Source organism: Raphanus sativus, chromosome 6, assembly GCF_000801105.2.
Source record: "Raphanus sativus cultivar WK10039 chromosome 6, ASM80110v3, whole genome shotgun sequence".
NCBI classification, from domain to species: Eukaryota; Viridiplantae; Streptophyta; class Magnoliopsida; order Brassicales; family Brassicaceae; genus Raphanus; species Raphanus sativus.
In genome coordinates, this window is record NC_079516.1 from 24,572,645 (window position 1) to 24,641,956 (window position 69,312).

Sequence of the window (69,312 nt, forward strand, 5' to 3'; positions counted from 1 at the left end):
TGATTGATTTCTTTCCTTCTGAAAGGTAGAAAGTGTGGCAAGAAGGAAGAAGAAATCAAGAGAGTTTCGGATTTGATGTTATATCTTCCTTCGGATTCCGAGTATCTTTTTTTTTTTGTCGACAAGATTACAGACTCATGATGACTCTGTAAACCAAAAATTCCGAGTATCAAATGTGAAACACAATACATGAAGTTTCACTAAACAGAGATCTGAGTTGCCTTGAACCGATTGTGACTACCAAATCTCTTAAACTCTGGCGAACAGAAAAAAAAAATACATTTCAGAGTATATTATATTAGAGAGAAAATTCCTCATTAAATATTATAAATGATTTTTTCATTAATATATATATATGAATTAGTCCATTTACTGTTAGTTAATTTTTAACTGAAAATTCATCTAACTCACTTTGGTATTAAAGTCCAATCTATACAATCCAGACCAAAAATTATTTTGTCAATGTGTCCTTGATATTCCAAAAAAGTCTCATAACAAAATTAAAAAAAAAATTAAATGAAATATATAAAACATATAAATCAATTTAATTTATTGTAAATTAGTTTTGAGTTATAACCTATAACTTATAAGTCTACTAACTTAATATTTTTTTTGGTAAAATGTTAAATTTATTATACAAGTTTTTGATTTTTGACAGAAGCTTACAAAGAAACTAGTAGAAGAGAAGCATAAATTGAAACTAAACAGCAAGCAACAACACAATAACAAGATCACAAAAAAGGAGATATATGAAGTCAAAGAAACAGAAGGCAACGAGGCGAGCTCAGACCAAGGAGACTGGAATGGCGCGGGAAGAGACATGTCGGTTGCCACGAGCCCAAGAGAAAGGTGTCCTCAAACCTTGGATGCACTGTGCCTACAGCTTCCAAAGGACCCACCGAACACAAACCAATCCAAAGAATCACAAAGCACGGACAGGGTAGCTACTCGACACGAACTACAAGCAGCGGCACGAGGTAATGACACCATCCGACGATGCTGTCGTTGTAGATTGCCGCCTCCAAACCTTCCACCCATGACCGTATACACCCTTTTAACTGAAAGTTCATATAGAACAGAAGGACTGGAAGGGTACACAACCCCTGGAGCAGATAACATCGAGCAAAAAACACACAAACCGAAAGCCCAATTAACATCCTGCCATTAATCAAAACAACTGCTGCAACCTTCTTCGTAACAAAGTACCTGTGAAGAGTCCAAGGAGGAAAGACAGGGGCGAGGAGCGCCACACCATCGGTAACTAAGGTTCCAAAGTAGAGAACTGAAGCTAACAACAGAGCGCCGCCACAAGAGAACCCCGTGAGGAGAGTCTAGATCCAACCTCAGAAAACTCCACGCCACCCACCAGAGATCACCAGTGGAAAACAAAACCCTAGTTTGAGACTGAAGCAGACCTCCAATCGGACCGCCAAGAGAGACCCATTCCCACGACAATCAAAAGCCACACCGAAGGAGGAGAGAATACCTTGGATATACCGCCGACGACTCACCCACCACCTATCCTGAAGAGCTGAAACGAGATCTAAAACTTTCAGTGAACAGAGACCGGCCATCGAAAGAGAAGACAGCTGCGACGAGACGAGAGCCATCCTCAAGGACCCAGCCACAGCACCGAGAACCTCCTAGATCTACGACGGAAACCCTAGATCTGAACCGGAGAGGTCGACTCGTCAAGCTACCCTCCGCTGCAAAAGACATGGATTACAGAGAAGAACAAGGAGAAGAAGAAACACAGTGACCAGAGCCTCCGACGACCGCAAAGAGGATGTGACAACCGTCGGAGCGGAGGAGGTGGTGATTTCTAAGGTTTTCTAGAAAGAGGTGAGAGAAAAAAGTTTAGAAAGAGAAAAGTCAGTATCTTTGATTGTCCTACTAATCACCTCTGTGGTAATAGAAAAAAACAAAGAAAATTCAATAATGTGAACTGCAAAGTTTCAAATCCTCTATTTCCGTTGGAATTTTCCTTCATAACATCATTATTTTCATTTAATTCACCTGAAATTCTAGGTGGAGTAAGAAAAATACGCCCATCTGTTATTATCACAATTAATAATGGAAGACTTGAAGTAGACCAAAGACTTGGAAAAGTCTTTGAATCAAACAATATGATTTAAGTTAAATACATATAAATACTCGATATCCCCTCCTAGCTTCATTACTTCATAAACCAGCAAGAACACATAATAAAAGAAAATGATAAGTATGGTGCTAAAGTTTGTCGTGACGGTGATAGTGTTCGCCCAAATCTTAGCTCCAATTGCTGAAGCTGCTCAAGGAAGAGCCGTCTTTTACGACCCTCCCTACACTAGTGCGTATAAAAATATCTATGTTTTGTATGTTATAAATCATTCTTTCTAATAAAGTGCATATTATTAATCATTGGTTACAAATCAATGATGTGATTCAGGGTCTGCTTGTTATGGAAATCAATACGAAACGTTGGTGACTGGAGTCAGGAACGATCTGTGGCAAGGAGGCCGAGCTTGTGGTCGGAGGTACAGAGTTCGATGCATTGGTCCTACATACAACTTTCCAGGAGCGTGCACGGGACGTAGCGTAGTCGTCAAAGTAGTTGATTTCTGCCGGGAGCCTTGTAATGGCGATCTTAATCTCTCTCGTGACGCTTTTAGAGTCATCGCCAATACTAATGCCGGCAACGTCCGCGTCGTATATAATCCGTACGTCACATTCTAAAATCTATTATTCATCGTATTTATTTAAGTCCTTATATTAATATGCAATAGCTAAACATTATACAGTAAAAATGTATAAATTAATAATTTTGGAACTTCAATATTTTATTAATTTATAGAGTTAATCATTTACAAAAAAAAATTATTTTATTTTTCTATTTAAGGTATATTTTCTTCTAAAATAAGAAACATATTTAATTTTAGTGTATATCTATTAATTATTTTTTTTTGAAATTCAACATTTTTATTAGTTTTATTACGTTATTTCATGTATATAAAATCTGTTTTATAGAGCTTAAGTGTGGTTTTAGATATAATTTTACTTATATAAAATATATACAAATATAAATTATTAATTTATAGTTTTAGTTGGAACCATATATTTACATAGGTTTTTTGAAAATTTATTATCTTATTATTTTATCTATTTATGTCTATTGATTTATGGTGTTTATTAATTTATCGAATATTATTTTATAGAATTTTTAGGGTAATATATATACACACATATGTTAACCCATTCTAATGAATTCGAAAACAAATTTATACTTAATTTACGACTCTTTTCTGCAGGATATGAAGTTGATATACATACTAAATAAGCGAATAAGATGAAGAGTTGATTTCGTGGTGTACTATTCCACTAAATCGAAAGAATAGTATATGTATGGATGGTCCTTTATGAGAAATAATTGTACTTCATCTTATTCAAAAATAATAATAATAATAATAATAATAATTGTACTTCAAAAAAAGAATTTCACTGTATCCTACTAAACTTATTTTTTCACAGAATATTATATCTCTATAATATTATTTGAGAAGTCAGTTTCATATGTGTCGCGCTTACATTGATTCTCACAGTGGTTGATTACACGAATACCCTTAATGAATTAATTTTTAGTTATACATAATTATCTTTACTAAAAAATTGTTTAGTTTCCTTTTTGTTAATAAAGCTTTAGTTATCTTTATTTATTATAGTTTATTTATTTCATAAACCCATATATGATAAAAAGGAAATATCTATAAAATATATAGATTTTGTATATACAAAAACGGATTTATTTTTTCTTACTTTATATTTTCCCTAAAAACACAAATAAAAAGTGAATATTGAATAATTTTCAAAATATATAGGTTTATATATATAATTTACAAAAGAAAATAGTTAAGATAAATTTTAAGAAAACATATTTTATAATAATTATATTTTTTATTAAATGATTTAAAGAAAATTAATTTCAAACAACATAAAGTGATCATTTAATATCATTAAGAAAAATTATAAATTAAAATTAAAATTTTACCTAATTTTCATTGATAAAAGTATAAAATGTATTCACAATTATAAAGAAGTGATGATTTACCAATTATTAGGATTTAGTTGTTTTATAAATATTCAGATATGTACATGAATTTAAAATATTATAAATTATGTTCATGAATGCAACTACAGTGTGTTTCTATCTTTTTAAAAATAAACTTACCAAATTTTATAATATTTATAAAATATATTTCGAAATATAAAAGGATGAACTGAACTAAGTTAAGCTAAAAGTAGTAATCCAATTTTAATCTTATTAAAGTAAAAAAATAGTTGTTCAATTTGAAATAATAGATGGGAAAACATACCTAACAATAAACACTTGGACTGTCTAAAATATTATGTTTGAAATAAGATACCTAATTAAGATGAAAACATACATATAAATACAACCTTTTGAATTTCTGGATGTAACTACCTTATGAATTCGAAATTAATCAATGAAGTTTTGAAATATTTCTGAATTGGTTTACTTATTCAATTATCAATCTCCTAGCACATTAATTTATTTTATATAATTTTATCCAAAATAACATATATTAAAATTTTAAAATATTAGAAGTATTTATTAATGCAATTCCAGCTTTATATTTCTTTTTCTCAGAAAACATATATAAAATTATAAAAACTTGGATAAATATATTTACAAATCTAATAAAATGAACCAAACTAAATGAAATTAAAATAACAATTTAGTTTTAAACTAATGAAAAATTGTTGTTTATTTTGAAACCAAATATAGAGCTCAACAATACCATACATGAATTGATCCAAATTACTGTATATGGAATCACATATCTAATTAAGATGAAAACATAATGATACTTAATATTATTTTCATGATATAAATTAAGATAACTTAAAAGTTATGAACAAATGTATAGATATTTATATTCATATAATGATACTTAATACAATTCCTTTTTTTCATCATATATATAAGTTATAAAATTACTTAAAAGTTACAAAAACATATGTAAATGTTTAACAATTTTTAGGTTTTGATTATTTTGTAAGTATTTGTTCCCGTGCATGAGCACGGGAGAATCACCTAGTTAGTTAATTAAAAGACGTACTGTTTACATTGGACATCTCTTTTGTAGCATTAAAAATATTTACAAACGCATAAGAAATAACACAAACAACCACTAAAAAGTAATCATAATTTTCTCTTTAGAGTTGTTCAAAAAAATTTCTTTTATAAACAACTGGAAGCTTCCTGCTGCCTTCTTAGGTCTTGATTGTTAAATCATTAGCATTAGTGTTATGCTATACATTATCCGATCAACATTTGTTAGAAAATCATTTAGAAAATCATTTACTAAATGCTAATGTTATCCAAATGCTCTCTAGCAAATGCTCTCATATGAAGGTTTTTAATTTGGAAAAGCATTTGCATATATAATTTATAAATTTAAGAAAAATATACAATTAGTTCATTTATTTGATTTAATAATATCATAAAATTATTTTTATATCCGTAAAATGAAATTTTGATTTCTAAAATAAATTTACAATATAATTTTTAACACATTTAAAATATAATTTAATAATACTTAATTAAATTAATTATAAAACTTATATAAATTAAATTATAGAAATTATAGAAATTAAATTATATAAATTATATAAAGTATATTATATAAATTTTATAATTAAATTATATAAATTATACAAATTAAATTATAGAAATTAAATTATTTAATTTATATAATTAAATTATATAAATTCTATAAATTAATTATATTTATTTTAAAAAATAAATATTATGATTGTAAAATTTATTTTATAAAATAACATTTTTGATATAAACATAATTTTTGAAATTAGTAGATAAAATAAATTATTTATATATCTTTTATATATTAATATATGATATAAAAAGATATATATATATATATATATATATATATATATATATATATATTAGAAATATATTCATTATTAATAAAATATATATATTATATTAATTTTAAATAATATGTTCATAATGTTATACCAATCAATCTAATAAACAGTTAAGTAAAAGCATACATCTTCTGCAGCATATTGTTTTTATAGCATATTGCTACTGCTTTCTCATTTGCTTTTATCAGAACCATGTCTATAATATATTTAAAAAAGCATTCACCTCAAGTCTCTAATTAATATAACTTTATTTAGGATCTCAAATTTCAAAATAATTCATAGTCTAATGGTTTAGACATTTAAAAAAGGTATTTTCACGAGAGTTCGACTAGCTCAGTTTCTTGATTCATATATATTTTTCCCTATATGATATAATTATAACTTATTTACGTAATAAATTTATTCTTTTACAGTTTTAGACTTGTATCTCGTGAAGATGATATAGCATACTAAAAATTGTTTTCATTTTAGTTGTAAATAATATTATTTTTAAATCACCTTAGGTCCCTAAAATCTTTCGCTCGGCACTGGTTCTTACAGGCTTAGAGCCGAACATTTTCTTGTTGGAGAGAAACATATATGAAAGTTTTATTTGTGTGGTTTCAATGTGTTATTGAACCATGAGAGCTAGATTTTGCACTAAGCAAGCCATTTATTTGAGGGACCATTAATGTGCAATCTCAAAAAATATTTTAAAAGTTTAAGATCAAAGGAGTGGCTGGAAACAAAGATATTTCTGTAAGATACCATCTAATCTATTAATTTAAAGTTATATATTTTATCTATTGTTGCTAAGTCATAGTAAGAACATTTAATTAATCACTTATTGTGACATATTTAATTATTTACATTAAATCTTAATAATCAATAAAGATATGAATAATAAATAAATTTAGATTATAAACTTAAATTTTATTTCTAGTTATAACAAAAATATCTTGAGAAAAAATCTAACAAAATCCTACCAAATATTTTTATAAAATAATGCACGTAATTAGTAATGTAATCTTACTATAAATTAATAATAATTAAATTTTACCGTGAAACACAGGAAAATAAAAATTATATGCTATTTTATAAATTTTATAATTATAGTTTATATTATATTAAAATAAACGGGCTGTATAAATTAAATATGATAAAATTATATATAAGAAAAATTGTCAAAAATACCATTTTCATAGTAGCACATTTCATGTTTACGCTAACCACTCTAACCACCACTTTTAATGAAGGATTTAGATTTGAAAGTTTAGGATTTAAGGTTTCGATTTAATGTTTTAGAGTTTAGCGTATATAGTTTAGGGTTTTAGTGTTGAGGATTTAGGGTTTATAATTAAGGTTTTAGAGTTTAGGGTTTAGGGTATTGAATTTAGGTATAAATTTTAGGGTTTAGGGTTTAGAATTGAGGATTTAGGGTTTAGGGTTTAGAGTTGGGGATTTATGATTTAAATTTTGGGGTTAGAATTTTGAAAAGCATATAAAAACAAGGATATAAGAATTTTTAACCTTTTAATAAATAAATTATTTTTAAAAATGTGTCTTTAGTGGTGGTAAAGATGAATAATGATACATTTAAAGTGGTATTTTGAAAATTCTCCATATAAATTGGTAGATTAACAGATTTTCTTTTAAAATGATTTCATTTAAAATAAATTATAATTCATCGTCAAAACAGATTAAAATTCATAAACTATGTAATATTTTATACAAAAACTAAAGTTATTAACATATGCTAAAATTTTCTATCTACAACTATATATTATAATTTTATTTATTTTGAAACTCTCAAAATATGTTATATATAAATATTTATTTACAATATATAATAGTATATAACTAACCTTTAGTTCAAGTATTATTTTTATAAACTTTATTATTAGAAAATTTTGAATTTTTAATTAAGTAATAAAAATATTAATGACAAGTCAGTTTTACTAATAAAGTTAATTTTTATTTGAATTGCAACCAAATCTGGTGATAAAAATATTGAAAATCTTAACAAAAACTCAAATATATTTTTATTAAAATACTGAATTGCTTTAGTAATAAAAATTCAAAAATAATTGTGTAATTTTCTAAATTTCTATTGACTAATTATATTCCTTTTATAAAATATAAAATCATAGATGATATATATATATATATATATATATATATATATATATTTTAAGTGTAGCACAAAAACAAGTCATGCTGTAAAACTCAAAAGTAACATTTTGAAAAATTTATTTAATAATAAAAATCAGAACACTTAATACCATAACATAAAAAATATCATGTATTGATAAAATTTACTAAAATAATATGATAGATACTGCTATGTATACAATTTACTAAAATAATAGAGTTATATTATTTAAATAGACCAATGTATTTATTTATAAAAACTCGTAAAATAATAAAGTGATATATGTTAAAGTATAATTTCTTAAACAAAACATGAAAAATATAAATTATCATAAACAAATATTCATCTACTGTATAACAAATTAGATTTAAAAATGTATTGTATGTAAATTGTAAAATATTAAAAATCTATATTAAACGAGATCATATATTTGATTATTTCAGATTATCATTTAGGTATCGAACTCAAAAAATATACTAATAAGTAACAACAATCAGTAAGAATATGAAATATATAAAACAAATCACTATATGAAAAAGGTACAAATCACTATATATTAATAATGACGAATAAAAAGCTTGAGAAATAAGATGGTAGAGTCATGACTTGAGAAATTACCAGTCTCCCTCCACAATATATAACACTATATGTAATTCATATATAATAATATCAAAATTATATATATATATGTATATATAAAATATCCCCACGAATGTATGGGCAAACAATAGTATTGGATTTTATAAAAATATAAAATCACAGATGTAAAATATAATTTTTTAAAAATGTAACACAAAAACAAATCATGCTGTAAAAAATTAAAAGCAACATTTTTAAAACTTAATTTAATAATAAAAAATTAGAACCCTTAGTACCATAACATCCAAAAATATCATATATTGATAAAATTTACTAAAATAATATGATAGATACTACTATGTATACAGTTTACTAAATTGATAGAGTTATATTATTTAAACAAAGCAGTGTATTTACTTATAAAATCTCGCAAAATAATAAAATGATAGATATTAAGGTATTATTTCTTAAACACAACATGGAAATATAAATTATCATAAACAAATATCCATCTACTGTATTTAAATATTTTTTTTAATGTACTGTATAAAAATTGTAAAAGATTAAAAAGCTATATTAAACGAGATTATATATATGATTATTTCAGATTATCATTTATGAATCGAACTCAAAAATATATTAATAAGTAACAACAATAAATAAGAATATGAAATTTATAAAACAAATCAGTATATGACAAAAAATACAAATCACTATATATTAATAATGACGAATAAAAAGCTTGAGAAATTAGATTATAGAGTTATGACTTGGGAAATTACCAGTCTCCCTCCACAATATATAACACTAAATGTAATTCATATATTTAAAACTTATATGATAATATTAAATTATATATTTATAAAATTAAAATTCCTGCACGAATGTGTAGGCAAACTATAGTAGGGCTGGGCAAATAAACCAAATCCAAAAATCCGAAAACCCGAATCCGATCCGATATAAATGATTCTGAATCGACCCAAACCCGACATAAATACCGAATAAATTTTTTAAATGTTATTTCAGGTTATGGATATTATAAGAACCGAACCCAGATCTAAATGGATATCCGATAGAATCCGAAACATTCAAACTCCAAAAGAATCTTGTACCAAACATGATCTCTCATAATATGTATTCAAAATATATTAAGATATATTGAACATCTAAAGTACTTATCTATTATATGAAGGTTGGTGGTTATATTACATGAATGTTGATGGTTGAAGGTGACTGTTGAATCTTAAAATATTTAGATTTAGATTTTGCTTTCATTATTAAACAATGTTTCTCATTTCATGAAAATTTGCTTTTCGTTTTATGCTTTCATTTATTTGGTTTTCTTTTTTATCAAAAATATGTTTTCCTTTCGTTTGATTTTGAATGATCACGGCTTATCATCCTTTTGTTATTTTGAATCGACTTTACTTATTTTTTGGTTACAAAAAAATTCAAAGCATGTATTTTAAACCCGAAGAACCGATTTTACTTGTGTTTTTGTTACAAAGTAGGTACAAATCAGGTATTTTAAAACCGAAAAACAGGTTGGGACCCGAACCCAAAAGAACATTGGGTTATACCGGTTCTTTGAATATTTACTAACCCCAACCCGAACCAGTCCCGAACCAAACTTTCAAATAGACTGATTTTGATAAAACCGAAACCCGATTAGGACCCGAATGCCCAGGCCTAAACTATAGTTTGGATTTTATAAAATATAAAATTATAGATGTTAAATATAATGTTTTTTAAATGTAACGCAAAAACAAATCATGCTGTAAAAAAATAAAAAGTAACATTTTGAAAACTTAATTTAATAATTAAAAATCAGAACACTTAATACCATAACATAAAAAATATCATATATTGATAAAATTTACTAAAATAATATGATAGATAATACTATGTATCCAATTTCTAAAATAGTAGAGTTATATTTTTTAAACATAACAGTGTATTTACTCATAAAATCTGGAAAATAATAAAGTGATAGATGTTAAAGTATTATTTCTTAAACACAACATGGAAATATAAATTATCATAGACAAATATCCATCTACTGTATACTAAATAAACTTAAAAATGTATTGTATACAAATTGTAAGAAAATTTAAAGCTATATTAAACGAGATTATATATTTGATTATTTTAGATTATCATTTATGTATCGAACTCAAAAATATATTCATAAGTAACAACAATCAATAAGAATATAGATAAAAATCCCTATATAATAAAAAATACAAATCACTATATATTAATAATAACGAATACGAAACTTTAGCAATAAGATTATAGAGTTATGACTTGGGAAATACCAGTCTTCGTCCACAATATATGACATTAAATATAAATCATGTATTTAAAACTTATATGATAATATTTAAATTATATATTTATAAAATAAAAAAAACTTATCCATGATTGTGCGGGTCAAACTCTAGTTTTGGATTATTAGACAGCTTTCTTGTTGTCTCTGCTAGATCTCTGGTTAGCAAATGATTAATCAAAATGGTGGGATCAGGATCATCTATATTTGTATGGAATGATCATTGACTTCCATCCACTTGTCTGAGACCAAAAAATAAAAACAACACAAGCTTTACCCGGACCTCACTGTGGATTCTTTCATCAATGCAACTTCGAGAACATAAAATTTACAGGCAATTCCAAACATGGTGGATCCTCAGGATGCAGAGTTTATTGAAATCATACCATTAAGTCGAGTTCAGACAGCTGGCCAGGATGGATGGCATTTCACTAATAATGGGAGATACACTGTTAAATCTGGATATCAAGTGGAATGTGTATACCAGGTAGAAAAAGAACTTTGAAAGAATATGGTCCGTTGGTCACTGCCCTAAAGGCCTTTTGTTGGAAAGTTCGTTGCCCACCTAAAATGAAACATTTCTTATGGCAACTGATATCAGGATGTATAGCGGTTAAAGAAAAATTGAGAGCAAGAGGAATTCGAGGAGATACAACTTGTGTATGATGTGAAGCACCTGAAGGATCTAAAAATCATGTGTTTTTTGAATGTCCACCGCGGTTCAGGTTTGGGAGTTCTCAGGGATCCCATCGAATCCAATTCTTTTTCTTATGCAATTTTTCTTCACAAATATGAATCATTTATTTTGGAGAGTTTTCCCACATATGGAAGACCATCAATATGCATGGATTTTATGTACATATGGAAAGGAAAAAATAATAATTTTTTTAGCAATTTAGATATTGATCCCAGAAATAACCTAAACTCGGCAGAAACGGAATCACTACTTTGGGCTGAGGCACAAGCCTCACTTACACAAGGGACTGATCAACATAGGCCGGTATAGTAGTGAATATTACTGAGCATACAAGGTAGATGGTGTTTTACGGATGGATCGTGTAAAGCTCAAGAAAATTATTCTGGTCAAGGGTGGTATAGTACATTACCAGGTTTTGATGGTTTAATGGGGCGAGGAATGCACGAGCGAGTTAATCACCACTTCACTCAGAAGTGGAAGCTCTTATTTGGGCAATAAAATGTATGAAGAATTTAAGACAGTTTAATATTACATTTGCAACGGATTATTCTCAGTTAGTGAAAGATGGTTTCGGAATTAGAAGAGTGGCCGGAATTTTCAAGTTATTTGGAAGACATCAAGATACTGAAAGAAAATTTTCACATCTCATAGATCATCCATATACCACGGACACATAATTTACGAGTGGGGAGCCTTGCACGTAGTGTAAGAAAACAATCGTCTTTTGTTGTCCACGTGAATGCGGAGTTGCCAGTTTGGTTTGCAGAATCTATATGAATTTGTTTTCATGTTGATGACCCGAATCCGATCCGATATAAATGATTCTGAATCGATCCAAACCCGACATAAATACCGAATAGATTTTTTAAATGTTATTTCAGGTTATGGATATTATCCAAACCGAACCCATATCTAAAAGGATATCCGATAGAATCCGAAACATTCAAACCCCACAAGAATGTTGTACCAAACATGATCTCTCATAATATGTATTCAAAATATATTAAGATATATTGAACATCTAAAATACTTATCTATTATATGAAGGTTGGTGGTTATATTACATGAATGTTGATGGTTGAAGGTGGCTGTTGAATCTTAAAATATTTAGATTTAGATTTTGCTTTCATTATTAAACAATGTTTCTCGTTTCATGAAAATTTGCTTTTTGTTTTATGCTTTCATTTATTTGGTTTTCTTTTTTATCAAAAAATATGTTTTCCTTTCGTTTGATTTTGAATGATCACGGCTGATCATCCTTTTGTTATTTTTGAATCGACTTTACTTATATTTTTGGTTACAAAAAAATTCAAAGCATGTATTTTAAACCCGAAGACCGATTTTACTTATGTTTTTGTTACAAAGTAGGTACGAATCAGGTATTTTAAAACCGAAAAACCGGTTGGGACCCGAACCCAAAAGAACATTGGGTTATACCGGTTCTTTGAATATTTACTAACCCCAACCCGAACCAGTCCCGAACCAAACTTTCAAATAGGCTGATTTTGATAAAACCAAAACCCGATTGGGACCCGAATGCCCAGGCCTAAACTATATTTTGGATTTTATAAAATATAAAATTATAGATGTTAAATTTTTTTTTTTTAAATGTAACGCAAAAACAAATCATGCTGTAAAAAAATAAAAGTAACATTTTGAAAACTTAATTTAATAATTAAAAATCAGAACACTTAATACCATAACATAAAAAATATCATATATTGATAAAATTTACTAAAATAATATGATAGATACTACTATGTATCCAATTTACTAAAATAGTAGAGTTATATTTTTTAAACATAACAGTGTATTTACTTATAAAATCTGGAAAATAATAAAGTGATAGATGTTAAAGTATTATTTCTTAAACACAACATGGAAATATAAATTATCATAGACAAATATCCATCTACTGTATACTAAATAAACTTAAAAATGTATTGTATACAAATTGTAAAAAAAATTAAAGCTATACTAAACGAGATTATATATTTGATTATTTTAGATTATCATTTATGTATCGAACTCAAAAATATATTCATAAGTAAAAACAATCAATAAGAATATATATAAAAAGTCCCTATATAATAAAAATACAAATCACTATATATTAATAATAACGAATACAAAACTTTAGCAATAAGATTATAGAGTTATGACTTGGGAAATACCAGTCTTCGTCCACAATATATAACATTAAATATAAATCATTTATTTAAAACTTATATGATAATATTTAAATTATATATTTAAAAAATAAAAAAACTTATCCATCAATGTGCGGGTCAAACTCTAGTTTTGGATTATTAGACAGCTTTCTTGTTGTCTCTGCTAGATCTCTGGTTAGCAAATGATTAATCAAAATGGTGGGATCAGGATCATCTATATTTGTATAGAATGATCATTGACTTCCATCCACTTGTCTGAGACCAAAAAATAAAAACAACACAAGCTTTACCCGGACCTTACTGTGGATTCTTTCATCAATGCAACTTCGAGAACATAAAATTTACAGGCAATTCCAAACATGGTGGATCCTCAGGATGCAGAGTTTATTGAAATTATACCATTAAGTCGAGTTCAGACAGCTGACCAGGATGGATGGCATTTCACTAATAATGGGAGATACACTGTTAAATCTGGATATCAAGTGGAATGTGTATACCAGGTAGAAAAAGAACTTTGAAAGAATATGGTCCGTTGGTCACTGCCCTAAAGGCCTTTTGTTGGAAAGTTCGTTGCCCACCTAAAATGAAACATTTCTTATGGCAACTGATATCAGGATGTATAGCGGTTAAAGAAAAATTGAGAGCAAGAGGAATTCGAGGAGATACAACTTGTGTATGATGTGAAGCACCTGAAGGATCTAAAAATCATGTGTTTTTTGAATGTCCACCGGCGGTTCAGGTTTGGGCGTTCTCAGGGATCCCATCGAATCCAATTATTTTTCTTACTCATTTTTTCTTCACAAATATGAATCATTTATTTTGGAGAGTTTTCCCACATATGGAAGATCATCAATATGCATGGATTTTATGTACATATGGAAAGGAAAAAAATAATAATTTTTTTAGCAATTTGGATATTGATCCCAAAAATAACCTAAACTCGGCAGAAACAGAATCACTACTTTGGGCTGAGGCACAAGCCTCACTTACACAAGGGACTGATCAACATAGGCCGGTAGAGGAGTGAATATTACCGAGCATACAAGGTAGATGGTGTTTTACGGATGGATCGTGTAAAGCTCAAGAAAATTATTCTGGTCAAGGGTGGTATAGTACATTACCAGTTTTGATGGTTTAATGGGGGCGAGGAATGCACGAGCGAGTTAATCACCACTTCACTCAGAAGTGGAAGCTCTTATTTGGGCAATAAAATGTATGAAGAATTTAAGACAGTTTAATGTTACATTTGCAACGAATTATTCTCAATTAGTGAAAGATGGTTTCGGATATAGAAGAGTGGCCGGAATTTGCAAGTTATTTGGAAGACATCAAGATACTGAAAGAAAATTTTCACATCTCATAGATCATTTATATACCACGGACACATAATTTACGAGTGGGGAGCCTTGCACGTAGTGTAAGAAAACAATCGTCTTTTGTTGTCCACGTGAATGCGGAGTTGCCAGTTTGGTTTGCAGAATCTATATGAATTTGTTTTCATGTTGATGACAGAAAAAGAGTCTTCTGGTTATAGTAGGATTTAGGAAGAAAAGTTGTTTCATTGATTATCACAAACTGTTTGTTCACAAAAGTTATTAATAGGAGACTAGACATTATACTAAAGCTTCAATATGAAGTTGTAGAACAGCCAACCAAAGAGGGTTTCTTCTGGCTTCTGGGCTCTACTTGAACATGTTTGGTAGAGGTCTGACGGCCATGATGGCTTCCACCATTTCATCAGTGACAGCAGCTCGAGCCTTGCGGTGTCTCTCCACTATTTCTGTCAAAACATCAGTGAGTCGTTGCTTTACCGCTCCAGATTGCATTCTTCCTTCTCCATATTCCTGAAACACATGAAGACAGATGAATATTCTTTATTCTATGTAATGAATAATGATCTAATACCAAGAGCTAGAGAGGCAAGTGTAACATAACTTACCTTCTTTATGTGCTCAAGTTCAGTGTCATCATCTAGGAAGAAACTCAGGTACTTGAAAGGTATGTCTACCTGTGATATAGTAAAAGAAGAATACAAGAGATAAAGACTCAAGTTTGCTATAGCACCAAAACTGATAATATCAAGTATCAAGAACAATCTTGCAAGAATCAGTTACTTAAATAGTCAATTATACTTGACGAAAAATCTTTCTAAATTTCCAATGAGAGGAACCAATGCACATTTAGTAGTATATATCTAACTAAATAATATCCTTTCCTAACTTTCAGTTGCCCTATAACTACATGACTAACACTGGAACACAACTCATGTGAGTTGACACTATAAAGTGTAAAAGAAGAGAATTTGGTACCTCCAGATCTGCTCCAGCATTTTCTTGAGATGGCTTGATTCGTTTATCTGTTTGTGTTTCTTGTTCTGCTTATGTAATGGACATGATGATCTGCCTGATGATCCTGAGGAAGGTGAAGCGTTTAGTGTAGTATCTTTTTTGTTGTTGTTGTTTTCTCTGTATGATTTAGAAAACATGGCCACGGTTTTTAAGTGGAAGATCGTGTGGAATTGTTTGATGGTTCATTGGTCTTTGATTCTCTATAAAGTTTTGAGCTTTACTTGTCTTGTCTTCTTTTTTTTCTTACTGCCTTCAAACTGATGATGATGATGATCTTTGTTTCTTTATAAAGAATGTAAGATTTACAAATACATGATCATATGGAATTGCTTGTTGGCTAATTGCTCTTTGTTTCTTTATAAAATAAAAAAAAATCTGAGTTTTGGTTTTGATTAGCATTGCAGATTGGGTTTCAATCTTTTCAATCCTTTGTTAATACAGAGGCAACAAAGATGGATTGACCAGGCTTTGAGCTTGGAAGTGACCAAGCTTCATTCTCTTCACAGCAAACAAACGAACAGAAGCAGCTATCTATGCATGGAAAGAGAGGATTATAGAACAAGCAAGCAGTAGTAAGTGGTCATTAGTTAGAGATTCATTGTCTGAGATTAGTTTCATTGAATCGCTTATAAACAGGCTGGTCAGATTAAATCCAAATACTCTAATCTCCTTCAATGAAATTGTTTTATAATTTTTTTTTAAAAACCCATAATCAAAAGACTTGTAATAAACCACCTAAATGTTCAAATCTTTTTCTAAGTTTCTTAACTCACTTTTACACTTTAAAAACTATTAAAAAATAGTAATTAAGAGACCCTGTAAGGGGTTTAGGGAAAATAGTATTCTACTAAAGCATGGTATATATTAAAAATATTAGGATGCCTCGAGTCATAACCAAGAAGAGAAAGTACATAAACCTTCGTCCATGTTGGCTTCATGTTCCCTCACTCTCGTGTTTCCAATACGAACATAGAATGTTTGTTTACTGCCTAAATTTATAAAACTATACAGAAACCAGAGATGCGAGTGCGTTTCCCTTAACATCTGAAGTCCTTTTCGATCTTCAAACATAGAATAAGTCTAATATTTTTCATCTCTCACTCTCACTATGAAAAACTCATAAATTCGTATTATTTGTATCTAACTTAAGCATCTCCGTCATTTTCACGATGAGTATAGAAGAGGCAATTGCATGCTGCAGCTGGATATATATCAAAAGATCACCGTTGATCTCGCTTAAGCTAAACATACAGTGTTCCAATCTTCCAACAAAGCATATATGCCCAAGGGACCGAATGATAATATACCCAACAACTGCAATGCGGTACTAAAAGTAACAAAAACATATATATATATATATATATATTGTTATTATTGAATGTACGGTGCGTTATGGTCTGTAAACATTCAAAACCTTAATATATCTCAAAGACTCCTCAAGAGCTTCTTGACTCGCGCAAAAGCATCTCTCATTTTGGGAAAAAGATAATTCATGCATAATATCGACATAAAACATGTCATGACAACAATAAGCTAGTATTGTTAATCTCTGGAGTACTCCATAGTCTCCATTAAATTGAATGTTTTTAGGTTGGAGTTTTGGTCTAGTGATTTTAAATCTTAACTTTATTTTGAATTCAAAACTATGATTTTTTTATATTGGACAAGTAACAAGTTAAACTATCAGAAAACTGGCCTTTTCTTATGGATTGTTCATATTAAATTGTTTGTCCGGTTGGCTTTAACATGGATGGCCAAGGTTTGGTTATAAAATCATAAAATACTATCATTCATAATTCATGAAGGAAAGTGATTTTATTTAATCTCTTATTTTAAAGAAATGTATCGTTGACTTTAATTTTCTTTATGTAATTAAATACTACTCCCTCTGTTTCATAATAAGTGTCACTCTTACCTTATTTTCTTGTTACACAAAGAATGTCACTTTACAATTCCAATGTAAATTATACTAACTTTCAGCTGAAAATTAATTGCAAACTACATTGATTTTATAAATAATTTTATTTATCTAAAATACTATTGGTCAAAGAGGTATAATTAATTACAAGTTACATATATTTCAACAACTTTCTTAATCTGTGTGAAAAATGTCACAACGACACTCTTTAAGAAACGGAGGGAGTAAGATCCAAATCCCATTAATTTCTTAAATTTTTAAAATGATTTCAATATACACTCTTCTTGGTGTACGAAAAATATAAAAAAATGAAAAAAAAAATTCTCATCTGTCGCCATCAATGGTCCAACCTGTAATTCTCTTCATCATCACTCTGTCTCATAAATATTCAAATAACTTTGAGCTCAAAAAATCTCTTTCTCTTCTTTCAAAACCTTGAGCTTAAACTTTTGTGAGTTCCTATCTCCTTCACATGAACATGACTTTCATTACCACTTCATCACCACCACCACTAATCCCTCTCAAACCATATACAAGCTTCGATATAACAAGCAAAGTCAGTCCAAACGTCCTCCTAATAATCATAATCCTATCCATCATCTTCTTCATCTCCGGTCTCATCCATATCCTCGTCAAGTTCCTCCTCACGCCATCACTTCAAAATAGAGATGATTACTACGACAACAACAACGTTACTGCTTTTCAAGGCCAGCTTCAACAACTTTTCAACCTCCACGATTCAGGCGTCGAGCAATCACTAATCGACAAGTTACCTGTCTTTCATTACAAGTCCGTCATTGGTCTGAAGATTACATCCTTTGACTGTCCTGTTTGTCTCTCCGAGTTCGAAACAGAGGACAAGCTCAGGCTCTTGCCTAAATGCAGCCACGCCTTTCACGTTGACTGTATCGACACGTGGCTTCTCTCTCACTCTACATGTCCTCTTTGCAGATCGAATCTCCTCCTCTCTGACTTCTCATCTCTCCACAGTCCAAGCTCCTCGTATCTACTTGTTCTTGAGTCCGGAAGTGATCGAAGAAGCTCGAGAGACATGGTTCATGTTCCTGAGGCTAGTGATTATGGGTCGACCCGGTTTGGGTCGGGTCGTCAAACATGCGACCCGGATGGGGACTTGGTTGTTCCTTTAGAAGTTAAGCTAGGGAAGTTTAGGAACGTAGATCATGTAGGTGAAGGAAGTGACAACACCAACGACAAAATCATTAGTGGTAATAGCAATTTAGATGTTAGGAGGTGTTTTTCAATGGGGTCATATGAGTATATTGTGGACCAAGAAGCTACACTTAAAGTCCACGTTCCGACCAAGAAACAATCCGACAAAGAGGGTCCTTTACCTGGCCATAGAGCAGTTATGTCCGAATGCGGTTATGATCCTACGGTTAAGGGAATTGGGAAGAATGTTGTGGAAAGAGAGAGTTTTTCTTTGTCTAAAATTTGGCTAAGGGGTAAAAAGGAGAAGCAAAAGGGTACTAGTGTTAGAGATCAGGAATGTTCTTCGTTGTCATCCTCTTCTATCCGAATTCCAAACCAAATGAATCCTCCTGAGTCCAAGAATGGGATCGGCTACGATGAAGAGAATCAAAAGAGCGAAAATTCGGAATCTTTGGAGACGAAAACGCCATCTTTTGCTAGGAGGACCATGCTTTGGCTTGCAGGGAGACAAAACAAGGCTGTTCATCCTTCTACATCTAATGTCTAGTTTTCTTTTTTTTTGTTCGAGTTTTATTCTTACTTTACAAGTGTGTCTGTTGTGTGTGAAAAAATGTTAGTTTATTTAAGGGAGAAAGTTGATGATTAGTGGGGGATTGATTAATATATGTAGGGTTCTTACTTCTTTGGCACATTGAGAATTTGGTTCGTCTGTGCTGCCACCCATTGTTCTAATTCTTAATATACTTTTTCCTATAACATGGCCCTTCCTATGAAACTGAGAAGTAAGAAAATTCGTAAGAGAAATTAAATCCAAAAACAAAATTGATATCTTGATTTCTTGACTCTTTTGGGATATGTACCAATGTGCATATGGTACATGTCATGTGTAACATTTGAATCATCATGTAAGTATATATATGTATATAGGTGTTTAATGTCGAGTGTCGACCGCTTAAAGTTCTCTGCATTATTTGGTGAAGTTAATAAATGTCACGGGAAGAGTAGGGTTTGTATCATTGTATGTCCCCTAGTCGCTTTTTAGTATACATTTTGTGACAACATTTTTTTGAATAATTATCAGCCTTGGTCTATTTAAATTCTAATATCAATATATCACGAGTATTCATTGTCTTTCAACTCAAAAGTTATCGGCACAAAATGTGGTCACTCATCTCATGATATAATAGACTAACTAGAGATCGACCCGCACGCCCGTGCGGGTTTTAAGTTTTATTTTTTATAAATTGATATTTTGTTTATCATGATTAGTATTATATTTTATATGTGTCATAATATAATTAATTGTATAGATATTTTAATATTTTTAGGTTTCAATATATCATAATCGAACCCAAATCAAATAGGATAATATGATTATTTTTGGTTATCTGGTTATTTTTAGGTTTTCGCAGAGGTGTATTTTTCAAAAATATGTCACTATTTTTCTTTCATGTCAATATTAGAGCTGGAAAAAAAATCCAGATCTGAAGAACCGAATCGATTCCAATCCGAAAGAGTAGTATTAAATCCGAACCAAAATTGATTAAATATCTAAATTATTCAATGATATATAAAGAACAAAAATCGAATCTGATCCGAACCAAAGTATTTCGGATTTCCAAATGTCTCCGAAAAAGATTTATATACTTATACATATTAATTATTTTTAGATTTATGTATATAAAACATCCAGAATACATATGGTACTTTTTAGCTGGTTTAAATACTTGAAAATATATACAAATAGTCAAAAATAAATATTTAAAATAGTTATAATATAATCAAAACATCAAAAATATTTAAAATAATTATTGATTATCAATCCAAATATTAAAATCAAACCAATTTATATGTTAAGTTTATGTATTCTAACATATTTATTCAAATTTATATGTAATATATTATTTTGTTTATAGACTTTGAAAAATTTAAAGTATATAATGAATTTTAAAAAAATAGATAGGTTATCTGAACCCAACCCGAACCTGTAAAGATCCGAATATAATTTCGAACCGAAATTGAAAAATATCTGAATGAGCTACAATATTTGACCCTGGAAATCTGAAACCCAAACAGATCTAAACCGAACCCGAATGAATATCCAAAAGCCCACTCCTAGTCACTATTATATATCATATATAATAGTGACTAAACAAACCGACTGGTTTGTACTCAGCAATTCTCAATGTAATACATAATGTTCGGTTTTGAAAGATTCTTAAAGTTACAAAATTATTGACATATATTAGTTTTTGGTTTTTAGGTTACTCATATTTGAATTTGGTAATGGATTATACGAACTCTTTTTACAGTTTCGTTTTAAATGATTTCATGTGTATAGTAAGTTTGTGGTTATGTGAAATATGAATATGAGTCTAATTTTATGTTTATAGATTACTTAGATCATTAGAGATGGTTAGACGAAGGCAATTAGGTCCAGTTATAAACAAAACGTAGACCCATTATATTATTGTCTAAAAATGAAATGGGCTTTTCTAAGGCTTGCGTGAAATGAGTTGAATCATTTCTATACTTTTTAGCTGGTTTAAATACTTGAAAATATATACAAATAGTCAAAAATAAATATTTAAAATAGTTATAATATAATCAAAACATCAAAAATATTTAAAAATAATTATTGATTATCAATCCAAATATTAAAATCAAACCAATTTATATGTTAAGTTTATGTATTCTAACATATTTATTCAAATTTATATGTAATATATTATTTTGTTTATAGACTTTGAAAAATTTAAAGTATATAATGAATTTTTAAAAAATAGATAGGTTATCTGAACCCAACCCGAACCTGTAAAGATCCGAATATAATTTCGAACCGAAATTGAAAAATATCTGAATGAGCTACAATATTTGACCCTGGAAATCTGAAACCCAAACAGATCTAAACTGAACCCGAATGAATATCCAAAAGCCCACTCCTAGTCACTATTATATATCATATATAATAGTGACTAAACAAACCGACTGGTTTGTACTCAGCAATTCTCAATGTAATACATAATGTTCGGTTTTGAAAGATTCTTAAAGTTACAAAATTATTGACATATATTAGTTTTTGGTTTTTAGGTTACTCATATTTGAATTTGGTAATGGATTATACGAACTCTTTTTACAGTTTCGTTTTAAATGATTTCATGTGTATAGTAAGTTTGTGGTTATGTGAAATATGAATATGAGTCTAATTTTATGTTTATAGATTACTTAGATCATTAGAGATGGTTAGACGAAGGCAATTAGGTCCAGTTATAAACAAAACGTAGACCCATTATATTATTGTCTAAAAATGAAATGGGCTTTTCTAAGGCTTGCGTGAAATGAGTTGAATCATTTCTAAAATTCCTTTAATTAATACCAGTGGCAATCAACCGTAAATATTAAGATAAAGTGAGGGTTAGTTCTCCTTTGTACTTCACTTTTAATAAGATAGATTAGGTCACTTTTCACTTTCAATTTCCATTTCCATTTCCAACGCTCCATACAAGTTACCAGTAAAACACAAGCTTGTCAAAAAGCAAAAGAAAGTCAACACTTTTGTACAACTTCGGAAGCATTTTGCGGATTTTTAGCCATTTATTTCCAGCGATTAGCTTGTGGCCACGTTTGCTTCATAACCTTTGGCTCTGACCACGGTTTCATTTTTGAATGGGTTATGATAACGTGTATGTGATACTAATACCACGGCTGGACAGAATATCCGTTTTGATTCATTGCCCGTTGATTCGAACCGAAAAATCTAGATATATATAACTTTTACGAAGCAAAACATATATTAATATACATATTCATAAGAAAAATCAATCACAAATACTAATATATTAATAGTTTTTAGGAACAGTTATCAGATTTGATCAGTTATATCCATATATATATATATTTAAAGAATTATATATATAAGTTATATAAATATTATATTGTATACAAATTTTACAGTATTTTTATTTACTGAATTTATATAATTATTTATTAGAATTTTAAAAAGTAAATAAATTTTTTTTTTGTAATAAAATGTTATTATTTTATATTATTTTGGAATTTTTATTTATTTTCTAATTCTTTATATATTTTATAGATCGGATCGGATAATTGATTATCCGGACGAAATAGATCGGATCACAAATACCTTTAAAAACTTGAATATCTGATTCGTGTCCACCCCTAACTAGTAGAGTAAATAATGTTAAAGTTTAAGTCGTGGCTAAGCTTTTTCTATTAATAAAAAAATCCGTAAATTATAATATCTATTAATAAAAAATCCGTAAGTTATAATATCTATTTTCGCTCTTGTTTGTTCGCAATCATTTTAGGATATATAATATACCAAAACAATAAATCTTTTCCATGTATATGATGTATAACTAAATTTAAATGATATTAGCATAGATATATAGTATACTTTTAATATGAATATTTATTAAATTAAGTTTTTACTCATATGATTTTTTGATTATTTGCATATTTGTATAGCAAAATTTTACACCAACAAATTGTTTTCTAATGTGCGATGTTTAGTGGTTTCAATAATTTATAAAAATTAAAAAATAATAATGAAGATTTCAAAATTTAAATATTTACTTTTCAATATATGTTTAATGCAAATATCAAATATAAGTATGTATTTTCATATGATGTATAGTTTAATTTAAAGGATATATATGTGTGTATATATATATATATGTATATATATATATACACATAAACACCTATTAAAATAAAATTATTTATTCATATGGTTTTATAATCATTGTATCTTATTACATAAAAAAATGAACCTTGATCACAAAAGTTTATGTGAGACTTTTAACAGTTTAGTAATTTATACTCGTTTTGAAAATTCAAAACACAAAATATAAATTTTTTTTTTATTATATAACTAATGTAATTGTGTAATTTATTTTAATAATAAAGAATTAAACAAAAACAATAGAAAGTATACATATTGTTAGCAAATCTTTATTATTTAAAATCATTAATTTATATATATATATATATATATATATATATATATATATTAATTAGATTAGGTAATTCCGTAGGTTTTATTTAAGAAAATGATAGATAATAAATTTCATTTTGATAAATGAATGGTCTATAATAGATATACTATATAATCTAATATTTCCTAGCAATTTAATTTTGGACTAAAAAAATCTCGATTGATTTTCAAGCTGCCACATAAGCAAAATTAACATTCTAATTATGTGAACTCAGCATGACACTTTTTTAATTAGCACAAACTAAAAGTTATAACTTTTTAAATGTTTCTCCTTTAATATATAGGGGAAAACTAATGTCATATTCGTTTTTATATTTGGATACAACATCTATATGTAGCATTTGAATACAACATATGGATGTAGTATTCAAATATTGTTCTTGTTTTAATTTTATAATAACACTAGAATGTTACTAGTTAAAAGACTAAAATAATGTTCAATTAAATATGTTTATACTATATTTGTAAAACAATTATTATTATATATGAATCCATTTTAATTTTTGATATGAAAATTTGATTTTGCGATTTTGGCGAGAAATTTTGATTTTTATGTTGGCGGGATAATTCAATTTTATTGTTTTGGTGGAATTTTCATTTTTTCAGTTTTGGCTTTAAATTTAATTTTCCGATTTGGGAGAAAGCCCAATTTTGTTTTTTTGGCAAAAAAAGATTTGTTGTTTTCGTTGGGTAATCCAATTTTGCGGTTTTGAAGAAAAAAATTGCGGCTTTGGAGAAAAAACTCAATTTTATGATTTTTGCAGAAACATTATTTGTGGGGTTTGCAGAAAAACTGATTTTGCAGTTTTGACAAAAAAAAAATTGTGATTTTGGCTAAAAACTAGATTTGTTTTTTTGGTGGGACCACAATTTTATTATTTTGGTGGAAATTCGATTTTTTTTTATTTTGGTGAAATTTCTGATGTTGCTGTTTTGATAGAAAAATCTGATTTTGCGGTTTTGACAGGAAAACATAATTAGTGATTTTGGCAGATGAATCTAGTTATACAGTTTCTGTAGAAAAAAAAAAACAATTTTACGGTTTGTTGTGAAAATTCAATTTGTCAATTTGGTGAAATTTTTTTTTTTTTTTCATTTTGGCGAAATCTCTAGTTTTTTAGGCAGAAAAACTTAATTTTGTCATTGGCAAGAAAAACTTGATTTCACAGTTCTAACTCGTATTCGTATTGAAAGATTTTAAATATCTTGGATTCCGAGATGCAAATCTTGCATTCAAATTCCATACCTTATTGCAACTTAAATATCTATTATTCTATGTATTTCGAATTGTATATTTAAATGTAATATGTAGATGCTGGTAACAATAATATTGCATTTGGATCTGGATTGGGCATGGATATTTTACCCGATACCGAACTCGTATTCGAGTCCGACCCAAAAAATCCAAACTGAAATTCGAATTGAAGTAGTAAAATACCCAAAATTAAATTAAGAGAGATTGGATATCCGAACCCAAACGGATAATATCCAAACTTGAATGGATATCGGAAGATAACCGAACGTATGTATACTTAACCTTATATTTCTAGTTTATTTTTTTCATTGTATTCAAAATATTTATATTGATGTTGCACATGACTCAAAATAAGATAATATACTTATAGTTATAGACAAAATAATTTGCTACTCACTTAAAATACATATCAAACTCTTGATTCTTGCATTAACAAAAGTTGCACCCAAAATTTCAAAACAACAATTAAATTAGTGTCTTTATATTTTAAAAGTTTTATATCCAAACGTATTAATAGTTTAATATATTAAAAATTATAACTAGTTAAGTTAAAAGTATATTTTTAAATTCTAAAAAACTTTAAATGAAGAATTTGACTTTTTAACGAATAGACATATTCGAACCCGATCTGAAATAACCTAGCCCAAACTTAAAATACCGGAACCCGACCTGAAGTGTAGAAATATCCAAACGGATTCCATATCAATATACTGAAATATTTGAAAATTCAAAATACCCAAACCAAACATGAATGGGTATCCAAACGCTCATCCCTAGTCTGGATGCACCGAGTTTGAAAAAAAAAAGAACGAATAGAACCTAAAGTAGGAAAATGACCTATTTCAACATGAACTTTATATGGCGTGTCTATTCCTTCACAAAATTTATAGTAGTGCGTATTCCATATTGAACTAAACAAAATTTTGAAAATACTACACGAAATTTATGCATCGTACATTTTCATTCTCGAACTTTGTAATAGTGCATATTCCATATTGAGCTAAACAAAAATTCAATAATACTGCATAGACTCTCAAAATTGTGCTTATATATTGACCGTTAAAAGGTGTTAGTCATCCGTTAATTTATCAAAACGACGTCATTTTGAATAAATTCTATAAAATTAAAAATTTAAAAATACAACATAGACTCTCAAAATCGTACATATATATATATATATATATTGACTGTCAAATGTGTTAGTCATCATTTAATTTATCAAAAGACTTTATTTTGGATAAATTCTATAAAATTATCGTCGTTTTGTAATTTTTTTATTTTACAAAATTTACCTAAAATGATTTTGTTCTGATAAATTAATGTATGACTAATATCTTTGCTTGCTGACAAAAAAGACTAACACTTTTGATGGTCTATATTAAAAATCACGATTTTGAGAGTTCGTGTAGCATTTTTAAAATTTTAATTTTACTGAATTTATCAAAAATAATATTGTTTTGATAAATTAACTGATGACTAACACGGAAAAACCTATTTAAACATGAGCTTGCGCTTTGTATCTACTTTTTCATGAACTTTTTAGCAATACGTATTCTATGTTGAACTACATAAATTTTTAAAAATACTACATGAAATTTACGCGTCGATAATGAAACATAGCACTACGGGTTCGTAAAGTTCATATGCTATTTTAAAAATTTTGTATTATTCAGTATAGAATACGCACTTCTACGAAATTTGTTCAATAGACAGACACAACGCGTTCATGTCGAAATATGCCATTTTCCGCCTAAAGTCTTTTTTTTTTTGAACACTCCGCCTAAAGTCTAATATTAGAAACATAACCGTCGTCCATGTATAGTGGCGGCCGAATATACTTTTGGGCCTTATACTATAGATTTTATATCGGCCTTTCTGATATTTTCTGTAATCAAGAGAACTGTAAATAAATCCAAAGAAAGGCTTTAATCTTTCATGGCCCTAAGGCCCAAATGCTAAAGCATAAACCTGAAAACGTCACAGCCAACATTTAATTTAAGCCAATTTGAATAACACATAGATAATATTGAACCATGGATGCACATGATGCAAGCTGTGATTTTGCAATATAGTATGTGAAAACTGAAAATCAATAGACTAAAAGGAAAAACTTATAGTTTCTATTTTTAATTTGTCAAAGTAGTATATCCATTAAAAGGTACAAAAAGAAAACAATGAGTAAATCTTCAAGAATCAAAACCAAGGTGACTTGGTCTGTTAGTTAATCAGTCAACCATTGTTGCATAGGACCAACCATCACATCGACCACGAATCAATTGACTTCTATAAAACAGTTATATGCTTCTATAAAACAGTTATATGCTTTATACTAAAATGTTGCTTAAGACGGAATAAACAATATGTTTCAAATATATATAAAAAACAATGTGTTTCAAATTTTAAAAATGTCCCTTATGAGTTGTGTGAAGGTCTAATATTCTTCATTAACCAGCTCTTCACGTCTTAATTTTTTTTAACACTGACTGAATGATTCTTTAAGGATCCAGCTTATGAGTCATCCAACCTAAGAGACTAACCACAGACATTCATTAACATATATCTAAGTACGAGATTGATTGATATATAAGTAAAATCCAAAATCAATCGCATAAAATCTTTATAAGGTTTTTAAATAATGCACTGAGAAAAGGTTACCTCCGGGCAACTACTACCAATAATACATTTTTTTTTCTTTTGATAACTTAACATATCCTTAGCTATCAATAATACTTGTGCTAAAGAAAACAAACAAACAGTCTCCAAAGCCAATCCGAATCTGCCTTCTCACGACAACATTTCCGTCCTGATCACCAATCAAAACACAGAAAAGAAACTTAATCAAAAAAATAATCATAAGTGTTACTACGGATGCAAGAAGATGACAGGAAAACAGATGAATAAATGAGAAAGTAACTATAACTAACGCTAGACATACTAGATTCAAGTAACAAACAATAACTATAACTAATGCTAGACATTCTAGATTCAAGTAACAAACAATAACTATGACTAACTAATGCTAGACATACTAGATTCAAGTAACATCAACAATAACTATAACTAATGCTAGAACTAATGCTACTAGACATACTAGATTCAAGACATATCAACAATAATTTTCTTAACATTTTCACCAAAAAAAATTCAACACAATTTAACTTCCTAGTTATGAAGCTAAGCTTTAAGAATGCTTACCAAGTAGCTTCTTCAGTCGTTGAACCAGTAGGGTACCGAATTATCCTCTGCAGAATCACAGTCCTCGCCTTTGTCACATCACTACAATACTTATCCGCATGCTCCCTGAGCTCTTCAATGGTATCCGTAAACAAATCAAGCTTCTTCTTGATCTCATCTATCGCAAGTCTCACACATTTCTCCTCAGTAACAGCAAACTCAGCGTTCTTCAACAAAGACTCAATCTCCACTTCAACTTTACGCACAAGCACGCTTATATTATCCATCTCCTTAACCGAAATATAAGTCCCAATCCTAATAGATGTAATGATCTCCTTCTGCCCTTTAACAATTTTCTCATACTTAGTCCAAAGAGAGTTGCACCATTTCCCAACAGACCCCACAGGAACAGCCAGCGCACCGGCTATAGCCACCACAACAGGCGGTGCAGCCACGGCGGCCGCAACCACCGAGAAGATAAGCACAGAGACAAACGCGGTCACAAACACCATGTTGGACACTCTTCTCCATGTTTTGATGTTCTTAAGCTTCTTATCAAGCCTCCTCTTTAGCTTATGAAGCTCGTCAAGCATCATAACCTGATGTTTATGCACCAAATCGAAAAGATCGAAGAACTCTTTAGTAAACGGATCACCAGCCAACTTAAACCTTTTAAGCTCCTCAAGCGTCTTCTCATACTTTCTATTCTCGTTATTCTCATCCTCTTCCTCCTCAAACTGTTTCACAGCGAACTGAATAATCACTTGGCTTCTCTTCGCGCGGTTGAGACAGCTCTCGAGCTCAGAGCAGAAGTCCATAGTCTTGGCAGTGCTTTCGAAGTACATATTGACGAGACCGAACAAGTCTTGGTTGCTCCATATGTCCTCTTTGTCCTGTAATATAACTTTGACCACGTCTTGGTTCATGTCTAGAAGACATTGCGTCACCTCTCTGAGGGAATCGAAGGATAGAGATTTGATCTCGACGCCTGACGCGAGCTTGTTGATGACTCTGTTGGTTCGCTCGTGGAGAGCTGAGTCGAAAGACTCGAGCTTTGGGTCTTCGCTGCAAGCTGTTTCGTAAGAGGTCAAGTGCTCTGTGTAAGCTGAGTTTATCTTGATCTGTACTGGTGTTGAAGGTGATGAGCCACCAGTTTCGTCTTTTGTCTTTCCCTTGCAGAACCTTCCTCCCATCATTATCTTTCTTATTAAACTTGTAAGAGCCAGAGAGAGGGAGAGAGTGAGAGATGTTGATTAGAAGTAAACAGAGAGTAGAGAAAGTAATGGAATCGAAATGGGTATTTGATTTATAGCTTAAAGAAACAAACTTTATACCGAATCTTGCGGAGCAATCTAATAATGTAACCGACATCCAAGAGAGAGAGAGAGAGAGAGAGAGAGAGAGAGAAATTTACCTGGAAGATGATCTTGGTAATGAGAATGTGATTGAAAGCAGAGATTATTGTCTGAAAAAAAACAAAGGTGGAGTATTTATAGAAGGTAAAGAGTGTTTTGTGTTTAGGGTTTTAGTTTTTGAGATTATGGAAAAGAAGAAGTAGCTTGTACGCTTGGAGAAGCTGAGGAGAATCGGAAGGTAAAGAGAGAGAAAATGTTTTAAGAGATCTGAGGAGGAAGACTATTTCTCACGCGGTTTTAGACAGTGGGAGAAAAGCCTTGCACTACTCTCAACTCGGTCTTGACGGACTCATCGATGGCAAGTTAAACACTGAAAGAATGTAGAAAGAAAGAAAGAAAGAAAGAAAGAAAGAAGGAAGAATTAAAGAAGAAACCGAAAAATGTAAGATTTGTTGCAAAAGTCAATACTTTACGTATTGTCTTCAAAGTGGATCCCATTTCTATTAATGTTTCACAGTAAAATATGTCTCATATCTTCTCTATATATTGAACGTTTGAGTTCATTTGTAAGGTGCCCCTTTCGAACTATAGTAATAAAATTCTCTCTTTTCTTTGGTATAGTTCTTCTTCTTTATGTTTACTTTTCTTTTTCATATATTTGTAACATTTATTATTTAGGTAAAACTTTCATACGATAACACTTATAAAGATGAAACAATATATAATATAATTATAACACGTTATCAGCACGATCACTCTACTACTAAAATTTTCTTTTCTGATTATTATGTTCGGAGTGGGGCCTCCATTTATTTATTATGTTTCTGATTACCGGAGTGCGGCCCTGCCGCCCCGTCTCTTATTGTTAATTTTGTAATGGTTGCTTATGGCACCATAATGGCCGGTATACCGCCTAAATGTTTAATTTGTTATTTTACAATATATGACTCTGTTATCATAATTTATTATTTTATAAATCTGATCACATTAATATTTTCACTTTAAACCTGTTAGATAATTTTATCACCATATATAACTAAATATATTTAGTTGTTAAAATATATATATTCACCTATATTTATATTTAAACTGATAAATTCTATAATTGCTCGCTATTGATCTCTGTTTAGTTTTTACTTTATGCTTTTACTTCCAACGGTCGTATGTAAATTTAAAATTATAATAATAATATAAAAAAAAAAAAAAAAAATTTACTTTTTAAACGGCTAGTTAACGGCTAATGAATAGTATTTTTCATCTATAAATACAACTCATTTTCACTTCATTCTCCCATCCAAAACATTTCATCTTCTCTTAAATATTTTCAAATCGCTCTCCTCTTATTTTCATTAAAAAAAAAAAAAAATGATGATTCGATTGTTTTTAGTTTTATGTGCGATTTTTATTTTTTCGTCTATGTATTTTATTTTAGTTGAAGGATCCACTCATGAATATTTTGGCATTAACATCGGATTATGTTTGTTAGCATTATTTTTACTAATAATTGCATGTACTATCAATGTAATCGGTTCCATATAAAATTAATGAAATTCTAATAAAATTTATTATTTTCTGTCTTTGAAAATCAATGGCAAACATGGAGAAAATTCAATTTCCCGCTCTAGACATCACGGGCACCAACTACATTTCATGGGTTACAAATGTCGAACTTCATCTTGAATCTCTTGGTTTATCTGAGACCATTAAAGAGGACAATACTTCAACACCTCAAGACAAAGCGAAATCGGTGATCTTCCTTAGAAGACACCTTGATGAAAGTATTATTTATGACTATGCCAATATGAGAGATCCTAAAGAGCTATGGAAGTCTCTGAAAGATCGTTTTGATCATCAGAAAGACATAACACTTCCACTTGCTCGAGATGAATGGCAGAGTCTGAGGTTCCAAGATTTCGACAAAGTGATGAATTACAATTCTGCTGTGTTAGGAATTGTGGCTAAATTGAGATACTGTGGTGATACAATCACCGAGTCTCAAATGCTTGAAAAGACATACACCACATTCCACAAGAGCCACATCACCCTGCAACAACAATATAGGTTGCGGGGATATACCAAATTTTCGGATTTGATTGTGGCACTTCTCATAGCAGAAAAGAACAACGAGCTTCTTATCAAGAATCACATGACTCGTCCAACTGGTTCCAAAGCGTTTCCCGAAGCAAACGCATTAGATGCGAAGAAACCAGCAAAAGAAAATAAGGCTTTTCGCGGTCGCGGACGTGGTCGTCAAAACTACCGTGGACGTGGACGAAAGTACAATCCACAGGATAGGAAGTCATTCCAGTGGGTCCGCTCTGAACAATCCCCTAAGGGAAAAGAACAACAAGGAAGTACCTCCCAGAAGCGAGAAGATGCTTGTTTCAGATGCGGTACTAAGGGACATTGGTCTCGTATATGTCGTACCCCTGCACACCTTTGTGATCTGTACAAGAAGTCCGTCAAAGGGAAAGAAAAGGAGGTAAACTTTGCGGAACATTCTGAGGGTACAACGCACCTCGATGCGTCTGACTTTGTGAATGATTTCGAGGAGACCGCTATCACGGACGCTTAAGTGCCCATCATGTGACTCTTGAAATTCCACAATTATACCATAAATAATTATTTCTTGTGGAAGATTAATGTATAATTATTGTGTGTTTTTCACCTACTTATGCATAATTGTTGTGTGTTTAATGTTTACCAATAATGTGTAATATTTTATGAATAATATTATCTTATTTATGTTAATTCTTTTGTTGTCTCAGAAATGGACATTGCAAATGGAACATCAACCAAGGTCAATGCTAGAGATATTTGTATACCAGATAGTGGAACAACGCACACTATTCTGAAACACAGAAAATACTTTTCTGAACTAAAACCGACAAATATCACTGTTAACACAATATCAGGTCCTGCAGATTTAATTGAGGGGATTGGTAAAGCCCATTTCGCATTACCTAATGGGACGATATTCTCGATAAAGGATGCACTCTTTTCTCCAAATTCTAAAAGGAATTTGTTGAGTTTTAAAGACATATATCTTCAAGGATTTGATACTCAGTCTGCAACTGAGGATGGAAAGAAGTATATGTATATTACTCATGAGAAATCGGGAAAACAAAAAGTATTGGAAAAACTACCAAAACTCCCTTCTGGTCTGCATCATACATCTATAAGTGCCATTGAATCACATTTTGTGATTAAAGAAAATTCTAACGATTTTACACTATGGCATGATCGTCTTGGTCACCCAGGCACCACAATGATGCGAAAAATCATTGAGAACTCACATGGTCATTCACTGAAACCCCAAGAAGTATATCAGGGGAATAAAATGACATGTACGGCGTGTTCTCTTGGAAAGTTAATTACAAGACCATCGCCAACTAAAATAGATAAAGAGTTACCAAAATTCCTTGAACGAATTCAAGGCGATATTTGTGGACCTATACATCCACCTTGTGGACCATTCTATTATTTTATGGTAATGATCGACGCGTCGAGTAGATGGTCACACGTTTGTCTACTGTCCTCTCGAAATGTGGCATTTGCGAGATTTTTATCTCAGATAATCAAACTAAGAGCTCAGTTTCCTGATTATCCAATAAAGAGAGTTAGACTAGACAATGCTGGTGAATTCACTTCCCAAGCATTCAATGACTATTGTTTGGTAACTGGAATTGATGTTGAACATCCTGTTGCTCATGTTCATACACAAAACGGTTTGGCTGAATCATTAATTAAGCGTCTGCAACTAATTGCAAGACCATTGATTATGAAATCAAAACTCCCAACTTCTGTATGGGGACATGCTATTTTGCATGCAGAAGCATTGATTCGGGTGAGACCAAGTGCATATCACAAATACTCTCCAATACAATTAGCATTTGGACGAGAACCGAATATTTCTCATCTAAGAATCTTTGGTTGCGCTGTCTATGTGCCAATTGCACCTCCCCAGCGTACGAAGATGGGACCTCAAAGGAGATTGGGGATATATGTTGGTTGTGATTCTCCATCAATTATACGATACCTAGAACCGCAAACTGGTGACGTATTTACGGCACGTTTTGCTGACTGCCACTTTGATGAAAAAATATTTCCAATTCTAGGGGGAGAAAATAAACAAGTAGGAAAGGACCTTAAGTGGTGTGTACCATCTTTACTACACCTTGATCCTCCTACAAAACAATCAGAATTAGAAGTCCGTCGGATTATGCATTTACAAAGCATCGCAAACCAACTACCTGATGCTTTTGCAGACACCAAATCGGTTACAAAGTCACATATACCGGCTGCAAATGCTCCTGCTCGTATAGAAATGCCACATGAACGTGGAGTAGAAGATAATACACGAGAGTCTAAAATACGCTTGAAGCGTGGTAGACCGGTTGGTTCTAAGGATAAAAATCCTAGAAAGCGAAAGGAGATGGAAAAACATAATCCTTCCAATCATGAAAAAAATTTGGAAGAAATGCACCATGAGGATGGTGACAATATTGAACATCAGGATACTGAAGAAAATCATGAGATTTCTATTAATTACATCCATGATAGAAAAATATGGAATCGAAACAAAGTGAATGTTATTGATGATTTTTTCTCATACTTTGTTTCAAAAGAGATAGATGAAGAAAGTGATGATCCAGAACCAAAATCTATCTCGGAATGTCAAAAGAGACATGACTGGTCAAAATGGAAAGATGCAATACAAGTCGAACTTAATTCGCTTAACAAACGAGAAGTATTTGGACCCATTGTGATCACACCTGAAGCTGTGAAGCCAGTTGGATACAAATGGGTTTTCGTTCGGAAAAGAAATGAGAAAAACGAAGTGACGAGATACAAGGCTCGTCTTGTAGCTCAAGGATTTTCTCAAAGACCTGGGATCGATTACGAAGAAACATATTCTCCTGTTATGGATGCAATCACATTTAGATTTTTGATGAGTCTTGCGGCTAATCAAAACCTAGAGATGCGTCTAATGGATGTCGTTACAGCATATCTATATGGATCATTGGACACTGATATTTATATGAGAATCCCTGAAGGATTTAAAATGCCAGAACCATTAAGTTCTAAACCTAAGGAGTTATGTGCAATAAAATTGCAAAGATCATTATATGGCCTAAAACAATCTGGACGTATGTGGTATAATCGTCTCAGTATGCATTTAACTAAAGAAGGGTATATAAATAGTCCTATATGCCCTTGTGTTTACATCAAGAATACATCTTCCGGATTTGTAATAATTGCCGTATATGTCGATGATCTAAATATTATTGGGACCCAAAGAGAAATACGACAGGCATCCGAGTATTTAAAAGGGGAATTTGAGATGAAAGATCTCGGACATACAAAGTATTGTCTTGGTTTACAAATTGAACATACTCAAAAGGGTATATTTGTACACCAATCTACTTACACGAAAAGAGTATTGAAACGATTCAACATGGACAAAGCAACTCCATTAAGCACCCCTATGGTCGTTAGGTCACTCAATGTTGAAAATGATCCTTTCCGACCACATGAAGAAAATGAAGAGATACTTGGTCCTGAAGTGCCGTATCTAAGTGCAATAGGAGCACTTATGTATCTTGCAAACTGTACTCGACCTGATATATCATTTGCTGTCAATCTTTTGGCAAGATTCAGTGCATCTCCCACACAAAGACATTGGAATGGGATCAAACATATCTTTCGTTATCTCCAAGGAACAATTGATTTAGGATTATTTTATCCTAACAACTCAAACGGAGAAATGGTTGGTTTTGCAGATGCAGGGTATTTATCTGATCCTCATAAAGCTCGATCACAAACTGGCTACGTTTTCACAGTTGGAGGAACTGCTATATCATGGCGCTCCCAGAAACAAACACTTGTAGCCACTTCCTCGAACCATGCTGAAATAATTGCTCTACACGAAGCAAGTAGAGAATGTGTTTGGCTCAGATCAATAAGTCAACACATACTTTCAAGTAGTGAGATCAACGTCAATTCAGAACCGACTATCTTATATGAAGACAATGCAGCATGTGTTGCTCAAACGAAGGAAGGATACATCAAAAGTGACAGAACCAAACATATTCCACCAAAGTTCTTCTCATACACCCAAGAACTTGAGAAAAATAAAGAAATTGAAGTTAGGTATGTTCGGTCGTGTGACAATGCTGCAGACCTCTTTACGAAGTCACTACCCACTACGACTTTCAGAAAACATGTTTACAATATTGGAATGCGTCATCAACAAAACCTGCAATGATCGTCTATTCAAGGGGGAGTTTCTGAATTGTACTCTTTTTACCTTACTATGGTTTTTCCCACAGGGTTTTCCAAAGAAAGGTTTTTAACGAGGCAATGAAGATGCACGGTAAAACATTAAAGATGATGGTCTCCAAGGGGGAGTGTTGCAAAAGTCAATACTTTACGTATTGTCTTCAAAGTGGATCCCATTTCTATTAATGTTTCACAGTAAAATATGTCTCATATCTTCTCTATATATTGAACGTTTGAGTTCATTTGTAAGGTGCCCCTTTCGAACTATAGTAATAAAATTCTCTCTTTTCTTTGGTATAGTTCTTCTTCTTTATGTTTACTTTTCTTTTTCATATATTTGTAACATTTATTATTTAGGTAAAACTTTCATACGATAACACTTATAAAGATGAAACAATATATAATATAATTATAACAAGATTCGCTTTTTCTTTTGTTGTCTGAACGAAGACAAAATAATAAATCAGTGGTTGAGTTGAAGGATTGAACACAGTCATGGGCCCACCGATTATCCCATCTAGGGAGTAATTGATTAACTTAGCCAGTAAGAAGAAAAACATACGACTTTTGTAGTTTAAATGGAAGGGTGAAGAATGCCAAAGTGGAGTATTTACATGCGAAGTTTTCATTCAGCAAACTAACACATACATAGTGTTTTTTTTCTATCAATGATTTTTTTTTTATATTAGAACTTTTTTTTTTTTGTCGTCGACTTTTACTGACTCAAACAGACTCTGTAAACCAAAACGGTAGCTCTGCATCCATGTGCACAACAAAGGTCGTTTGTTTCCTAGCATTACGTGCTAAGCCATCGGCCTTCTGATTTTGCGTGCGAGGTACATGAATGATCTCCAAGCTGTGAAAGCATTCTCTCAACGTCTTTATATCTTCTAAAAAGGTAGCAAATGCCGGCCATTCCTCCGGTTCAGAAACCATCTTTACCAGTTGCAAGCAGTCTGTTGCAAATGTGACCCTAAACTGACGCAAATTTCTCATACTTTCCATTGCCCATATTAGCGCTTCTATCTCCGCGTGTAGAGGAGAGAGGGAAGCTCTTACATTTCGTGCTCCCATTAGTCCTGTAAAACCTTCTAGTGTGCTATACCATCCCTACCCAGAATAGACATCCTTTTCCTTCCAAGATCCATCCACAAAACCCCACCGCCCGGGAATCATCGGCAGATTCGGTTGCTGTGGATTTGGGATTGGTGCTTGCACTATTTGAGCCTCAGCCCATAGCCGTGATTCCGTTACCACCAATTGAAGAGTCTCCTGCGGATCTATATCTAAATTACTAAAGACCTTATTATTTTTTCCTTTCCAAATATACCATAATATCCAAGCAAATTGATGATCTTCCATATCAGGTTGAACTCTCCAAAAAAGGTGATCCATATTTGTGAACAAAGATTCCGTCGGGAAAATTGTAGAGTTAGTAGGGATATTTGACAGTGCCCAAACCTGGCGCGCAGGTGGACATTCAAAAAACACATGATTAATCGACTCCTCCGTAGCTCCGCATCTATCGCAGTACAAATCCCCTGATAGACCTCTCGCATTTAAGTTTTTTCTAACCGATATACACCATGATACCAATTGCCATAGGAAATGTTTAATCTTTGGCGGGCAGCGAATTTTTCAACAATGTGCTTTAAGCGAATCCACAGTCGGTCCAAAAACTGCTGCCGGTTTGGCTATATCTGGGTAAACCCGTTCCACTTGATACCCTGATTTTATCTGCTAGTGAATCAGATTATTGAAAAAGTGCGAGTGAACTACTTTTGAAAAACCACTCAACATTTAGAATTTACTATGATGGTCACGAGCAAATACTAGCAAAATTTTCAATATTTATGATTTGCTTTAAAAAATTAGATATCCATAAAAATATATAGATTTTTCAATGTTTTAAAAATCGCTAGGCGATGATTAGGCATTTTATAAATGATTATTGTTTATGCGGGCGTCTAGACCGATTTTTCGGATGTCTAAACCGATTTTTAAATAAATCGCTTTAAAAAAATCGTTTCGCTCATACTCGATTTTCCGACTAGGCGGCGCCACCTAGACCGATTTTTAGAACACTGAGATTTTACAGATATTTATGGATATTTACAAATTTCTCATTTGTTTTACTTAATATAAATAATATAAACAATTTGATACACATTTGTTCTTTAAAATATTGTTTTACATGATATATAATATAAAAATTAAAATAATTAGTGAACCTACATGTTTTGTAAATTTTAAACTTAGTTAATAATAAACAAAACTTAAAAAATATTTATAATTATCATTAATTGTTTTTTATTTCTGTAAGCAATAATGTGAATGAAATTTTTGATACAAACATTAGAATAGTAATTATATAAACATATATTTAAAATTGTAATTTTAATCAAGATATACTTTTATTTATATATGCCTGATTGGCTTTCAAAATTTTAATATTTGTGATTTGATTTTAATGGATATTAAAATTTATTATTTGATGTGTTTTGAAATTTCACTGATTTTCAAAAAAAATTAGATCGAATAAAATGAATAACGAGTCGAGTCAAATTTGAAGGAAAAAAATATATATTCCTAGTTTAACAGGCAGAACATCGAAAGAACGAAGAAAGAGAGAAGAATCAAAGAAGAAACCAAAAAATGTAGATTCGATTTTTCTTTTTTGTTATATGAACGAAGACAAAATAATTAAGAGAATCAGTGGTAGGTCCGGGCATATATCGAATAATATCATATTTTCAGTATTTGTGATTTGCTTCGTATTTGACAGATTTCTGATTTTCCGATTTGTTTTGCTTCGAAAAAATACGGATATCCAGTTTTTTTATATATTTGCAAATACTCACAGATATTTACGGATACTTCATCCTCTATATTCAATACAAGTAATTTATAATAAATAATATGAATTTATATTTTTAGAAATATATTTTATATAATAAATATATAAAGTAAAAATTAATGAAACTATATGTTTTATACATTTTTTTAAAGTTAATAATTTTTATTATAAGACAGATGCTTTTAGAAAAAAATTAGTTTTGTATACCTAGTGATAACTCTTGATATATATGTTTGGTCAAACTATTTTAATACAACTATTAAAAAATTATTAATCATTTAAAAAAATATTATACAAAGAAAAACATAAATATGACTAAGAAAACACAAATATAACTTAAATTCCTAACCAAGCGATGACGGCCTAGTGGTCTTGAGGGAGCTTTGAGCCCAATACGGATCCGGGTTCGAATCCCGCTGGCCACTGGGGAATTAACATTTCGGCATCGCCAGAGACAGGAGACCGACATGTGGGCTGAAAATGTAGGCTGCAAACATGTGACTAGTCGGAACCCATTTCTATGGGGGCCAGGATACCTCTGTATAATCCAAAAAAAAATAACTTAAATTCCTTAAAAATGTGAAAAAAATATATCCGCTCTTTTAAGGGTATGTCAGAATCTAGTTATATATATATTTAAAACTCTATATTTAATTATAGATATACATCTATTTGTATAAAAATTAGAGCGGATTGGATTTCCGTCTATAAACTTTGTAGTATTTGTGATTTTTTCCGTTTTTAACGGATATTAATTTTTAGTATTTTTTTGTTTCGAAGACTTATGGATATCTGAATTTTTTTTCAGAACGAATCGAAGCGAATAATGAATCGAATCAAATTTAACGATAAAATACTATACTCTAATTAGTGGTTGAGGCTTGAAAATTGAAGCCATGGGCCCACTAATTACCGATTACCTAACCAGTAAGAAGAAATCCAGTTGACTTAAAAAAAAAAGAAATTGTGTGGCTAAATGGTAAATACTCAGCTGACAATCTTTTCTTTGTAAATGCAAAAGAAAAAACTAGAGATTTACATTGGAAATATTGCTAGCTATATCAATAGTTACATGTTGAACAATAAAAAAAATCAATAATTACATGATACACAAACATTAGTGTACTGTTTTTTTCTTGAAAAGTTATTTTATTATTTAAATTTGAGATAATTTGGATAATCAGGAGTAGAACAACTAATAACATATAATTTTCTACGGAAAGACTTTGTAGGTCTAGATAAAGAATCTGAAATATAATTTCGCACTCGAATATGAATAATCTTGAAATCCGTAAAGCATATCTTTAATCTCTATTCTCTCCAATTATGTTGCAAAGCTTGACCAAGCATATGACTCCTTGATCATGAAGATCAAATCCTTGCAATCCGTCCCAAAATTCTGACATACCGAATGCTGAAGCATACTCTTCGTCGCTATCGTGGTGCTTTCATTTCTGAATGTAAGGCACTCCGTAGATGATATATCATGGCGATGAGTTGAACTTTTAACCAAGCTCTTTATGAAAGGTATATTAGCAGGTGCAACATAATCCTCCAATAATCGAACATTTCATTCTTGCAATTCCTGATCAATAAGAAGTCGCTGACTCTTCATATTCTTGTGAAAAACTGGGGCTGAAGAGCGAGCTGGCCTAGCTTATGTTGTAGGGATCCAAGAATCCTCCTATACATTGACATCATATCTAGAATGAATCTTCTTTCTGATTTCCAATAACAATAGTTTTCGAGCCGCTGAAATACTGGTCCACACATAACGAATTTTATTATGTAGTATCTCCCTCAAAAATCTAACCACTAACGAATCAGGGTATTGAACTAGTCTGCATAGTTGTTTTGCTAGTAAAGCCAGGTTGAAATCATGAATCATTCGAAAACCAATCCCACCCTGATCCCTTGATAAACATAGGTTTTTTTTTTCCATTTTGCCAAAGTGAATTTTTCTTTTTAGAGGATTTTGAGCTACCCTAGAATTTGTAATGGCATTCCCAAGGTTCTTATATATCTTCAGTGGGAGCAAGAAGCTACACATAACATAAGTGAGAAGAGCTAACAAGATATATTGTATCAAGGCTTCTTTTCTCTCGTTTGAAAGCTATTTGCCCATCAGTTCATTTATACTGTGCATTATTTTTTCTTCGAGAAATGTGAAAAACTTTCATTCGATCCGCTAATATCTTCGAAAATTCATAAATATGTTCTCATTCTTCCTTCATTTTGGATTCCAAATATATCTTTAATCTTTTTTTTTTGTCAGCAATGTATCTTTAATCTAATGTCTAACATTTGTAAGCTCTTCACGTTTCAAATACAATTTTTTTTTCAAATTTCTAATGAACAAAATAGGAGTTCATGGCTTGTGACTTAATGGCTAATGACTTAGTGTTAAATTTTTATTATTTAAAATAATGAAATATACAAACAAGTTCAATATAATTACAGAATTATTTTTTTTTTTAAAAAATTCTTTTCATCTAACTACAAATTAAATAAGAAATACATCTGTGTTTTCTTGTATGGAATTTTCAAAATGTTACCATGAACTGAAAATTTCATATTGACTAGGAATGATTTGATATCATGTCACCAATTTTCTCCTCACGCATTCCTCTCTTATAAAATCTAGAAAACATCACTTTCGACAATCTTTCCTTTAAATATTGAATTGAATTCCAACAAGTATCCATTACGACGACACACGATTAAGATACAATTATGTCTAATTATTGTCTATGTTGGTTTATGGACCCCTAAAGAAACGATAATATTGATTAATACCAGTTACCACCCACAAATCCAAAATGTCGATTTGAGAATCTCACAACACAACACATCATCGTCGCCTTCGAGATCTTACCTAAAAACATCTTTATGAGATCTTCTAATATGTAATCAGATCATCCCCGTCCTCTGGTAGTATCAGCTCTAAGTTCAAACGCCAAACTATTATGTCTGAACCGTTACTATGGTAGGACTTTTATCTGATTCTATATCGGGTTCTAACATATATCACCGAGGAACACAAAAGATTCTTCTTCAACAGTAAAAAAGCTTACACAATCTTTATAACCAAGACTCTGTAACAGAAACTATAAGCAAGCACGGATCATCATAATGTTCACATCAACCTTTCTGAGAGGATCTAGAGTTTCTTAATCCCTTGTCGGAGAATATTAGACAACAATGAAAACATTCACACTTGAACTAGTTCTGTCTTGTAGCAATGTAATTAGCTAAAGCCAATAAAGGTTCAACCTTTTTGGAATCAAATCCTTGAAGCTGTTCTTGAGCATCTCTCATCAACCTCTCAGCAAACTCCTTTGACTTCTCGAGACCCATCAACTTCGGATACGTCAGCTTATCGGCGACCAAGTCTTTTCCGGCGGTTTTCCCCAACTCCTCCGACGACTTCGTCACATCCAATATATCATCAACCACCTGAAACATCAAACCGATACATCTCGCGAACTTCCTCAGCTTCTCGATCTCTTCATCAGACCCACCACCAACGATCGCTCCCAAGACCGTCGCCGCCTCCAGCAAAACCGCCGTTTTGTGAACGTGGATAAACTCAAGAAGCTCCAATCCGACGTCGTTCGAGTCCATACCTTCGCTGCTGATATCCACAATCTGACCCGCCACAAGCCCTTCCGATCCGACGGCTTTCGCTAGCTCCCCGATCGCCCTAACCACCCTCGCCGGAGCCACCCCCGTCGTCGACGCCAAGTGCTCAAACGCGAACGACAAAAGCGCGTCTCCGGCCAAAACGGCGACGTCTTCGCCGAACACTTTGTGGTTGGTGGGTTTCCCGCGGCGGAGGTCGTCGTTGTCCATACACGGGAGATCGTCGTGGATCAACGACATCGTGTGGATCATCTCCACCGCGCAAGCCGCCGGCAACGCGACGGACTCTTCTCCGCCCACCAGCTCGCACGCGGCGATGCAGAGAACCGGTCTCACACGCTTCCCGCCGGCGAGGAGGGAGTAGCGCATCGCCTCGTGGATCTTGACCGGTTCTCGGAGCGAGACGGCGGAGTCGAGAGCTTGGTTGACGGAGGTAGCTTTACCGATCATGTAAGACATGAAATCGAAACTGAGGCGGCTTTGTGCTTCTTCTTGGTGGAGGATACTGGTGTTACTCTCTTCTCTGACGACTGATAAAGCCGTGAACTTTTGTCGGAGATGGACCGGTGGGGTTTTGAGAAAGCATGTGTTGGACGACCCGGGTACGGATCCGGGTTTTCTGACAGAGTGATGAACACAAGAGCTTAGCTTCACACTGGCCATGGCTTCAATTGGAATTGGTGTTAAGAGTGTGTGAGATTTTGGGTTGGGTACAATAGGTAATGGAATGTGTGGGTACGGAGGTGGTGGAAACAATAAGAGATGATGATGATATAAGAAAATCTAATATACTAATGTTTTTATAGATTTGCTTTTGTGTTCACTTTATTAGATTTTCACATAATCACTTTGTCTTTTCCTTACCGTTTATGTTTGCTTTTCTTATCTTTAATAGATATGGATACTCGCATCAATCTGTGTAATGCCAGTGACATATTTACATGTTAGAGATCTAATAAATTTCTGATTTGAGAAAAAAGATCTTCTTAAATCAATCGATTAGCTGGAATAAATAATAATTTGGTAAGCCATTTGAAAAAAAAGAAAAAAAAAGAAATCTAATCTGATCCATTTCTGTCAAGATTTATCTTTTTAAAAATCTTATTTTCATATCGGAGTACTTAATTTGGATTTAAATTTTAGTAATTAAATAAATGAATTTAAAACAAAAACTAAAGAAAAAGTCGTCTACAAATAATTATTTGGCTAAAAATATAAAGAAAAATTCCATAAATGATCCTAAAAAGTTTCTATCACAAATAAAATCTTACAAAAGTCAAAATAACCAAAATATTTCATTAAATAGTTACATGATATATTTAAATTTTGATTTTTTAAATAATCAAATAAAAACGAAACAAACTTTTTTTATATAGAGTTGGATTGGTAGATGTCGTAGATTTAACATTTCTGTTTTAAAAATTAGATCATAAATTTTTATTGATCTAATTAGAAGTCATTTTTGTTGCAGAGTTAGTTATATAAAAGTTTCAAAACATTAAATATAGATATGGAAAAATTAATTTTGAAAATTAATATAATTATTTTTTCTTTTGGATGTTAAATTTATATTTTTATTAAAATATAGTTGGTAAATTAACGTTGTTTAAAAAAAAGATGTGTATAAACATTTATAGCATTTACCAATCCTACAATATTCTTATTCAAAAGTTTACATCTAAAGATACATTTTAACTTTCTAATTGCATGTGAAGTCATATTGTACTTAAGACACAATTCGATGTGTAGTTGGTCTCTTCTACCTTTCATAACTAAGTTTTTCTTAACTACATCACTAATATATATTTATTTTGAAATGGTTAAATAGACGAACAAAAGAAGTCATATCCTCTCTCTCATATTTACCTTTTCAAATTCATCTCTTTCGATTGATCTTTTAGCTAATTGATTGTATCAAAACTCCGAGTCACCGCCTTGTTCCTCGCGACGAAACGAAGCTGTAAGATCCAACCGCACCTCAAATGCAATCACCGTGAGAAGCTTCACCGAAATTAACCTTTTTCCATTTTCAAATAAAATTTTGATTCTGTCTCTAAGATCGTTGATCGTATCAAAAAACAAAGATCATCACTGTGTTCCCCTCAATGAAACAAAGCCGTAACCCCGACCATGCCTAATAACCATGAGAAGCTTCGCCAAAATCAATTTTCTCCACTTTCAAATAAATTTTTCATCTAATCTCTGAAATATCTGATCGTATCAAAAATCTGATACCATCACCGTGTTTCTTTCGATAAAACAAGCCATACCCGTCGACCATGCCTCAAATGGAGCTTGGACGCGCATGTAAGCGCCATGAGAAGCTTTGATAGAATCATCACCAAGTCACCATGGGAACCACTAAAGTCTTTGATAAGTCACAGCCATGACTCGGCGAATCAACTCTGTCATAATCCATCACATTGTTCTATTGAATAATCAATTTACAGATCCAAAGTTTGGTAAAGTCTATAAAATATTTAACTGTTTGTGAGGTTTGGTTTGGTGGACTAAATCAACACTAAGAATTTTGAGAATGTATTGGTGTTAGTGTATAGTAATCCACAACAAATATGTCTACATATTTTTCTATCCATAATATACATGTCCATATTTTCATTGTCCACAAGCACTTAACCAGTAAATCTATTTTTTTATCCTTTGTTATGTTTAATATGTTGGTGTTGGTATGTTAATTATCCATAGAATATATGTTTTCGTCCGTATATCTTATGCAACTATGACAAATAACAAGATGCCTATAAAATGTTCGACAAAATGCGTGTGAGAACAACTTGTATATTCATAAATTTGTTTGTCCACAACTAATATGTCCATAATGTATTTCATCTACACTTTTTACGTCCCTGACTCCACGACTTCTACATTCATATGTATAAATATAAAATTATTGAAGAATAAAAAATACATATGAAAATAGATGTTAATATATAGAGAATAAAATATTATAAATTTATTGTAACCAATTCGTTTATTTATATATTATCAGTTTTGAAAAACAAGCAAATAAAGTCATTCCCAAGAAGCTGGAGGTTCGTCACATGAGGGACTATCGACCGATTTCCTGTTGCAATGTAATCTATAAAGTTATTTCGAAGATTATTGCTAATCGGCTGAAAGAAACTTTACCAGAATTCATTAGTTTAAACCAATCTACTTTCGTCAAGGATAGATTGCTTATCGAAAATCTACTTCTAGCGACATAGCTGGTTAAAGATTACCACAAAGAGTCAATCTCCCAGAGATGTGCAATTAAGATTGATATTTCAAAGGCATTTGACTCTGTGCAGTGGACCTTTCTTCTTAATACACTTGAGGCTATGGATTTCCCTCCGAAGTTTATTCACTGGATCTCGCTGTGCGTTACTACAGCATCCTTCTCAGTTCAGGTGAACGGAGAGCTAGCAGGTTTTTTCAAACGCGAAAGAGGACTACGGCAAGGCTGTGCTCTCTCTCCTTATTTATTCGTCATCAGCATGAACGTCCTTTCTAAACTTCTAGATAAAGCAGCTTTGGACCGCAAAATTGGCTTCCATCCTAAATGCAAGAATCTTGGATTAACCCATCTGAGTTTTGCAGACGATCTTCTTGTCTTTACAGACGGTAAAGTTCGTTCTATTGACAGCATAGTTGCGGTGTTTGATCAATTCGCAAGTATCTCAGGCCTTCGTATCAGCATGGAGAAATCAACAATCTATTATGTTGGTGTGCAGGAAGCAACTCGTGAAGCAATCCAAGCGCAGCATCTCCCTGTTCGTTATCTAGGGCTCCCTCTTCTCACCAACCTCTGCTCGAGCAGATACGGCGACGCATTAATCTATGGACTAATCGTTTCTTATCGATGGCTGGTCGTTTTCAACTAATATGTTCGGTGCTTATGAGTATAACCAATTTTTGGATGTCCTCTTTCCGACTACCAGGAGAATGCCTAAAGGAAATTGATCGCCTTTGCTCAGCCTTCTTGTGGTCAGGCCCTACTCTGAATCCTCGGAAAGCTAAGATATCATGGGAGGTAGTATGTATGACAAAGAAAGAAGGGGGATTAGGCTTAAGGCCACTAAAAGAAGCCAATATGGTCAGCTGCTTGAAACTTGTGTGGCGCCTGACATCACATAAATCTTCATTATGGGTTCAGTGGGTCCGAGAGAATCTGCTTCGGAATGGGAACTTCTGGACTGTGAAGGAAAATACATCCTTAGGCTCCTGGATGTGGCGAAAGCTGCTTAAGTACAGAGACAAAGCTAAAGCTTTTCACCGGATGGATATCCAAAATGGTCTGTCAACTTCATTTTGGTATGATACTTGGACAGACATGGGAAGTTTAATTGATTTGGTAGGACCGAGGGGCTGCATTGAGATGGGTATTAGAGCTACAGCTTCAGTAGCATCTGCTGTAGCTAGACGCAAGCGAACGCACTGGGTTGATCTCTATAACTCTTTTGAAACGGCTTTGGAGAGCCAAAGGCACAAGATGACCGACATAGCAGATGTTGCTTTATGGAAGCATAGTGGAGACATCTATCGGCCAGAATTCAGTACCAAAAGAACATGGAATCTCATTCGACAAGTACATCCTCAGGTCCAATGGCACTCAGGGATTTGGTTTTAACATGCGACCCCAAAATATGCTTTCTGTACCTGGTCAGCTACTCACAATAGACTAACTACAGGTGATCGTATGGCTGCTTGGAACAGTGGTATAAATCCTTTATGCATTTTCTGCAACCAAGAGATAGAAACCCGTGATCACATTTTCTTTGATTGTGTGTTCTCTACGGAAGTGTGGTCCCTCCTAACTAAGGGTCTTCTACGTAACCGGTTCACCAAGATTTGGGGAGAGCTACTCCAACTCGTATCAGACACGACGCTGAACATCAAATCCAGAGCTTTGCTGCGGTACACTTTGCAGGTCTCCGTCCACTCCATATGGAGGGAGAGAAACGAAAGACGTCATGGTGCGACGCCTATGGCCCCCTCTTCTCTGATCAAGATGATTGACAGACAGATCCGTAACTGGTGTCTAACGGTATCAGCTACAGGACACATGAACTATGACACTCTGTTACAACGCTGGTTTGCCGTACGGGCATAACTCTGTTTTTCAAACTTTTTGCTCTTCTGTTTTTTTTTTCTGCTAAACTCAGTAAGAGTTAAACAGAAACACTTAATGTACAAAAGTTAGTTTTCTTTGAATAAATTTTACAAATATTCAAAAAAGAAAGAAATAAAGAAAGTGAAATAATAATAATAATAAATAATAATAATAATAATAATAATAATATAATAATAATAATAATAATAATAATAATAATAATAATAATAATAATAATAATATCTTTTTCTAAAAAATTAGATAAACAGAAAACACTACCAAAGAACAATCTCTTTTAGCTTTGAAGGAGACATACTCATCTAAAACATTTCGTACGTTCAATGAAAGTGCTTTGCAAAGAAGATTATGTCTTACAAAGTTACAATTAAAAAGAAAGATAATGAACTGTCTTATAAAATAATGCATCCATCTTTTCTGTATTACACAATATGTCCTAGATTTTTTTCCGTTAATACACTATCTTTATTCCATTACTAGTTGTTTTCTGGCTCTACGCGCCGGGTTCGCATGTATTATTTTTAGGACAAGACTTAGGTTCACCTCCTATGGTGAACCTTTAAATTCACCACTCCACTTAAAACCAATCAAAATGACATGTAGATAATTAAATTAAAAATGTTAAATTAATTTAAAAAAGAAATAACATCAAATTTAATGCCGTTAACTAAACCCTAAACCTTGAATTTTAAAATCTAAACCAAAACCTATACTCTAAACCCAAATCTTATACCCTAAACCCAAATCATATTTCCAAACCAAAATTCTAAACCCTAAATCTAAACGTTATACCCTAAACCCTTCATATATCATATACCCTAAACTCAAACCATATATCCTAAACCCAAACCATATACCCTAAACCCAAATCTTATACTCTAAACCCAAATCGTAAACCATAAATCCAAATCCTTAAGTTTAGGGTTTGGGTTTAAGGTATAGAATTTAGGTTTAAGGTATGCGGTTTGAGTTTAGGGTATAGGATTTGGGTTTAGAGTATAGAATTTGGGTTTAGGGTATAGGATTTGGGTTTAGGGCATATGATATATGATGGATTTAGGGTATAAGGTTTGAATTTAAGATTTATGGTTTGGGTTTAAAGTTTAGAATTTGAGTTTAAGATATATGGTTTGGATTTAGGATATAAAATTTGAGTTTAGTGTATATATTTGAGTTTAGAATTTATGATTTAGGGTTTGGGGTTTAGTTAGCATCATTAAAATTGACATTATTTCTCTTTTAAACTATTTTTTAATAATTTAATATTTTTATTTAATTATCTACATAGCATTTTGATTAGTATTAAAGAAAGTGGTGAATTTAAAGGTTCACCATAGGGGGTGAACCTAAGTCTTGTCCTTATTTTTAATGAAATTACATGTAAACCAAATTACGGTTTGTGGTGTTGGCGAATGTACTGAAGTTCAAAAACGACGACTGGCACCAATTTTTATATAAACTATTTAGAATACTATATTTGTCGAAGATCTCAAAGTATATTAATTTTATTTAATGTTTGCATCATTTGTTTTGAGATTATTGAATAAGTAAACTGTAAGTAAGTAAAATTATTTACTCTTTAAACATAAAAGTATTTTGCAAATTTTTGTATTAGTTTCTGTTGCTTTAGAAATACTACAACAAATAGATATTATGTTCTTGTATTTTGCAACTGGGTAATTTAAAGATAAACATCTGCTAAATTACTGATTCTCTAAAATCATGCCATATCATTAATGGGACAAATCGTTTCACAGCGGATCCAGAAAATAGTGTAACATGGAGCACAATATAAATTTATATTGTATTAAATATAATTTAATAAATTAAATTAAACTATATTTTTTTAGTCAATAATTTTTCTTAAAATGAATAAACTATAAGGGAGACAAAATTTTGCAGTTTTAAATATTCAATTTTCAATAATATCATAAAATAATATATGCACACAGTAATTTCATTGTATAGAAATACTCCTTTTAGTTTTAATAGTTTACCTTAAGCATTAAAAATAAATTTAAAACAATTGTCAAGGTTAAATTCTAATAAATTATGAGTTTTTCAAAATAAATATTTAAAATGATTGAAATATTATAAATTGGTTACCATTTTTCAAAAATACTTGCAAATAAAAATACCCGAACATTTAGGTTTGTGGATTATTGTTTATGATTTAGTATTTAAAGTGTGAGGTAGAATTTGTATATTTTTATAAATGATTTAAAAGAGTTAGGTTAGTCATCTTATCACAAATTTGAGATATGTATGAAAATTGTCATTTTTAAAAGTAAATTTGAAAAGTAGAATCAAGTGGTATAATTAGAATTTCTTATATTAATAAAAAATAAAACAGTTATAAAAGAATAGTTTTAGGGTGTAAAATCAAAATAAAATATTTTATGGAATAGTAATTAAAAATATGTAGAAAAAATTAAGAATAGAAGCACAATTAGGGGTGTCAAAATGAGCTAGTTCACTCAGATCAGTTCAACTCATAGTAAGCTCGGTTCTTTCATGAGTTAACTCAACTCAGCTCATTTATTATATGAGCTTCAATATGTAAACTCGAACTCAGATCATCTAAATCATAAGTTAAATGAGATAACTTGTGATCTAACACAAAATAATAATAATAAAATAAAATTAAATAGTGATAAAATAACTTCTGCTATAGCTAGACGCAAGCGAACGCACTGGGTTGATCTCTATAACTCTTTTGAAACGGCTTGGAGAGCCAAAGGCACAAGATGACAGACAGAGCAGATGTTGCTTTATGGAAGCATAGTGGAGACATCTATCGGCCAGAATTCAGTACCAAAAGAACATGGAATCTCATTCGACAAGTACATCCTCAGGTCCAATGGCACTCAGGGATTTGGTTTCAACATGCGACCCCAAAATATGTTTTCTGTACCTGGTCAGCTACTCACAATAGACTAACTACAGGTGATCGTATGGCTGCTTGGAACAGTGGTATAAATCCTTTATGCATTTTCTGCAACCAAGAGATAGAAACCCGTGATCACATTTTCTTTGATTGTGTGTTCTCTACGGAAGTGTGGTCCCTCCTAACTAAGGGTCTTCTACGTAACCGGTTCACCAAGATTTGGGGAGAGCTACTCCAACTCGTATCGGACACGACGCTGGACATCAAATCCAGAGCTTTGCTGCGGTACACTTTGCAGGTCTCCGTCCACTTCATATGGAGGGAGAGAAACGAAAGACGTCATGGTGCGACGCCTATGGCCCCCTCCTCTCTGATCAAGATGATTGACAGACAGATCCGTAACTGGTGTCTAACGGTATCAGCTACAGGACACAAGAACTATGACACTCTGTTACAACGCTGGTTTGCCGTACGGGCATAACTCTGTTTTTCAAACTTTTTGCTCTTCTGTTTTTTTTTTTGCTAAACTCAGTAAGAGTTAAACAGAAACACTTAATGTACAAAAGTTAGTTTTCTTTGAATAAATTTTACAAATATTCAAAAAAGAAAGAAATAAAGAAGTGAAATAATAATAATAATAATAATAATAATAATAATAATAATAATAATAATAATAATATCTTTTTCTAAAAAATTAGATAAACAGAAAACACTACCAAAAGAACAATCTCTTTTAGCTTTGAAGGAGACATACTCATCTAAAACATTTCGTACGTTCAATGAAAGTGCTTTGCAAAGAAGATTATGTCTTACAAAGTTACAATTAAAAAGAAAGATAATGAACTGTCTTATAAAATAATGCATCCATCTTTTCTGTATTACACAATATGTCCTAGATTTTTTTCCGTTAATACACTATCTTTATTCCATTACTAGTTGTTTTCTGGCTCTACGCGCCAGGTTCGCATGTATTATTTTTAGGACAAGACTTAGGTTCAGCCCCTATGGTGAACCTTTAAATTCATCACTCCACTTAAAACCAATCAAAATGACATGTAGATAATTAAATTAAAAATGTTAAATTAATTTAAAAAAAGAAATAACATCAAATTTAATGCCGTTAACTAAATCCTAAACCTTGAATTTTAAAATCTAAACCAAAACCTATACTCTAAACCCAAATCTTATACCCTAAACCCAAATCATATTTCCAAACCAAAATTCTAAACCCTAAATCTAAACGTTATACCCTAAACCCTTCATATATCATATACCCTAAACCCAAACCATATATCCTAAACCCAAACCATATACCCTAAACCCAAATCTTATACTCTAAACCCAAATCGTAAACCATAAATCCAAATCCTTAAGTTTAGGGTTTGGGTTTAAGGTATAGAATTTAGGTTTAAGGTATGCGGTTTGAGTTTAGGGTATAAGATTTGGGTTTAGAGTATAAAATTTGGGTTTAGGGTATAGGATTTGGGTTTAGGGCATATGATATATGATGGATTTAGGGTATAAGGTTTGAATTTAAGATTTATGGTTAGGGTTTAAAGTTTAGAATTTGAGTTTAGGATATATGGTTTGGATTTAGGATATAAAATTTGAGTTTAGTGTATATATTTGGGTTTAGAATTTATGATTTAGGGTTTGGGGTTTAGTTAGCATCATTAAAATTGACATTATTTCTCTTTTAAACTACTTTTTAATAATTTAATATTTTTTATTTAATTATCTACATAGCATTTTGATTAGTATTAAAGAAACTGGTGAATTTAAAGGTTCACCATAGGAGGTGAACCTAAGTTTTGTCCTTATTTTTAATGAAATTACATGTAAACCAAATTACGGTTTGTGGTGTTGGCGAATGTACTGAAGTTCAAAAACGACGACTGGCACCAATTTTTATATAAACTATTTAGAATACAATATTTGTCGAAGATCTCAAAGTATATTAATTTTATTTAATGTTTGCATCATTTGTTTTGAGATTATTGAATAAGTAAACTGTAAGTAAGTAAAATTATTTACTCTTTAAACATAAAAGTATTTTGCAAATTTTTGTATTAGTTTCTGTTGCTTTAGAAATACTACAACAAATAGATATTATGTTCTTGTATTTTGCAACTGGGTAATTTAAAGATAAACATCTGCTAAATTACTGATTCTCTAAAATCATGCCATATCATTAATGGGACAAATCGTTTCACAGCGGATCCAGAAAATAGTGTAACATGGAGCACAATATAAATTTATATTGTATTAAATATAATTTAATAAATTAAATTAAACTATATTTTTTTATAAAACATTAGTCAATAATTTTTCTTAAAATGAATAAACTATAAGGGAGACAAAATTTTGCAGTTTTAAATATTCAATTTTCAATAATATCATAAAATAATATATGCACACAGTAATTTCATTGTATAGAAATATTCCTTTTAGTTTTAATAGTTTACCTTAAGCATTAAAAATAAATTTAAAACAATTGTCAAGGTTAAATTCTAATAAATTATGAGTTTTTCAAATTAAATATTTAAAATGATTGAAATATTATAAATTGGTTACCATTTTTCAAAAATACTTGCAAATAAAAATACCCGAACATTTAGGTTTGTGGATTATTGTTTATGATTTAGTATTTAAAGTGTGAGGTAGAATTTGTATATTTTTATAAATGATTTAAAAGAGTTAGGTTAGTCATCTTATCACAAATTTGAGATATGTATGAAAATTGTCATTTTTAAAAGTAAATTTGAAAAGTAGAATCAAGTGGTATAATTAGAATTTCTTATATTAATAAAAAATAAAACAGTTATAAAAGAATAGTTTTAGGGTGTAAAATCAAAATAAAATATTTTATGGAATAGTAATTAAAAATATGTAGAAAAAATTAAGAATAGAAGCACAATTAGGGGTGTCAAAATGAGCTAGTTCACTCAGATCAGTTCTACTCATAGTAAGCTCGGTTCTTTCATGAGTTAACTCAACTCAGCTCATTTATTATATGAGCTTCAATATGTAAGCTCGAACTCAGATCATCTAAATCATAAGTTAAATGAGATAACTTGTGATCTAACACAAAATAATAATAATAAAATAAAATTAAATAGTGATAAAATAACTTCTATAATATTATTCAAAATTAAATATTAAAAAATCCAAAACATAAATATTAAATACTAAAAAAACCAACCCATGACAAAAAAAAATTGAACTCTTAAAATAAATTAAATTAAAGCTAAACGCCAAAACCAATGGTCCAAATCCCTATTCTTTTTGAGAGTTTTCATCTTCAATGTTTTCATCTGTACAAATTATAAAACTAAAATAAAACATTTATAAATATTTCATGCTAAAATAATAACAAAATAAATAACAAGTGTATATTTTACATTTTAGTTTTAAAAGATAAATATGATAAATATAGAAATTATCTTTTTCCATAAGAAAATAAAAGTTATCCAAATATACATATAACTACAAGTACAAAAATAAATAAGTTCATGAGATCATACTCATGGAAAAATGAGCTGAGCTGAGTTAACTCATGAGTTATAGCTCATTTTGAGATCCCTAAGCACAATACACGTATTATCAGTTAAGAGACTGCATTATGATGTTTGATTTGTGTGTTGGGATGTAAGAATATTTGCCATTTTTCTGATGAATTTCAGAAGGAAAGGAAACAAACAATACATAGATTCGAACTCGGAGTGAGTGGGGCACTCTTAAGCCGGTACGACCAAATTAGCTGCACAAGTTTTCATATACAATTGGTTGCATAAGAAATATATATAAGTAAGCATGTGGCATGTGCCACACCCACTCCTTATGTGGGTCCGCCCATCACAGATGCATTGTGTCTGTACATGTTGCGCTCAAATTTAGCTGGCACAATCTTTCTCATCCTCGCTTCTAGCCCGTCACCGATCTATAATATAATGAGGCAGTTGCATCACTCCTGATGTGACACATCAGCATTTTTGTGGGTCCCATTTTGAAAAAGTGATAAAAGTGTTAAATTCATGGTTTGAACCCCGGTTACTAGGATCCAACCTCCAACATTTATACCACTGAACTAATGGATAATTTATACATTGATGGCCGAAACTAATATATATTTATGAAGGTTGGAAGCCATTACTTCTTGGGCTTTTTCTGAGGGCGGGCCTGCAAATGTATTATGAGATTCATTTTTAAATGAGTTCCATCACATTATATTAAGAAAAAGCTTAAGTTTGCAACAATTATAGTTTTCTTATATTGTAAATCGTCGTTGTTTAACATGATTATAATTCTTTTCATCATTGTATCAGACTGAGTTATATAGTTGCGCCGTTTTTCTGTTCGTAATTTTTTTTACCGGTGAACTATTCATCTCCCCATCTTAAATCGCTTGATCATAAATATTTCTGATTTATAGCCCCTCTGTAAACCATATATATATATATGATTCTCATCTTTAATGAACCCAATATGCATCTCCACATAAATCATTGATTCCTCTTAGCTTTAACCATCTTCTAGAAAATGTCTCTCTCCGCCTCTCCAGTTTCTCAAACCAGCGTCACCGGCGTCTGTCACACCTTCGAGTTTCTCCTTATTGGTCGTAGTAGTCAGAGCATTGTCCGTGACCTCCTCCGCTTTTAGGATTCCTTGAAATTCAAGAAAGACAGTGAGTTTATGGTAAGTTAATATTTGATCTATCACATTTATTTAACATAATTGTTTTAATTTATTTCTTGATTCTTTGTTGAATAATATTATTTGCAGATTCTGTGATTCATGGATTTATTCCTGCCAGATGTGCTAATCATTACATACCATCTTTGAAAACCGGTTCGTGAAAGTCGATCATTTTGAGATTGCTAGGTGCTCAAATATGTACAAGATAACTGATCATCAATTCCTCATTCTATCAACCATTATTGATGAAGTCATCACGAGTGCTCCTGAAATCAATCTCCAGTCATGATTAGGCTGTTCGACAATCTCCAAATGATTGCAAACACAAACCCCAAACTTCCAGATATATTATCATATTACTATGGGTTTATATTATGTTTCGATATTATAAATGATATTTAAACTCACATGTGGTTGGGCAAATCCGCTCTGTCCAGGGCTCGGACCTCACAAAAGAAACAACTTGAATCATTATCTTTATCCTCTATGACCAGTCAGAAAAAATCAACACACAATTACTGTTTATATTGTACTAACGTCAATGATCAAAAATATTTACTACCTAAGATTTGTGATCGTCTATTTATCTCCCTTAATTATCAAACTAATTTCACATAAATGTTTATTTTAAAGCTTAAAAGAAACCACAACAACCCAAATAATCAATACACCAAAAACTAGAATCCAAAAACTAGAATCCAAAAACTAGAATCCAAAAAGACGAATCATTAATGATCACCTTTTTGTCTAATTTTTACCAAACCAAGCACCTTAACTAAAACTCAACGACATATAATCGAGTCCGGTAAACAAATACAAACTACACAGCCAGCTATTTAACAATTTATAAACATACTTTCGCAGATGCTTATGAAGAAGACGAAGAAGACAACCAAGATCAGTGAAATCACCTAAACGAAAAAAGATTAGTAAATTATGAACTCTGATAAATATAACAAACAACGATTTTTGTTTATATATTACCCATCAAATTAAAGAAAAACAAACACATGCACACCAAGAGATATAAAAGAAAATCCAGACAGACACAAATGCGACAACAACATCTCCACCTGCTCACTCCTCTTGTCTTGTGAAAATAGCTTACATGTTCAATGCCAACATACCAATGCTTTTGTCTTCTTATGAGAAATACGTAAATTTGTTGAAAATCCATTAAGGTCCAAACATTCAGAATTATCACTTATTTTATAGTTATTTCTACAAGTATTCATGTATTAGTTTTAAAGGTTCTGTAAAAGCAACAAGTTTAAAAATAAAATAAAAATATATAACAAACATAATAAAGATAATAAAAATTATTACTTAATACATACAACGTACACAGAAACATATGTACTCTCAACAACTTTAAGTTAATTTATGTACTCTCAACAGTACAAGAAACAAATAAAAAAGACAACAAACAATAATTCTCAATGACACAACAAGAAACACTACGAACTATATCTATCACATTACTAACACAGTTTAGTCCTTCATAAAGGGAGAACAATGCCTATACAGTTCATCATCACAACTCTAACCCCATAACAATAAAAAAAAACTTGAAAAACAAGGATCGACCGAAAACGCAAAACTCACACTACAATAACTCTAGCAAATATTGAGATGAAACTCTTTTCATAACCCCACGCATGCACCCTCCAAACTCACACACTTATGCATATCAGGAAAGAATTGCAGATGTGAAGAACAATAAGGACTATACTTTTATTGTTTTCCAATACAATAGTTCAGAAAAGGTCCATTGTAATTTGAGCCCAACGTCTTAAACCCACGATTACTAAACTTTACAATAAAACATTAGAGAAAACAGTTTCAATTTTATGATCGACAATTCAAATAATTAGAAAGACAACAAAAAAAACTCCACAGCTCAAATCTTTTTTTTCTTGTCATCAAACATACAGACTCATATAGACTCTGCACACCAAACTGGTAACTCTGCATCCATGTGAACAACAAAAGACGATTGTTGTCTGGCACTGCGTGCTAGACGATCCGCCCTTGAATTTGCCGTCCTTGGTACATGAATGAGCTGTGAGCTATGGAAACTACTTTGTAGACTCACTCCACAGCTCAAATAAACCACTAAAATTCTTCTTATTTGACCATTTTAAATATCATAACAAACAAAGAGAAAATTAGTCTTCATAACAAGAAGAATTCAATAAATCACCGTAATTAAATACTAAAACATTAATTTCAATATTCAACCTCATAATAAATACACTATATAAACAAACGTAAAAAATAAATAGGCAAAAATAACATCAATTCCTAACAACCTATGAACATATCTACAATGTGATAAGCTTTCACAACCAAACACAAACATGAATAACAATTCACTTCTTACCCATTGACTCTCACACTAAACAACATCAACATGAGCAAATCCTAGACAATTACTCTAGGTCTATATACAAAGACCAAACACACAACAATCGGTCATCGATTTTCAGGTACCACTAATTTTTGACAATCAAGGTAATTACAATGACTCAGTCTCTGAATCATTAGATTTCATGTTATCATATCATGACATTCATCATCCCGACTCTACATTCCTTATTGAGGAGACTAACCAATATGTGATGAATTTAATGAGGGAAAACCATAATATTATATCTCAACATCTTCAAGTTACTCTCGCCATTAGAGACTACAATCTAAATGCAACCTCAAGACCTGACGTTGATCTAATCAGCACGGACCTAGAAGTAACCCGACAACCGAAGAGGAAAACCATATATGCACCATCTGCTTTGAGAATTACACCAATGTAACCAATATTTCGACACTAACCTGCGGCCATAAATTTCATTGTACTTGCATTATTCATTGGCTATATACAAATATAAGTTGCCCAATGTGCCGGGAAAGTAATTTATAGTCAAAACAAGCTAATAATAAAAAACAATTTCATGTTTCAAACTCAAAATTCATTGTCTTATTCCTTACTATTCTTGGTATAATCATCAAATAACATTCGTTAAATATTCAAGGGTATAATCAATGGATAAAATCACATACACAAAATTACCCGATACATCAACAACGTCACAGGCTCCGCGCCTGCGCGGGGGCTATACAACTAGTATTGATTAGTTTTAGAGAATAAAACTGATACTCTGGGAGCCACCGGTTGATCTCATATATCAATATAAAGAATATTTTGCTTGCTTTATATTTAGTACTCACACCGTCAATATTCATTTATTGAGATGGTTAACATACTATTCAAAAAATGTTTTTAATTTATTTTTCTTATTTATTTAAATGATTTTAAATAAATATTTATCGAGAACTTTGCACGAATTTCCAAAAGAAACATGTACTCGAACCTAACCAAAAACACTCTTTACTTTTGTTGATTTTTTTAGTTTATTAATCAACTTAGGATTGATTGACCATATTGACATGCCGTTAACCGACAGTTAACACAGTGTTAACTCGACGTTAACTGTTGACGTTAAGTGACACGACCTCGTTTTCAAATGAGATGAAACGACGTCGTTTTACATGATTTGAAAATAAAAACAAACAGACCCCAGGATTCGAACTCGGGTTGGTTGGGATAAATGGCAAGGTAATTTTACCACTGTGCTAGTGGAACATTGAATGGAGTTACTAACACATTTAATTTTATTTGGTACTGATTGAATATAAAAAAATTCTCTAAAAACTTAAAAATATCTTTAAAATTGAAAAAAATTGAAAAAATAAAGATTTTTTTTGTAAAATTAATTTGAAATTAAAATTTAAAATAAAATTTAATTTTTTTCTTAAAAAATAAAAAATCTTCCAAAATTTTCATTAAAAAAGTCCAAAATAAAAAGAATTTTTTTATTTCTGGGATTATAAAAGAAAATTTGAAAAAATAAAAAAATTTGAATTTTTTATTATTATTATTATTTTTTTAGTTTTTTTACCTATTAAATGAAACATTATTTCTAGAGTAATAGGATCTTTTCACCTATTAAATGAAACCTTTTGGTCATTTTCTTCTTACGGTCTATTTTTGTGACAAAAACTTGAAATGGTCTATTTAGGACAATCGCACTTACAATTATCAGCTAAAAATTAAAATCTCACTGATAATGGGTACAATATTTATTTTAAGCATTTTAATTTAATTTTCTTTTTATAATCCAAAAAATGAAAAAATCTTTTTTTTAATAATTTATTTATTTTTAATTTTAATTTCAAATTTAATTTTATTTAAAGTTTCTTTATTTTTCAATTTTTTGGAATTTTAAAGATCTTTTAAAGTATTTAGAGAATGTTTTTTATATTCAATCAGTACCAAATAAAATTAAATTAGTTTGTAACTCCATTAAATGTGTCAATAGCCCATTGGTAAAATACTTACCATTTTACCCAACTAACACGAGTTCAAATCCCAGGGGTCTATTTTTTTCTTTCAAATCATATAAAACAACGTCGTTTTATCTCATTTGGAAACGACGTCATTTCACTTAATGCCAATAATAAACGACGTCAAATTTTCTGTTAAATTTGCTGCTGCTTGCTAAATTGGCAAATCAACGAAAGATTGTTAATTAATTATAAAGTCAATGAAAGTTTTATGTTTTTTTTGTCAGCCCTAAAATTCATGTCTCTTTTGGTAATTCTTACAAAGTTGAGGTTTTTTTTTGGCCGAATTCTCATTATTTATCTTAAATACAGATATAGATATATAAATATAAATAATTATTTTAAAAAAATAATAAAAAAATAAAAAATGAAATATGTTTTAAATATTTTTGAATTATATTTTTTCAAATTCAAATTTTTATGATTTTTAGTTAATTTCATATTTTCTTTTTAATTTTAAAAATGCTTTTTGATTTTGAAATTTTTGATTTTTTAATTTTTTTAAAACACAATATTAATAATTAAGTTAATTAAACACAATTACTTAGAATTTATATATTTTGTGGAACTAATTCTTGATAATTATAAATATATGAATAAAACATATTAGATATAAGTAAGACACAATAGAAAACATAATAAATAATCTGGGTTTGTAGAGTGGTTGAGCATTTTGTTTTAATATTGTCCGAACCCAGGTTCAACTCCTTCCATAAACATATTAAAAATTATTTGTACTATTATTTATATTAGTTATTTAAAATACAAAAGCCACATAAGCAGCCGTTTAAATCCACATGAAAATCCATTACCATTTTATTAAAGAAGACAAGGTCAATCTATGGATAAACCTAGATATATTTGTTCGTGTAGGAACCGCGGCCTTCTATTGATGTATGAATTTACCGATTCTTATGATGTTATATATATTTACTAGTATTACCACCCCGTGCTATGCACGGACAATTTTATTGCCTGAAATGATTTATTTTATAAAATTTGGAGATATGGAGATCTAAAATTAGAAGTGTTGCCTTAAAAAACAGTTAAAAGCGTTAATAAAATTATTATGATCTTTTCCCAAATGAGATATGTTTTGAAGCAATTTTTATACAAAATTAAAATATAAATAACAACACGTAAAACTAATTAAAACTATTACATTTTCTTCGTTCAATTTTATTTGTGGTATGTAAGTAAGTATTCTTTACAATATGAACAAAATTCAATACCGCGCTTATGAAGCGCGGTATTATTTTTAACAAAATTCTTGTTTATTTTAATTAGATAGTGTATACTTATATATATGTAAATTTTGAGATATTTTATATAGCTTATAATTTAAACCCGTTCTGAATGCAAATGATATTTTAATTTATTTTTATTTTTATATTTTACTTCGTACTCAAATATCTATGTGGAAAGTAAAAAAATGTATAGTTTCATTTTGGTATAAATGATGATAGTATGTAATTTATATTAATATGTCTTTATAATTATATTTATATGTTTGCATATATTATATATTTAATATTTTATTTAATATTTTTGTAGTTTAAATGAATGCATTTCATATTTTCAAAAAGTAAGTAGGCAATAACATTATTTTAATATGTCTTTTATCAATAAAAATATTTTTTCAAATCAATGGAACGAAAAATCTACAGAAGATATAGTTATAGTGAATTTTAGAATTTTCTCTTCTTAACAAATTATTTCAGTTTCAGTTTTTATTTATTTTTTCAAATATAATATGTATTTAAATTAAAATAAAAAAACTCTTAAAAGTGAAAGCTATTATTTTAGATTGTTTTGGAAATATAGTTTTCGTGTATTGTTTGACATAACTATTTTTATGATTTAATATAGTTGATTGATTGAATGTTAAATGATTATTGACTGTTTATTTGCTTAAGGCGGATTTTACATGGTCTTATTTTGGGAAGTTGTTACATATTTTTAGGTAACTATTTCAATTACTGTTACACATTAAAAATCAAGATTTTAAGAAGATCTTGAAAATATAATTAAAGTAATAAGATAATTAAATGATAGTGTCATATCTTGTAATTTTATTTGTAAAGTATTTTAATTTGATAGTGTCATATCTTGTAATTTAATTTGTTTTAAATGCAGTGGCATAAGTTGGTATATATTAAGGTAAATTAGGGGTTATTTCTTAATTGTACTTCAGTTTTAATAGAATAAATGTACTTGTTTCAACTATAATAAAATATATAAATGTACTTATTTGAAAGATAATAAAAATAAAAGTGAAACTAAAATAAATTTGAAAAAAAACATTTTTTGAAGTATTTATTCAATAGTTTTGATACCTGAGGTCCAGTAGAAAGATAAATGCCCAACTGAAAATAAAAGAGGAAGAATAAAAAATTTTGGGTTCTTCTCTATCACATTCCTCTCTCTAGACATCACCAACCTCAAATTTCAAGAATAAGACTAAAAAATATTTGTAAAATAGACGATACATAACAAACATATTTGTAAATACTTTGTAAATAACAGATTATCAGATAATTTACAGTTGCCTGAACTGGTGACATTAATTGTTCTGAGCCTTTTCGTTGTTGAAGATTTAAGATTTGAAATTGAATCATACTATAGCATCATCTTCAAACCTTAATCATCAAAAAATTAAAAATAATTAGAGAATATAAAATTGAGAAGGCGAGAAAGATAAATCTTAAAACAGGTTAGACATAAATTTGTATAGATATTTTGCTACATTCAAAGAAAAAGAAAGCTGAAGAAGAAGAAACGATGGAAAAGAGCAGGGAGAGGCAGAATGAAATTAGTTACCTCAAGTTACTTTGAGAGTTGAAACCATTTGAAACGGAGACGTGGCCTGGAAGTTATCTTACCAAAAAAAAATATGAACTTTAATTGTTGTTGACTGAGAAAATTTAGGAATTTAGAATTTTACAGTTTCAGAAAATTAAAAATCGAAAGATTTATTTTTGATATTATTTTTTAAAAGAATAAAATGACATATGTCAAATTTTGATTGTACAAGTGACTTGTGCTTGAGTATATAGAGGATATGAATAGATTTTCATATCAAAAAGCTATTCATGTCATGTGAAATCAACAACTCTTTTATTAATACTGGTGATACAAGCTTACCAAAGAACAATTGCGACTAAAAACATAGAAGCTCTCATGCCATCTCTACGTCCGTTGAAATCCGAGTAATATCAACTTTCCTATCTTTCCGGAAGATAAAATGTAACGGTGTGTAGCAAAGACAACACAGTCCAAATGGAGCAGCCATCATCCACATGATCCCTTTGGACAATGCCTCGGCTTCACGGCCAGAGTCTTTAATATTGTCGAGTCCTTTTGTGTCAAACCCGAAAAGTTTCTCCGACATAATCCCAACCAAAGGCGCACCAAATGATGAAAAAGACACTTCGATTGCACGATCAAATGAATAGACCATGGTTCGATGTGTAGGAGGAACAATCTCAGCTAAGATTGGAGAGTTAATGGCCGGTCCACACCAAGTTATGGTGAGACCCATTAAGAAAAGAGTGACCAAGAAGATGTAGTAACTGTTGGTGGACTGTGGGATTATTCTTAGAAGAATAACGGAGAATACAGCTCCCATGAAAACGCTGAATTGTGCACAAAACAATCTGCCTGAGTTTGGAAACACACGAGACATTTTGTCTGCAATAACTCCTCCTATTAATGATCCTATTGCTTGTCCCGTGGTGAATATTCCGTTCAGAAGCGCTGCTTGATTATGATCAAAACCTGAAAAAAAAACATTTTGAGAAAACTTTTTTTGGTTGTTTGATTACGATAAGGGTATTTATAATGGTGTAGAACAAGGATGAACTTTTTGTTTATTCATGAGAACATCTCTAATGGAACACTATTTTCTCTCTGTATTTTACAGTAAAATAGATTAATTCCATTATAATTCTAATATAAAATGACACTACTGGAGTAAAATTATTCTATAATAGAGTTATTCTATTTTAATATTAAAATAAAGGAAAATAGTGTTTTATGATCATCGCCAATAATATACTTTATTATTAACTTTAAAATAAAATAATTTTGTAATAGAGTTAAGTTTTATTCCAATGATACTCTATTTTACAATGAAAAACAAAATGATGAAAAACAGAATGATGAACAATAAATATATGAATTACTCTATATAGAGTAAATTCATTTTACTCTATTATACAAGGAAAATATAGTACAATTAAAATATTTTTATTCCAAACTTTATTTTATGATAAAAAATATAGTGGGTTGGAAATGTTTTTACTCCAAAAATAGAGTAAAAACGTAGGAGGATCTGTATTCTCTATAATATAGTAACTTTTTTATAGAATGACATCAATGGACCAAAAGTTATTATATAATATAGTTATTATATTTTAGTATAAAATATAGTTAGAAAATAGTGCTCTGAGTGCATGAGTTGTTTGGTTTTCTGTTTATTTATTTCCGGGTTTCAGAGACCTCGGCTAATATTTCTTTTGGTGCAAATCAATTTTTTTTGGTTTATTGAAAAAAAAAACAGAAAAATATACAAGTAAAATAAAATTTAGTTATCAATATAAACTTATCTCTTATATAAATATTGCAAAAAACAATCTTCTTATTCACTTAGGTTAAACACAAATCTCTTTGACTGGTCACATAACATTGTTATATCTTCTATAAAAGATACTTTCTATGTTTTTTAATAGATGACTTTTAGAGTTTTTTTACCAATTAAAAACGTTTTCAATGTGAAATTTATTAACGTTTTATACTATATGATTCTTTACATTATGAGATCTGTTTTTATTGCTTGAATTATAATTAGGTATATAGTTAATAATGTTTTTGTTTAAAAATGTTCAAATAAAATATTTTCTTAATATATGTGTACAAACTTAAAACCTTATTTATTACAACAGAGGGAGAAACATAATTAATTTCCAGAATTGAATATATAGATTTGATTTTCCACTTTATCAAAATATTTAATAGATCTTTAATTTATTGCTATTAAATTACACGATTTAATTCTAAAAACTAGGTAATACTACAATATAATAATATGTTTTAAAATAAATAATTGGTTTATAAGTTTTAGCAATACTAAAATATTTGAGTTTGTTAGACCTTAAGCGGTTAAGTATTTAAAGAACATCATTCTGGTACATATGTATATGTATATTTGTGAACAATTTAGGTGAAATACATATGTTTTGGTTGTTTGGGTTTTGGGTGAAAAATATAAGAAGGAATCAGGGATATACCAATGAGTTCGAACCACATTGTCCAGAAAACCATTGCATTCCATGGCACCGAGCCTATGATTCCCTGCAATACAATGATCTGAAATGTTCGTAATTTGGTTACATCCTTAATGGCCACCCATGATTCCATCCAAACCGAGTTCGAACTCTCCTTTGTTGCAACAGCAGCATTGTTTTCATCTCTACAAAAACCATACAAATAACTCAAGAGTGAAGAAAATACAAGAAAAATAAATAACTTTTTTCTTCATGTTGGTGTTACAATAAGAAAATGTAAAGGTTTAAGATTTAGGATACCGTTCTTGATCGGAATTTATTGAGCTACTAATTTTCTTCTTCATGGGGTCAGTGACAAAGAAGAAAACAAGAAACCCAATCACTGTACTTAATGTTGCACTCAATAGATAGGCGCAGCGCCAGCCAGAGATTCCAGATATAACATGACCAGCCATGATCGTTGGCACGACGGTTCCAATTATGCCTCCAACCGTACCAATAAGATTCCATAAACCAAAACCAAAACCTCTTGCACTATCTTTAAAGCTATCCGCAATTATCGACTGAAGCACCGGATAGACAATTGCATGTCCAATCCCATTCACTGCTGCGCCAAAGGCAACCTTATCCAATAATCAGTATATAACCATTTAGCTATTATAATTTTTTTGGCCCAACAGTTACAGCCCCTTAGCCGTATAGTGCTAATTTTTTTAATAATAATATCTTAGTTTTCTTTTTAAACTTTAATTCTTCTCTCAAAACTAGTCAATCAGAAACATAGGCCTGTGCTCTAGGGGTGGGCACTTTACCCAATACCCGAAGTGGCACCCGAACCCGACCCGGAAAATCTGAACCGAAATCCGAACCGAAGTAGCAAGATACTCGAACGGGTATTAAATTATGAGAGATCGGATATCCGAACTCGAACGGATAATATCCGAACCCGAATAGATATCCGAAGATAACCGAACTTATGTACCATTAACCATATATTCATAGTTTACTTCTCTAATTTTATTCAAAATATTTATATTAATTATACACATGGTTCAAAATTAGATAATATACATAAAATTGCAAGAAAAGTGATTTTTACTCACTTAAAATGTTTAAAATGCATGTCTAAATTTTTGTTTCATGCATTAAAAAAAACTACAGTTAAAATTTTAAAACAATAATCAAATTAGTATCTTTTATTTTTAAGATTTTATCCTCAAATCATTCAATGTATTAAAAATAAAATATCAGCTAAATAAAAATTATATTCTTAAATAGAAAAAAACTTGAGAAATGAAGAAGTTAATTTTTTTCGCAAAATCTAAATATCCGAAAACCCGATCCGAAATAACCGAACCCGAATTAAAAATACCCGAACCCGACCCGAAGTATAGAAATACCCGAACGGATTTTATACTACTATACCGAAATACCCGAAAATCCGAAATACCCGATCCGAACCCGAACAGATATCCGAATGCCCATCCCTACTGTGCTCACAGGTTTTCAAGGATATCTTTCAAGTTCTTTTTAAAAACCCTTCTAATTTCTTCTTCCAACTTTTATTATTTTGGTTTTCTCTTATCCCATTAGATGGCAAATTTGGATCATATCCACTCGTTGAGAGGCTCAAATGGATAATCGCAAATTTTAACGTAATTTGATAATTTTATTGAGAAAATAATTAAGTAATTTATAAGAGAACACGTGTCGCTAGAAAATATCATAGTCATTTAAAGTTCTTTAAATAAAAAGATATTTACTATTTCTTATATATTTCTTTATTGCTTAGATAATTTTTTCTTAATTTTTGTTTTATATTTTAGGTGTAGGGATATCCGGCGGACCGAATCCAACCAACTAATTCACTAAGATTTGTCTACTAATGCCAGATAAACTCAACTTGATTGTTCAGAATGGAAATTAGATATCCGTATTGTCAAAACAGACAAACAGATAAATCTGAGTTTGGTAGGTTCGAGCCTATAATGCTTAGCATATTTCTAATCCACTGTATCATTCGACCTTAGTTTACATTTTTAAATCTTTGCATAGGAAATGTCGTTTAAAATTTCCATAATATATTTAAGAAATAGTGGTATACTCATAAAGTAAATTTCTAATTAGATAAGCCAATAAGTACTTAGTTGCTGAAAGATAAAAATGTTGACACAATATATTCACTTCTGTAAAATGTTTAATTCTTCTTTTTGTTTTATGTTTCATTACAAAGTTATGTTCTTTACTCTATAAATTTATTTTAGCTAAAGACATTCTTGTGTTTAAGATAAAAAATGTTACGGACAATCTTTTGTCTATATTTTTTGACCAAAAACGGCCAAATGCTTTTGTCTTTACTTTGTTATTTGTTTTTCCGTTTCCTGATATGCTATGAAAGTTAAAGGCCATATACATTATTCTCTTGGGATTTTTAAAATCTATACACGCGGTGTCTAGATCTTTTCCCGATATTTAGTTATATTTAGTTAATTAAATGTAAAACATACAGTACTACATTTTACTTTTTGTGAAATTAATCTTAACTTCGGTGCAAAAGCTTAGACTGTAATAGGGAAAAAGCTAAACCTGAATGAAGTAGCGGCTGACTCCAATTCCAACTGTTGATAAGACCCAACAGAAACTACCGACTGCAAAAACCGCAGGACGGTCATAACTGATGGCAAGTAAACCGGCTAAAGGCGAAGCGAATCCTTGAAATATATTTCTAATAAACGAAAGGAATCCAATATCAGAAAGATTTGCATGGAATGCTTCCTTTAGTTCTTTAGCAGTTGAAGGAATGAGTTTTTCGTCTGCACGTTGCATAATTGTCGCTAAGTTGACGATAATAATAGAAATCGAGATCCCATAGATGGTCCCTGTTCTATGATCATTCGACCACACACATAAAATAACAATATTGTTACATATTGTAAGAAAACTATGAAGAAATAAGAAGCATGTGGGTTATTTCTTGACACTTTTAGTTTTGAGTCTAAGTTGACAAAATAATAATATTAATTGAAAAGAATAATGCAAACACTAGTAAAGTGAGTATACTTTTAATAATCGAAGAATATGAATATGAAGAGGATGTTATTGGTTTCAAAAAAAGAATATATTGGTTTCAAAAAAAAAAAGAAAAAAAAAGAGGATGTTGTTTAGTATGCTTACTTCATTTTCATGGTTTTAGTATGAAAACGACTGGTGCATAGAAACGAAGACTACTTCTCGCTGGACTGGAGGTGTTTTTTTTTTCTTTTGTAAGAAATCGATAATTTCCAAGTAACTGACATTGGAATAGTTTTAAGAGGGGGATCGCATTATATACAGTTGGATTTTTTTATATTAATAATAGCCTATACCAATGGAAGCAAATAATAATAATACTAATAATCTAAACGAAAGAAAAAGATTGGAAAACAAATAAATAGCAATTATGATTGCTTAGTAGTACTTATCTTTATGTCATGAACTGCAATCATAAATAGACAAATACAAAAATTAGAGGGAAAATATCTAAGTAAGATTTGAATGTTGACTTTAAAAAATCAGCTGGCACACGAAATCTCAGTTTTTTTTCCCCCCAATCAGCTGATAAATGGCACCTCTTTTTTTTCCCCAAATCAGCTGACAAATGGCATACGAAATCTTAGTTCATTAATTGTTTTTTGCTTTAAATAAAATCACATTTACAGATAGAAGTTCTTTTTGCCATTGCGGGTCGGCTTAAATCGAAACTCGAAATATATATACTAATAAAAGTAGCATTTTAAGACTCCAGAGAGTGTCCAGACATAAATTTCTTCAAAAAGATACTACGTGGCATTAATGCTAAAAAGGAAAAATAAATAAAAAGTAAATAATAAGTAAATACAATAAAAAAAAAAAATATTACATTAAATATATATCTAAAATGTATAATAATAAATAATAAGTAAATATAAAATATATGAAAAATAAAAAGTAGTTAATATACAATTAAAATTTTTAAAAACTAAATTAAAAATATATCTGAAAATATATAGTAAAATAA

At 30.7% G+C, this 69,312-nt stretch overlaps 7 protein-coding genes and 3 long non-coding RNA genes across 10 annotated transcripts; 6 read left to right on the top strand and 4 right to left on the bottom strand.

Moving 5' to 3' along the window:
* Positions 1-563: 563 nt before the first annotated feature.
* LOC130496319 (uncharacterized) lies at positions 564-2,078 on the bottom strand. The gene is made up of 2 exons (XR_008935430.1): positions 1,207-2,078; positions 564-1,103 (listed from the first exon to the last, which is right to left on the bottom strand). It is a non-coding gene; the product is annotated as an uncharacterized LOC130496319 (long non-coding RNA).
* A 91-nt stretch (positions 2,079-2,169) lies between these two features.
* On the top strand, positions 2,170-3,492 carry LOC108836085 (EG45-like domain containing protein 2). Its single transcript, XM_018609290.2, has 3 exons — positions 2,170-2,329; positions 2,429-2,699; positions 3,288-3,492. The coding sequence occupies exons 1-3, from the start codon at positions 2,215-2,217 to the stop codon at positions 3,292-3,294; spliced, it is 393 nt and encodes a 130-aa protein (XP_018464792.1). The 5' UTR covers positions 2,170-2,214; the 3' UTR covers positions 3,295-3,492.
* A 4,835-nt stretch (positions 3,493-8,327) lies between these two features.
* Positions 8,328-11,700, top strand: LOC130496660 (uncharacterized). The gene is made up of 2 exons (XR_008935823.1): positions 8,328-11,475; positions 11,590-11,700. It is a non-coding gene; the product is annotated as an uncharacterized LOC130496660 (long non-coding RNA).
* Positions 11,701-13,729: 2,029 nt separating this feature from the next.
* On the top strand, positions 13,730-16,976 carry LOC130496689 (uncharacterized). Its single transcript, XR_008935865.1, has 2 exons — positions 13,730-14,356; positions 14,471-16,976. It is a non-coding gene; the product is annotated as an uncharacterized LOC130496689 (long non-coding RNA).
* A 1,475-nt stretch (positions 16,977-18,451) lies between these two features.
* LOC108809633 (putative RING-H2 finger protein ATL49) lies at positions 18,452-19,955 on the top strand. The gene has a single exon (XM_018581783.2). The coding sequence runs from the start codon at positions 18,595-18,597 to the stop codon at positions 19,837-19,839; it is 1,245 nt and encodes a 414-aa protein (XP_018437285.1). The 5' UTR covers positions 18,452-18,594; the 3' UTR covers positions 19,840-19,955.
* An 8,191-nt stretch (positions 19,956-28,146) lies between these two features.
* Positions 28,147-30,486, bottom strand: LOC108812994 (UPF0496 protein At2g18630). The gene is made up of 3 exons (XM_018585407.2): positions 30,153-30,486; positions 28,760-29,950; positions 28,147-28,367 (listed from the first exon to the last, which is right to left on the bottom strand). The coding sequence occupies exons 2-3, from the start codon at positions 29,932-29,934 to the stop codon at positions 28,349-28,351; spliced, it is 1,194 nt and encodes a 397-aa protein (XP_018440909.1). The 5' UTR covers positions 29,935-29,950; positions 30,153-30,486; the 3' UTR covers positions 28,147-28,348.
* Positions 30,487-31,681: 1,195 nt separating this feature from the next.
* On the top strand, positions 31,682-32,668 carry LOC108808158 (uncharacterized). Its single transcript, XM_018580345.2, has one exon. It carries the CDS (start codon positions 31,682-31,684, stop codon positions 32,666-32,668), a length of 987 nt encoding a protein of 328 aa, XP_018435847.1.
* A 9,599-nt stretch (positions 32,669-42,267) lies between these two features.
* LOC108805965 (geranylgeranyl pyrophosphate synthase 7, chloroplastic) lies at positions 42,268-43,649 on the bottom strand. Its single transcript, XM_018577964.2, has one exon. The coding sequence runs from the start codon at positions 43,535-43,537 to the stop codon at positions 42,455-42,457; it is 1,083 nt and encodes a 360-aa protein (XP_018433466.1). The 5' UTR covers positions 43,538-43,649; the 3' UTR covers positions 42,268-42,454.
* Positions 43,650-50,752: 7,103 nt separating this feature from the next.
* On the top strand, positions 50,753-51,373 carry LOC130495667 (uncharacterized). Its single transcript, XM_056987105.1, has one exon. It carries the CDS (start codon positions 50,753-50,755, stop codon positions 51,371-51,373), a length of 621 nt encoding a protein of 206 aa, XP_056843085.1.
* Positions 51,374-63,119: 11,746 nt separating this feature from the next.
* Positions 63,120-68,461, bottom strand: LOC108811264 (putative glycerol-3-phosphate transporter 5). The gene is made up of 5 exons (XM_018583309.2): positions 68,451-68,461; positions 67,863-68,160; positions 65,577-65,899; positions 65,280-65,461; positions 63,120-63,768 (listed from the first exon to the last, which is right to left on the bottom strand). The coding sequence occupies exons 1-5, from the start codon at positions 68,459-68,461 to the stop codon at positions 63,170-63,172; spliced, it is 1,413 nt and encodes a 470-aa protein (XP_018438811.1). The 3' UTR covers positions 63,120-63,169.
* Between the last annotated feature and the right edge of the window lie 851 nt (positions 68,462-69,312).

Coding starts and splice junctions, on each gene's coding strand:
- LOC108836085 (XM_018609290.2), top strand. CDS start 2,215: ATGATAAGTATGGTGCTAAAGTTTGTCGTGACGGTGATAGTGTTCGCC. Junction 2,330..2,428: donor TTACGACCCTCCCTACACTA/GTGCGTATAAAA, acceptor GATGTGATTCAG/GGTCTGCTTGTTATGGAAAT.
- LOC108809633 (XM_018581783.2), top strand. CDS start 18,595: ATGAACATGACTTTCATTACCACTTCATCACCACCACCACTAATCCCT.
- LOC108812994 (XM_018585407.2), bottom strand. CDS start 29,934: ATGATGGGAGGAAGGTTCTGCAAGGGAAAGACAAAAGACGAAACTGGT.
- LOC108808158 (XM_018580345.2), top strand. CDS start 31,682: ATGGCAAACATGGAGAAAATTCAATTTCCCGCTCTAGACATCACGGGC.
- LOC108805965 (XM_018577964.2), bottom strand. CDS start 43,537: ATGGCCAGTGTGAAGCTAAGCTCTTGTGTTCATCACTCTGTCAGAAAA.
- LOC130495667 (XM_056987105.1), top strand. CDS start 50,753: ATGACAGACAGAGCAGATGTTGCTTTATGGAAGCATAGTGGAGACATC.
- LOC108811264 (XM_018583309.2), bottom strand. Junction 65,900..67,862: donor TCAGCCGCTACTTCATTCAG/GTTTAGCTTTTT, acceptor TTATTGGATAAG/GTTGCCTTTGGCGCAGCAGT. Junction 65,462..65,576: donor ATAAATTCCGATCAAGAACG/GTATCCTAAATC, acceptor TGGTTTTTGTAG/AGATGAAAACAATGCTGCTG.